Source organism: Salvelinus fontinalis, chromosome 6 (genome assembly GCF_029448725.1).
Source record: "Salvelinus fontinalis isolate EN_2023a chromosome 6, ASM2944872v1, whole genome shotgun sequence".
In the NCBI taxonomy this organism is placed as follows: Eukaryota; Metazoa; Chordata; class Actinopteri; order Salmoniformes; family Salmonidae; genus Salvelinus; species Salvelinus fontinalis.
This window is the reverse complement of record NC_074670.1, coordinates 29,428,128-29,497,354: the sequence shown is the minus strand read 5'-3', so window position 1 is coordinate 29,497,354 and position 69,227 is coordinate 29,428,128. Positions and strand designations below refer to the sequence as shown.

Sequence of the window (69,227 nt, the reverse complement as noted above, 5' to 3'; positions counted from 1 at the left end):
TTACATGAAAATGATGGGAGAAATATGCCCTAGTGGGCTGAACCGGCGTGGCGGCTTGTTAGACAAAGGGAAAGTTGGGGGGGTCGATTCAGAAGTCACTACAGAGTATACTCTTTTTAACAATTGACATGCTAATCCTTACACATGAACGCTCACTCATTCGGGAACAATTGCAATCAATATATATATATTTACGCTCGGTGTGTGTCGTATTGATCGTTGGAGAGAAGTTAGTTTCTTTTGGAGTTCCTTCTGTCTCGGTTATTGTGGATAGTTCAGAGTGACATTCGTTATAGAATGGATGTTTCGGCGGCTGTCTTTCTTCGCGTTCAATGATACAGGAATTCCTAGCTGCAGACTAGTAGTCAATATCAAAGACTTGTTCTTATTCGTCTAAGAGTTTAACCACGTGGTATGGTTAAAGTTTCAGCAATGGTACTTAACCTTCGTTCTCCTCCGATGGAGAAAACATGGTCTAATGATAATTTCTCAGAGTTGGCTTTTATTCGGATAGCAGGAAGGGGCTGTCCTTGGATGTCTGACCCGTACTGGGCTCAGGGGCGGTCCTTGGATTTAGTTCAAATACAAAAGGGATTTGTATTATTCTTCATTAAACAGTCCAAAATCATATTACACAATTATACAAACAGTATCATACTCACTCATTCATTTTATACAACAAACAGATGTAAACCTCATATCTGAGGTTATTATATAAACAGCGGTATGGTAATGTAGCCCCACAGTCTCACATGAGTTTCCCACGTGGTGACAAACGGGCATGTTAATAGCTGGGATGTTCACCGATCTGTAATACTTTTTCCGGAACATGAAATCTGTTCGTACCTCAAGTTCTGTGAGGTGGAAGAAACCTCTTTGTCCTGAAAGTTTACCCTCTCTCTAATGCTGTTTAGCCATGAGGAGATTCTCAGGAATTTACGACGTCTCTCTGTGATCACAGCATGGGTTGAAGGAGGAAAGGGAGAGGCAGGGAGAGGGGGATGGGGTTTGCAATACCCAAGCAGGCAACGTCATGACACTACCATCCTTACCATCCCTCCATCCCTACCATCCCTACCATCCCTATCATCCCTACCATCCCTATCATCCCTACCATCCCTACCATCCCTCCATCCCTACCATCCCTCCATCCCTACCATCCCTACCATCCCTCCATCCCTACCATCCCTACCATCCCTCCATCCCTACCATCCCTACCATCCCTCCATCCCTACCATCCCTACCATCCCTCCATCCCTACCATCCCTCCATCCCTACCATCCCTACCATCCCTCCATCCCTACCATCCCTCCATCCCTACCATCCCTCCATCCCTCCATCCCTACCATCCCTACCATCCCTCCATCCCTACCATCCCTACCATCCCTACCATCCCTCCATCCCTACCATCCCTACCATCCCTCCATCTCTACCATCCCTACCATCCCTCCATCCCTACCATCCCTACCATCCCTCCATCCCTACCATCCCTACCATCCCTCCATCCCTACCATCCCTACCATCCCTCCATCCCTACCATCCCTACCATCCCTACCATCCCTCCATCCCTACCATCCCTCCATCCCTACCATCCCTCCATCCCTACCATCCCTACCATCCCTACCATCCCTCCATCCCTACCATCCCTACCATCCCTCCATCCCTACCATCCCTACCATCCCTCCATCCCTACCATCCCTACCATCCCTCCATCCCTACCATCCCTCCATCCCTACCATCCCTCCATCCCTACTATCCCTACCATCCCTACCATCCCTACCATCCCTACCATCCCTATCATCCCTCCATCCCTACCATCCCTCCATCCCTCCATCCCTACCATCCCTCCATCCCTACCATCCCTCCCATCCCTCCATCCCTACCATCCCTCCATCCCTCCTTCCCTACCATCCCTACCATCCCTCCATCCCTACCATCCTTCCATCCCTACCATCCCCACCATCCCTGCCATCCCTCCATCCCTACCATCCCTCCATCCCTACCATCCCTCCCATCCCTCCATCCCTACCATCCCTCCCATCCCTCCATCCCTACCATCCCTCCATCCCTACCATCCCTCCTTCCCTACCATCCCTACCATCCCTCCATCCCTACCATCCTTCCATCCCTACCATCCTTCCATCCCTACCATCCCTGCCATCCCTCCATCCCTACCATCCCTCCCATCCCTACCATCCCTACCATCCCTCCATCTCTACCATCCCTCCATCCCTACCATCCTTACCATCCCTCCATCCCTACCATCCCTACCATCCCTCCATCCCTACCATCCCTACCATCCCTACCATCCCTACCCTGATTGGAGTAAACTAACAGACAACAATACTTCTACTGTTACTTACAGTTCTTTTCACTCACATATATAGTACATGTAGTTAAATAATTATACATACAGTATATTCCTAATTTCTTTCTTCAAGTGCTCCTCTTTCTTTCACCCACAGTGACCAATCCACCATTCATTCTGATCTTAACTCCTACCTTCCCGATCTAATTGTCTTAACAGTGGATAATATTTTAAGACCACGTGAGTTCTGAATTTGTTGACCAGATTGGTCTCTCTCTCTCTCTCTCTTCCTCTCTCTCTCTCTCTCTCTCTCTCTCTCTCTCTCTCTCTCTCTCTCTCTCTCTCTCTCTCTCTCTCTCTCTCTCTCTCTCTCTCTCTCTCTGACATTTTCTCTGACAACAGCATGGGTCAATAAATGAAAAACAAGAAGAAGTCATCTTAGCAAATACAACTACAGTGCTAATAATAACCATATTTTAGCTAACATGGTGAGAAAAGATGGAAAGCCACTGAAGTAGCGAAGAAGATGCAAAATGTAGACCGAACACTGTGTTTAAAAAAAAGCCCTAACGATCAAATATGGCAACTAAGATATTAGTGGAGAAAGTGTGAAAAATAGAACAGTAATTAAAGTGCTTTGATGTTGTGCCACTTGGACTAGCAACACAGTGGATTAGAGTGATTTGAGGTATTAAAGCTGGAGATGAAACATGGCCTGTGTCCCAAATGGCACCTTATTCCCTATATAGTGTATTACTTTGCTGGTCAAAAGTAGTGCAAAGAAAGGAAATAGGGGGCCATTTGGGACGCACAGGGATAAGAAGAACAGTACACTCCGCCCGTACGTCAATTACAGTCCATTGTATTCACTCAGTAGTACAGAATGAAACGTCTTGTTCTTGAAATGCAGGAAAGGTTCATTATTCATATAACATTGATAACATGATCACTTCTCAATCACTGTTGGGTACAGTAACTAAATGTGTGATTGTTGTGTGGCGCAAATATAATTGTTCATAACAGTCAACAATATGAAAATATGAAAACATGTAAATCACACCATCTCTGATTGACCCAGGGGAGAACAACTGCCCCCTCTCATTGAAGCCATGGAAGTTCAAGGCAGAAAACAGGATCTCTCATTATAGTGAATGGAAAAATGTCAATCTTCATGGCCAATCTTTGTGTAAATTTAAAAAAAATCGATGACAATTATGGTACTAATAATTGCTTCTATTACACCATGAGTATGTCCTTAAACCGATTATTTTAAAATCCCACACATAAGAAGTTATAAGGAAAATGTAGTAGCTAATGGCAGCCTGCAGTATCTCGGTCATCCTTCAACTTAAATTACCCAATAAGAGAGGCAGCACTAAACTTGTCTGCAACATCCCTTCTTGGAGTAACTCAAACTGTGCTTATGTTATGTCTCCATTAATATCCATCTTAACCGACTTAATTTGGCTTCAATTCGCCATTGAGTCTTCATAAAGGAATGAATGGCGTCACATGATCGATGGCTTGGTCCATTATATACAGCCATTGGCATAACTCCAAGGAAACGCTTTATTGTGAGGAGATTTATCAACATATTCATACTTACAGACACAAGTGAATTCCTGCCCAAACAAACTCGTTTTTTCCCTTTAAATCATAAACAGTAAAATGTACAAAGGATCAATTGTCAAGGAGCCCAATTTGGTTTGGTAATTTTGCTTTTTCAAAAGAGGGTTACAGGTACAAAAACAAAAGAAAAGCATACAAAGATAACCCCGACCCATTCCCACCTCAGTCCCCATCAGATATGTGAGTGAAGCAGAGTTGGAGCTGAGCGTGCCCAATTTGACTGTAGCGTGGAGTGAGATTCCTAAAGGCTGGAGCTTTGGCCTTCTCACCTGCTCCAATTTGATCCAGTAGCATTCCAGTAGCGCTCACTTCAGGAGCTGAGGGCATACCCGGCCCAGCATGCATTTCTAGTCTACTTTTATGCTGCTATAGCCCCTTGCCTTAGCTACTGTCATAGAGTTTGCTTAATATTTTCATAAAGAAACTAATAAAACACACAGGTGCTAAATCAAGGTGACTTACAAGATGAGGACCAAGAGCAAGAGAGGGAGTGCGATGATTTAGTGTCCACAACTAAAGAAGAGAGTAGACTAGAGTGCGATTGAGATTCCACAATGATTCTTTAGTTGTGGACACTAAATCATCATTGTGGAGTCTCAATCGCACTCCACACTGCCCTTTCCCACCTGGATAAAAGGAACACCTATGTGAGAATGCTGTTCATTGACTACAGCTCACCATGCAACACCATAGCGCCCACAAAGCTCATCACTAACCTAAGGACCCTGGGACTAAACACCTCCCTCTGCAACTGGATCCTGGACTTCTTGACGGGCCGCCCCAATATGATAAGGGTAGGCAACAACACATCTGCCATGCTGATCCTCAATATGGGGGCCCCTCAGGGGTGCAAGCTTAGTCCACTGCTGTACTCCCTGTTCACCCACGACTGTGTGGGCAAGCACGACTCCAACACCATCATTTAGTTGGCTGACGACACAACAGTGATAGGCCTGATCACCGACAACCACGAGACAGCCTATAGGGAGGTCAGAGACCTGGCAGTGTGGTGCCAGGACAACAACCTCTCCCTCAATGTGAGCAAGACAAAGGAGCTGATCGTGGACTACAGGAAAAGGAGGGACATGCCACCATTCACACCGACAGGACTGTAGTGGAGCCGGTCGAGAGTTTCATGTTCCTTGGTGTCCACATCGCCAACAAATTAGCATGGTCCAAACACACCAAGCCAGTCATGAAGAGGGCACGACAACACCTTTTCCCCCTCAGGAGACTGAAAAGATTTGGCATGTGTCCCCAGATCCTCAAAAAGTTCTACAGGTGCAACATCGAGAGCATCCTGACCGGTTGCATCACCGCCTGGTATGGCAACTGCTCAGCATCCGACCGTAAGGCGCTACAGAGGGTAGTGAGTACGGCCCAGTACATCACTGGGGCCAAGCTTCCTGCCATCCAGGACCTATATACTAGGCGGTGTCAGAGGAAGGCCCAAAAAAGTCACCCAAATTGTAGACTGTTCTCTCTGCTACCGCAGGACAAGTCTAGGTCCAAAAGGCTCCTTAACAGCTTCTACCCCCAAGCCATAAGACTGCTGAATAATTAATCAATTGGCCACCCATACTATTTACATTGACACTCCCCTTTGTTTTTACACTGTTTATTATCTATTATCTATGCATAAAATCTGAAAAGACACTTATCCCAACAGCATGATACGTGCACATGCTAAAAGAAAGGAACAAGGTGGGTAGATAACTAAGTGTGTCATTGTAGCAAAGTATTTATAAACAAAAAATCAGATCTCTTAATCATTTTGTTCATTTTCATTCTATTATCTACACAATATGCCATATTTGACTTTGGCCCAATAGGCCTGGCATATTCCCACGTTCAAGGAGCTTTTGTTTTGATTAGGTTATTTTGCCTAAAAACCTTTAGAAAAATAAATACAAACTCTGCATCTCTGCCTAGACTGGCAAGAGTGGCCAAAAGGGTGTTTTCGCATCCCCAGTGGCTCTTCAAGTGTGGAGAGGATATTTCCGCTGCGGGCCGGCTCTCCAGGCACCATCGCATGAGCCTGAAGCCACAGAGTGGCCAAACTCATGTTTATAAAAATGAATTCTAAAAAGGAACTCAAAGGCACTGCTCCATGAGCGGGATTTCCAACCGCTCAACTCCCCTCACATGCTCTGGTCCCCATCCACCCGCCCTCATCCTCTCTTCAAGGCCGGAAACCATGCTATTTATATTTATATATATTTAAATTCATGCACCTCGAAATGAATGTTATAACTTTGCCCTTGAAGCATTTAACTGCAGGGAACTCCCACATCATATGAAGGAATGGTCCTACCTAATTTAGGTGACACAGTGACTAGTTGGGAGATGGGGCAAATTTAATTGTAAAATGTTTACTTGGTATTAAATACAGCCTGTGAACAAATTTAAAATGTATAAATTGATGGTTCAGATTATGGGATGCAAAGGTCATATTTTCCATATTCTGTTCCAGTTAAAGGGTTGTTAAGATTCAATTAGATCTGTGGACCACACTTTTTGAATGACTAGCTTAGAATATGAGCATTCCAAAAGTTGTCTATATATTATAAATCAGTCTTTTTGGTAGATTATTTATTTATAAATCCCATCATTGGATGTTTCGGTAGTTGGGTTTCCCAAGGGACACCATAGGCCAGCATAGCTGACCAAAATTATAAATATTATAGAAAAATAAGTTGCTTGGTAATGTGTTTGTATCTCTCACATTTTGGAATGTTCTCAAACCACTACATCGATAAGGGTACTGATTCCACATTTGGACCATTGGGGTAATGCAAAAGGGCATCCTCCAGATCGCAAGGCATTATTGAGGAATATTGAAGTATGAGCATGCCATTTTGATTCCCAGTTACATTGGTTTTCAATTTTACGTCAAATAGAAATTGTGTGAACAATAACAGGACCAAAGCTTAGTTTAAATTGTTTAAGGGATATATCGGTGAAGACCACCTCTTCCAGGGCAATATGAGACACCATATTTATTCCTATACTCAGCCAGGGGGCAGAAGAATCATGTCTAAACCAATTAAGGATGGGGCGAAATGCTAGAGCCTGAAAATACAATTTAAATGTTGAAACGGATAGTCCTCCTACGTCTTCCCAGTTTGTAAATGTATACATTTTATCCGGGATAGTTTACCTTGTCATATTCCGTTCCAAGATGGCATAGCAGTTCAGACGTCTTTTTTGTCCTCGTATTGTCGTGCCCTGTATACATATATATTTACACCTTTCTTCGCATATCTTTATATATTTTATTATCCAAGAACTCAACTACAAAAGCTTTCCTGGAACCCGCCTCACCAATTACAAAAAAAAAGTATTATTTACCTCAAATCTGAAAATCCACAGTGGAAGCTAGCCAGAGGCTAACCATAAGACGGCCGAAACTAGCCAGAAAAGCTAGCTAAAAAAACTAGCCAGAAAAGCTAACTAAAAGCTAGCCAGTAGCTGATCTGAAGCTGCCCAGAAGTTAGCCGGTTTGCTGGCTAGCGTTGGTGTTTCAGCTGCCCACGTTTTGTGGTCTTCAGCTATTCCTTTAGCTCGATAATCTATCGGCACTTTTGTGCAACGCGACTCGGACCGGAGCATACCGGGCCCATTTTTCTCAGCGTCCCCGGATTTCAGCCGCAGGCTCTGGACGTTTGCACCTTGATTTCGCAGCTAGCTAGCTGCAAACCGTGTGACTATTGGCTTACGTCGATCCCGGAGCAAACTTAAATTATTCCGGAGCTAGCCAGCTGAGGAGTTCCATCAGCCATTCCTTGGCTACAGTCACCTATCCGGACCCGTTTTTTTTATTTACTTTTTTGCTGCAGATGCGGAGCCCCATCGGGCCTTCACGACTGATCTGCCCGAGGGAGTTATCCAACTGGCACCTCCGTCGCAACGTTACCTGAACGCTCATCTGGGGCCCGCTAATCATTAGCTGTCTTATCGGCTGCTATCTGAATAAGTATATCGGACAATTTTTCTTGGGTCACTATATCTATTTTGTCAATTGGATTGATCCCCTCTACCATACGGAACCCCACTAATCTACCGACGGAAACGCACGAGGTGTCTAAAAATAGACTTCCATCCTATGCTATCTTGCTATCGATAGCCATCTACCCGGCCAGCTGTCTGGATCGCCGTGACCCCAACCAACCTCTACTCACTGGACCCTTATGATCACTCGATTAAGCATGCCTCTCCTTAATGTAAATATGCCTTGTCCATTGCTGTTCTGGTTAGTGTTTATTGGCTTATTTCACTGTAGAGCCTCTAGCCCTGTTCACTATACCATATCCAACCTTTCAGTTCCACCACCCACATATGCGATGATATCACCTGGTTTCAATGATGTTTCTAGAGACAATATCTCTCTCATCATCACTCAATACCTAGGTTTACCTCCACTGTATTCACATCCTGCCATACCTTTGTCTGTACATTATTCCTTGAAGCTATTTTATCGCCCCCAGAAACTTCCTTTTACTCTCTGTTCTAGACGTTCTAGACGACCAATTCTCATAGCTTTTAGCCGTACCCTTATCCTACTCCTCCTCTGTTCCTCTGGTGATGTAGAGGTGAACCCAGGTCCTGCAGTACCTAGCTCCACTCCTATTCCCCAGGCGCTCTCTTTTGATGACTTCTGTAACTGTAATAGCCTTGGTTTCATGCATGTTAACATTAGAAGCCTCCTCCCTAAGTTTGTTTTGTTCACTGCTTTAGCACACTCTGCCAACCCGGATGTTTTAGCCGTGTCTGAATCCTGGCTTAGGAAGACCACCAAAAATTCTGATATTTTCATCCCTAATTACAACATTTTCAGACAAGATAGAACGGCCAAAGGGGGCGGTGTTGCAATCTACTGCAAAGATTGCCTGCAGAGTTCTGTTTTACTATCCAGGTCTGTTCCCAAACAATTTGAACTTCTACTTTTAAAAATCCACCTCTCTAAAAACAAGTCTCTCACCGTTGCCGCCTGCTATAGACCACCCTCTGCCCCCAGCTGTGCTCTGGACACCATATGTGAACTGATTGCCCCCCATCTATCTTCAGAGCTCGTGCTGCTAGGCGACCTAAATTGGAACATGCTTAACACCCCAGCCATCCTACAATCTAAGCTTGATGCCCTCAATCTCACACAAATTATCAATGAACCTACCAGGTACCACCCCAATTCCGTAAACATGGGTACCCTCATAGATATCATCCTAACCAACTTGCCCTCCAAATACACCTCTGCTGTTTTCAACCAAGATCTCAGCGATCACTGCCTCATTGCCTGCATCCGTAATGGGTCAGCGGTCAAACAACCTCCACTCATCACTGTCAAACGCTCCCTGAAACACTTCAGCGAGCAGGCCTTTCTAATCGACCTGGCCTGAGGTATCCTGGAAGGATATTGATCTTATCCCGTCAGTAGAGGATGCCTGGATATTTTTTTTAAATGCCTTCCTCACCATCTTGAATAAGCATGCCCCATTCAAGAAATTTAGAACCAGGAACAGATATAGCCCTTTGTTCTCTCCTGACCTGACTGCCCTTAACCAACAGAAAAACATCCTATGGCGTTCTGCATTAGCATCGAACAGCCCCCGTGATATGCAACTTTTCAGGGAAGCTAGGAACCAATATACACAGGCAGTTAGAACAGCCAAGGCTAGCTTTTTCAAGCAGAAATTTGCTTCCTGCAACACAAACTCAAAAACGTTCTGGGACACTGTAAAGTCCATGGAGAATAAGAACACCTCCTCCCAGCTTCCAACTGCACTGAAGATAGGAAACACTGTCACCACCGACAAATCCACTATAATTGAGAATTTCAATAAGCATTTTTCTACGGCTGGTCATGCTTTCCACCTGGCTACCCCTACCCCGGTCAACAGCACTGCACCCCCCACAGCAACTCGCCCAAGCCTTCCCCATTTCTCTTTCTCCCAAATACAGTCAGCTGATGTTCTGAAAGAGCTGCAAAATCTGGACCCTTACAAATCAGCCGGGCTAGATAATCTGGACCCTTTATTTCTAAAACTATCTGCTGAAATTGTTGCCACCCCTATTACTAGCCTTTTCAACCTCTCTTTCGTGTCGTCTGAGATTCCCAAAGATTGGAAAGCAGCTGCGGTTATCCCCCTCTTCAAAGGGGGGGACACTCTTGACCCAAACAGCTACAGACCCATATCCATCCTACCCTGCCTTTCTAAGGTCTTCGAAAGCCAAGTTAACAAACAGATTACCGACCATTTCGAATCCCACCATACCTTCTCCGCTATGCAATCTGGTTTCAGAGCTGGTCATGGGTGTACCTCAGCCACGCTCAAGGTCATAAACGATATCTTAACCGCCATCGATAAGAAACAATACTGTGCAGCCGTATTCATTGACCTGGCCAAGGCTTTTGACTCTGTCAATCACCACATCCTCATCGGCAGACTCGACAGCCTTGGTTTCTCTAATGATTGCCTCGCCTGGTTCACCAACTACTTCTCTGATCGAGTTCAGTGTGTCAAATCGGAGGGTCTGTTGTCCGGGCCTCTGGCAGTCTCTATGGGGGTGCCACAGGTTTCAATTCTTGGACCGACTCTCTTCTCTGTATACATCAATGATGTCGCTCTTGCTGCTGGTGAGTCTCTGATCCACCTCTACGCAGACGACACTATTCTGTATACTTCTGGCCCTTCTTTTGACACTGTGTTAACAACCCTCCAGGCGAGCTTCAATGCCATACAACTCTCCTTCCGTGGCCTCCAATTGCTCTTAAATACAAGTAAAACTAAATGCATGCTCTTCAACCGATCGCTGCCTGCACCTGCCCGCCTGTCCAACATCACTACTCTAGACGGCTTTGACTTAGAATATGTGGACAACTACAAATACCTAGGTGTCTGGTTAGACTGTAAACTCTCCTTCCAGACTCACATCAAACATCTCCAATCCAAAGTCAAATCTAGAATTGGCTTCCTAATCCGCAACAAAGCATCCTTCACTCATGCTGCCAAACATACCCTTGTAAAACTGACCATCCTACCAATCCTCGACTTCGGTGATGTCATTTACAAAATAGCCTCCAAAACCCTACTCAATAAATTGGATGCAGTCTATCACAGTGCCATCCGTTTTGTCACCAAAGCCCCATACACTACCCACCACTGCGACCTGTACACTCTCGTTGGCTGGCCCTCGCTTCATACTCGTCGCCAAACCCACTGGCTCCAGGTCATCTACAAGACCCTGCTAGGTAAAGTCCCCCCTTATCTCAGCTCGCTGGTCACCATAGCAGCACCTACCTGTAGCACGCGCTCCAGCAGGTATATCTCTCTGGTCACCCCCAAAACCAATTCTTCCTTTGGCCGCCTCTCCTTCCAGTTCTCTGCTGCCAATGACTGGAACGAACTACAAAAATCTCTGAAACTGGAAACACTTATCTCCCTCACTAGCTTTAAGCACCAGCTGTCAGAGCAGCTCATAGATTACTGCACCTGTACATAGCCCATCTATAATTTAGCCCAAACAACTACCTCTTTACCTACTGTATTCATTTATTTATTTTTGCTCCTTTGCACCCCATTATTTCTATCTCTACTTTGCACTTTCTTCCACTGCAAACCAACCATTCCAGTGTTTTTTTTACTTGCTATATTGTATTTACTTCGCCACCATGGCCTTTTTATATTTTTATTTATTTTTATATATATTTTGTTTGCCTTCACCTCCCTTATCTCACCTCACTTGCTCACATTGTATATAGACTTATTTTTCACTGTATTATTGACTGTATGTTTGTTCTACTCCATGTGTAACTATGTGTTGTTGTATGTGTTGAACTGCTTTGCTTTATCTTGGCCAGGTCGCAATTGTAAATGAGAACGTGTTCTCAATTTGCCTACCTGGTTAAATAAAGGTGAAATAAAAAAATAAAAATAAATATCTCTTTTAAAACCACACTATGAATTTTATCCCAATAGCCAGAAGAAGGAGCCATGGGAAGCATTGAACTATATGAATTCAGTCGTGCCAATATGTTCATTTTAACAGTAGATATTCTGCCGGTTAAAGCAACTGGGATATTATTACATCTACTGAGGTCACATTGAATTGATTTGAGCATTCTGTTAAAGTTTCTGGTAATGGTTTTATCTAAAGAAGGAAATATATATAATCCCAAATATTTTAAATAGGAAATGATTGTGATTCCATAAGTAGAGAGGGAGTCCTCCATCAGGGTCTTGAGAGACAGTTAGGCTGATTTGGTTAGATTAATTTGAATTGGATCACCCTGTTTGCTGCTTCTAGTGACTCTGAACGAAGCAGAACAGATAGCGCCTGTTATAACTACAGCTGAGGGATTGGCATATATTATTTGAATAATTGGAGCCAATTCCCATATGTTCCAAAACAGACCATAGATATCACAGTTCTATTCAATCAAATGCTTTTTCTGTATCAAGAGATAATACAGCCAAAATAGCTGTTGTTTCTGATTAAGCATCTAAGATATGTAATAGTCGACAGAGGTTATCCGAGGATAAACACTTTTTAACAAACCCACTTTAGTCCGTGTGGATCAACTTGGGTAAATAAGTCTCGAGATGAGATAATAACATGTTGGAAAACAGTTTAATATCTGTGTTCATCAAAGATAGGGGGCGATAATGAGAACACTGGGTGGCATCCTATCCTTTTTTAAATAAAAGCTACATTTGTGCTGTGTTCACATCTTTCCTAAATGAACTCTTGTGAACACCTGTATTAATAATTTCGACCAATAGTGGACCTAATTAATTCCAAAATGTTAAATAGACCTCAGGAGGAATATCGTCCCCTCCAGGTGATTTTCCTTTATCATGCTATCCATTGCCCTTTTGAGTTCACTGAGAGAGATGTGGGCTCCCAAATGGCTTCCCCTGTTCAGAGAAGAAGAGTTCTTAATTATTTTAGAAAGACTCTATTCAATCAGATCTGCTTTAAGCGACATCCACATAGCTGTTGTTTTGATGGTGTCAGAGGTGGAACTGCGTTGGAGCTGCCACATCCACAAGTGGCGTGGAATTATACCTAAAGCAAACATTCTCATTTTCTGCACAAAGAAATCCCATGCAGCCTTGTTTACAAGTTCAAATACTTGTAAAAAATAAAAATAAAAAAATAAACTGAAATGTAATGTACACCTCGATTAGGATGATAGAAATCTTCGTTATTTAGCTGAATGATTTTTCAATTTGAACGTTATTATTTTTATATAGCCTACAAATTCTGAACTTCTAACTCGAGTGGTGCAGGTGTGCTTCGTGACAAAGATCGCAAGAGCAGCTGCTCATTGATTTATGCAGGTGTGTGCTATCGCAGGTTAAGACTTGATCTGATTGAATCTAGGTCTTAGTCTGGTTTGGTGTGGATTTACAATCAGAAGTGTACAGTTATTTATAGAAGCAGGAGAATATTTGATTGATTAATTTGGGTTTTGATAGTAATTCCTCTGTTTCAGATTCAGCAGTTGCTATATCAGCTAATTGATCATTACTGCGTAGTTTGTTGGTCAGAAAACAACTAGGACGATTACCATTGAAGTAATGGTTGAGTCTTACACGATGGATGGCTATTCTGCTCTCTGTCTTATCAATACATTAAATTCTGTCTTAACTTTGGAAAGAGTAATAGCTACCTGGTCTGAAAAGAGTCTTTGTTTAGAACGCTCTAACACAGTTTGCAACATTTCCAATTCTGATATCTTCATTCAACCCAGATGCAAATTCAGTTGCATTATTTTTAATAAAACCTTTGGTGGTATCCCATAGAATCTGGGGGTCATTAACCAAATTTTTATTGATCATTATACATTTATTTAGTTCAATTTCAAACTGATTACAGAAAGTAGGATTTTGTAATAATTTTTGTAGTAATTCTTGTGTTTCTTTAAGGAGATTCTGAAATTTAAAGTAGTAAGTGTGGTGGTCAGACAAGCTCATATGTCGAATTTCTAGTTTCTTGATTGAAGAAAATAGAGGTACCTTCAGAAAGTATTGACACCCCTTGACTTTTTCCACATTTTGTTGTGTTACAGCCTGAATTTAAAATCAATTAAATTGAGATTGTGTCTCTGGCCTACACACAATACCCCGTAATGTCAAAGTGGAATAATGTTTTTAGAATTTTTTACAAATTAATTGAAAATGAAAAGCTGAAATGTCTTGAGTCAATAAGTAGGCTAAATATAACAACATAAATGCAAGACTAAACAGTCAAATATCCTCATTATTATTAGCAATATAGTCTAAATAACCTTAAACATAGAAAAACATGTTAAATAAGTGAATTGTGTCGAAGTCTATGGGACTGGCCATCTATCCTAAACAGTTTAGCCCATAGGAATGCAATGTGCTGTAGCCCCACAAGGAAGCAACCCCAGTCTGTAGGTCACTTCAATATATTGTCCATTGTTCATTAATTGGCGTGGAGTCATCATTGTCTAAATGTCCTGGAACATAGGCAATAAGTCCAATGTTCAGCAATAATAATAATATTAATAATACTACTAATAATAATAGTGTTCCTTTAACACAATTGAGAGGGTTTCCTCATCGTTGTCTTAGGAGCACAATCTTATAAAAGGTTTGGTATTTTCTTATCGACAAGACTCCTGGATCCAGTTCAGAAGCTATTCATTGATCTAAAATCTTTCATTTTAAGATTACAGCTGAACGCTTATCTCATAAAACAGACATTAAATCAATCGTTAAATCTGCTATTTTTTATTCGAAAATACAAAACTCACCTCATAAACAGGCAGCGAAGAAAACGGTGCAATTTCAATAACATAATTTGCTTGCCTTGAGGGATGTTGGAAAGATGTATGGATACAACATGGATGGGAACCACAAACAGCATGGAACAGGCATACTGTATCTGTGGCCCAAAGAGCACCCTCTTCCCTATACAGTGCACTACCTTTGACCAGGGCCCGTAGGGTGTTATAGACAATGAAGGGCTGTGGTCATATGTAGTGCACTATATAGGGAATAGGGTGCCATTTGAGACACACCCTGTGTCTTTAGGCTGCCCGGGACCTTGAGGTGGCTTCCACATCTGTCACAGGCACCCCCTGCCTGGATGAAATGAATGTACTGTTGGGTGCTTTCTGGGCCATTGGATTCACAGATCCCTGTTCAGTCTGAGTCTCTTGTCGTGGATGTGCTGCAGCAGAATCCTCCCTCTCTGCTCAACAGTGTGGATGAGAGGTTTCAGGCCACGTGCCCCCCCTCGGCTCTCCCAGAATTCCTTGTCCATATACAGGGAGCTCAGGAGCATGCTCTCCAAACAGCCAGACTGGAGAACTGATACGGCTCTCTCTGGAAACCTGCCAGAAAAATACAGTAAGACTGTTAAATCCAGACAAATACCAGACAAAGGATATCAAACCCAATTTACTGAGCATATTGTGATGATGTGGCCTATTTTAGTTTCATCTACCAACAGTTACACTTCATCTATTCAGAAAGAAATAACAACAATGCATAGCTAGAGTTATGAAGATCCGCCCACTCGCTTCACTGGATTTAGGAAACACACATTAAGGCTGTGTGATGTGGGGTTGATGTAGGGTTCAACTGAGCTTCTGTACACTAAGGTGTTTCCTAAATGGCACCCAGTTGCCTATATAGTGCAGTACTTTTGGCCGGAGTTCTGGCAGACTAAGCCTATTTCCATGATTCGGTCTATCCTTGAATAGAGATTGGATTATAGATGTTTGTACTCACTCATCGATGCCCTCTACTAAGCGGAAGTTGAGGTTTTCATGGGGATGATTTGGCCTGCCTGCATTGTCTATAAACACCAGTCTGGTAGGCTCTACCCTCCTCACCTGTAGAAAGAAACATAGACCGACACAGTATAGTTTAGCATAAAGTATCATCAACACTAACTGTATCTCTTTGATATATATTAATATAGTAATTATGAGATGAGATGAAGGCTCGGGAGAATAACTTTAAAGTAGATATTACTTTTTTAGACCTCTCACTATATATCAAACTATAAATCAGTGGCCAAAGTTTATTGGTCACATACACAGTTTGGCAGGTATTATACTGCACATCAAGAAGATAGACTAAGAATGATATGCACATCACAAGATACACTATATTACAGTGAGCTAGGTCAAGAATCCAGTATATAGATACAAAGTCAACTCCTAATCCTTTCTAAAACAGCTGAAATAATAAAGCGTAATGTGCTTAATAGAATTCTATTTGTCTTTGTCAAGAGCAAGTACCAAGTATCAGCAATGAGTTCAGCAGGTTCAGTGGAAAGAGGGAGGCATTTTTCCACAGAGCAGTTGTAAAAGAATAGTTATCCTCTTTGTCCAACATCGGAATTCTCTTTGTTAAGAAGAAAAGGTCTGGATAGTAGTAATAATATTAATAAATGTAGAGGTCTGTTAACATTGTCCAATTAGATTATTTAGACAAGCCTCCTCCTTAACCTCCTTCAGGCTATTATTTTACATTATGTCCAAGTAAGTAAGTAAGCCTTGTCTGAGCCAGAATGGCCCATACATTATGTCCGTATGATGTTTTTTGGGGTGTGATATGGTAGTTACCAGGATGTGCACCAGCACTAGATCCTTTGAGTTCCTGCACTTGGTATGTAGCAGGTTCTCCACACATGGTTCTGCTGGGTCAGGCTGGAAACCGCAGCAGTACCGGTCCAGACGATCATTCACCTGCACGGGGGGATGGAAGAACATGAATTAGTTGGGATTGATCATTAACAATGACCTTTTCATAGAATTACATACAGAACTGTGATTTATCGCAGGGGTTCCCAATTGTTTTTGTTTTTACAATTCCTGATTGTATACCGATCTAAAACAACACATAAATCTGTGATTCTTTAGGCTAGAAACAAGCGGTACAACACTCAAGGAAGATACAGCTCTGATGCACATGGGATTATATTTGATTGGTCTCTATGACATTCAGAAGCTGAGCTACGACCTTCTAAAGTTGAGGAGTGAAAGAAATTGGACTATACGTTGTTTTAAACTTTGCTTGGGAAGTAATCTTATACACTCTGACTCTGTGGCTGTCAATTGATCTATTCACTTTCTGCAAAATAGAATGTGAATAATTGAATTGAGTGTTCATATGAATGATCATAATAAAACATATTTGATAACGGTCTAGACATTATTTTCTATATCCATTATTATGATTATTATCATTAAAAAACATAGAATTGCAGGAAATTAGCTTCAAAACAACACCACAAATTCAAGCTGGTGGTATATTTAATATATGCTATCTCAATAAACAGTCATAAAGAAAGCGGTGGGGTGCATGACATTTTTTACATGTGAAAAAGGGGGCCTGGTGAAAAAAAGGCTGGGAACTCCGGATTTATAGGATCTCTTCGGTCCTTTCTTTATAAAGAACTTCAGACTCTGGAACAGCTTTCCAAGAGGAAAATCAAGGGTGACTACAAGAAACAAGTAGAAAATGTATTTACTTTCTGAAATCATAGCAAATAACTCTTACCGCTTGTTTGCTATGCAGTCATTGATCCTTTTGTTGACATAAATCAAAATGCAGCCAAGTAAGGCCTAAGTGTTGATAGAGATAGTGACAGTTACAGCTTAAGCCTTTGGCATGAGAGCAGGAGCGAGAGGGAGGTGAGAGGAGGAGTGGAATGGTGAGAGGAGGAGTGGGGGGCTGGTGAGAGGAGGGATGGTGAGGAGGTAGTTACTTGTGTGAGAGAGACCCCAGCGGGAACTTTGACTACAGTAAAGAGGTGGTTCAGTCATTGTAGGTCAATCACCTGCAGTGAGGGCAAACCAGAGCAAGCTAGCGAAAGCAGTAAGACTGCTTCTTTTGCCACCTCATTTATTGCATTAAGTCCAATTCTATGAACAAGAATGCAATAGTAAAGCCAAACTTTTAAGTGTACTTTAAATTCATATCTATTCTAACTTCAGGCTGACTTCTCTCCACTTCATCAACTTCAATAATCACTGTTTAAATAAGGAAGCTCTTTTTTCAAAGTTAACATCCATCATTTTACATTTGTTCATGCATGTATGTATTCATCGCAGTTGTTTTTTTGTTGTTGCATAACTACACCAAAAAAATCCCTAAATATAATGACGCAACATCAATACCTGTGGTACCATTCTCTTCCTCATTATACCGCAGAATAAACCAACTATCAGGGGAGGAAGGGAGCAATGTCATCCTTGTTGTTAAACTGAGAAGTGAAGGCATTGCCACACTCCTCTGAGTGTTACCAAGGTGAGATATGCCCCCAGGTCTGTCTGGGCCTCTCTGTGGTAAAACTCACACCACACCATTTCCCTTCACTTCTTTAGCGCCTTCAGGAGTTCTCACATCCCTACTACATTTCACCCTTACACTAGAATACACTCATTCCCATAGGGACAGAGTACAAGAGTCTCCTGGATACGGTTTCAGTGTTGACATACAGTATTACACCACCACCAAGTCTCTGGGAAACAGTACATGCTATTAAGGTCTATATCACACACAAGAACATCACAAGCAAAACAACAAGCCTACTCACAACTAATTCATAGCAATACATCAGTAGCCTTCTTAGCCTACAATGGCAATTCAAAGCATCCAAGGCAATGACCAACAACAAGGACAGTTGGCGCAAGGTCCTCTGTCTCCTCTGTACTCCCCAGGCAAAGTGTGTGTGTGACCGTGTGTCCTTCACACTGTTCCCCTTGCTAATTGGTGTTAGGTTCCACATCAGAGCCATTAGATGTGTTAAATGACCAGGTAGGAACAAGTGTTACAGGGTCCCAGTCAGCAATTCCACTGAATCAATACAATCAATACAATGCTATTAACAGTTGGCCATGTTACAAGTATTGACTTCTGCAAAGAGACTACTCATGTATTATTCATACAGTGGCTCACCGCATCCCAAATGGCACTCTATTCCCTATATAGTGCACTACCTTTGATCAAAGCCAGTCAAATCTAGTGCACTATTTAGGAAATAGGGTTCCATTTTGTATTCAGCCACTATTCTCTCCCCCCACAGATCAGTTACCCATTCCATTCCATCTCACAGAGAAAAGGCAGTCTTTCTTTATCTTTATCAGATTTTTCTACAGCTGAGTTGGTTCAGTGGCTGGGTGTTCTATTGAATAGTTTTCTATTTTTAATAGAATGGGTAGCATGGATAAAACCCTGTAATAGCCTCCAAAGTGAGAGAATATAGATTGAACACAATCAAAGAATGCAATTTGTGACTCATCTCTTTTAGAGACATTTTCCAATAGTTTAGGTTTGCTCAGCCTCTTTTCCTTCTCATTGTGAGACATTATTTTCTGAAACAATATCTATTCTGCCGCCAATCTGTATTGGCTACATAACAATGACTGTTCACCCTGCAGTAACAAAGTAATAGATGGAAAAAGTAAGCCCCACAATGTTTTTCTAAATGTTTTGTTTACTATGTGGAGTCCTTCATCCCCATAATTGTTCTGCCAGTCATAGACCACCCGTTTCAAAGAGCACCTAATACTAAGTCTCCATGGCCTTGTAGTTTTCACCCATCCGAGGGCACCAGCACACTGTTTATTTCTTCTGGGATCTTTTTCTAAACAAAGAAATGGACTTTCTTTTGGCTATAGAGACAGATAGCGAGAGGAGCAGCTGCCATCACTTTCCTCTCAGTCCTTCCTAATGTGGACTTAGGCATCCGTGATTGCCGAGCATCACCATGGCAACCCTGACTTTGACTTCACACTGCCAGCGGCCAGACATTGGGTCTTTAGAGGCCTGATGAAGACCGAGACTGGTGTGTGTGTGTTTGTGTGTATCAAATATTGTACATTGTACTATGTCTATATCATACGTACTAACTCTCTATTACTTTCAATAAACATCATTGGGTTGTTGGCTTCATTGCCACCTCTCATTCCCTAATGGGAGCTTAGATATTCCCCATGCAGAGTTAGACTGACATACTACTCCATTTAGAGTTTTAGAGTGGGACTGTGGCAGAGCTGGCCTTATCAATCCTGTATTAATTACATCCTCTCAGGATGTCTCAGCTTTACACACACACACACACACACACACACACACACACACACACACACACACACACACACACACACACACACACACACACACACACACACACACACACACACACACACACACACACACACACACACACACACACACACACACACACACACACACACAAAAAAATGATCCTGCATCCGGCTCTTACATGGACCATCAGCCATCATTTCTTACACAATAAAGATCTCCAACTTCATTATAAATCACTGGCAGATCATAAACGAGTTAGAAGCTAAATTAGAGACAAACATTGTGTTGATTTTTTTATTGAACTGCGCTGATACATTCATCTACTGTAGTAGGGAGAATGATAATGTTCATTCATCTAGTAGGAGAATGATAATGTTCATTCATCTAGTAGGAGAATGATAATGTTCATTCATCTAGTAGGGAGAATGATAATGACTTAATATGTTGCATGTCTAGTAAGCTGACGGGTTGCACTCACCATGAAAAACATAATTATCTGATAATCAATTACATTTATCGCTCCAGACAGAGAAAGTCACACTCTTTTCTTTGGCCGGCATCTTTTAATCTAAGGCAGTTTAGTGAGTAGAGTTCTTCAGATGATAAGACCTTGGCAATACAATCCAGTGCTCAAATAGGCTCATTATCAAGGACTGCCAGCCTACTATTAGACGAGGTTGGTGGATTTCATCCAGTGAGAATGTTCTTTAATATAAATGCAAAACAAGATCTGCATCCCAAATGGCAAACTATTTCCTTTGTAGTGCACTATTTTTGACCAGGGCCCATAGCACCATGAGTTTTCCCAGTCTGCCTGACCTCATGAGTCCTTATCAACTGGGCCCTCCATAGTGACGTTAAGTGAATCACTAGTTAACTGTCAGTTTATACAGTGTACTGGAATAACAACTTTACAAAACGTACATCTCTCAAGGTGAGGTGAGATTTCAATCAGAATCTAGTCTATGCATTATTTCCATAGGTAGTCTTCACATGGTGTGACTGAAAGGATTTAGAACGCTATCAGTTTGGATGTGTACGTTTGAGTGGCAGATCAGGATAAAAATGAGTTACGGTTATGGCTAAGGTTAGGGATACGGTTAGGAATTAAGATCGGGTTAGAATGCCTGACATTAGGAGGAATATGAAATCTAACAGTCACATATCCACTACCTATCAGTCTTTCTGACCTCTTTACTCTAGCCAATGTATCTCTTAAAAGTTCAAATCAATGCTGTCAATAAGTTAAATAAGTTAAATATGCCATAGAGATAGGGTTTAACAAGTGTGATTGGAGGATACAGTGTTATCAGTTGTTCTATACCTGTAGGAGGAAGTCAAAGAGTGCCAGGCGCCCCCACTCCGCATGGTGAACCCCCACACAGGGGTTCTCGTTGAGGGCCATGCCGCTGCCACTGCCACACCTGGCCCTCAGCAAGCTCTGGTACTGGGGCCAGGTGAGAGGGAATGAGTTCTGGTCATTGTCATCATCATCCAGGTGCTGGATGCCTGGGTCCCACCACACCACGGGTCTGGCTGCCCCTCTGGTGTATTTATAAGGCAAGATGTCACTGTGGAAGGCCCTGAACACTGTGGGCAGACTCCTGTTCAAGCCGAGAACACGGTCTAAATGGAAAGCAAAGACTTCGAACCAGTCGTCTGGACGTTTGATCAGGGCACACAGACCCTGTTGGCAGTGCTCACTGTGGTCAGCCAATGGAGCCCCAAGAGAAGGGGGATGATGAGGGGCACCCAGCACTACATGGAGGACCTGTCCGTGGGCTGGGACCCTGGCCTTACTGACAACCTCGCTGCCCGAGAGGAACTCCATCTTGTGAATATCGTCCTTGCTGAGCCATGGCACAGAGTCAGTGTCCCCAGTCCTTATTCTCCGTGTGTCAGTGTCTGGAAACTCCCTCTCTCCAGCTGACATCTTACACCAGTGGGCCTCCCCCTCACTCCCTTTCTCTGTTTCTGCTGCTGTCTCCGCTGTGGGCCGGGTCTCTTTACGCCCAGACGAAGGCTGTCTGTCACGTTTCCTGAGTTCTCTGGGGACCTTTTTCACAGCCTGCTGCTTGGTTAAGTTCTTCCTCCCTGCCTGTCCGGTGTGCCCCTGGTCCTGTCTCTGTTCATCTGGAGTACATTTGTGCTCAGAGTCAGACAGGCCGAGGTCTGCAGTAGAAGGGCGGCTCTGGCTACGAGCTACAGTCTGGGGCACAGCTGGGTGGACGTTCTCTTGTCTGGAAAGAGGTGGTGGTTGGGTGGAGAGCTCTGAACCACTGTAGTTGGTTAGATGGCTTCCATCATGCCTTATTAGCACAGCAGTGACTGTCAATGGCTGGATATTATGTTGTTTGTCTCTACTAGAACTTGGCGGCATCTCTTTCTTCTCTTTCCTTTTGGAGGCGATGCCCTTAGTTTTACGATTCTTCTTGTAGTTGCTGTGAGTTCTCTCATCTGTCATGCTAGCTGCTCCCCTGTCCAGTTTGGGCTGGTCCTTCACCAGGTGATGCTTGGAGGACTCTTTGACTTTGTCACTCTGCTTCCAACCTCCACTGTGACCTTTGAGGGTTAGAGGAAGATGGTGGTGGTGGTGAGGGGCCAATGTGGCCCTTTCCCTGGGTCTAGCCCTTGCTCTATACCCTCCGGCTCCAGCAGAGCTCAGGCCTCGTGAGGGCAGCCTGCGCGTCTCAGAGGGGGGGAAGGGGAGAGTGTTGATCACCACCACAGACAGGGTAAAGAGGAGGAGGAAGGCCCACACTGCCCACCTCTTGCAGCAGATCTTGGACCACACTCTGAAGGCCTGCATGCATGGGAAACAGGAAACAAAGAGAAAGTTAGGTCTGTAGTTGAGAACCACCAAAAAGCCATGATTATAATGGAGCAGAGCTATAAATAAAATATATTTACTCTCTAAATTGTACGGTCGCTGGTCGGCCACTTGAACAGAACAGCTCAGATTCCAGTATGTGTTTACAGAAGAGGAAACTTAAATCTCTCAGAGGTTGAGAAATGCACATATCAGTACACAGACTGAAGGACGAGGGTAAACAAAAAAAATTAACAACCTGTGTTTCAAACAAAAAAATATAGATTTGGTAAGTTATTCTGTTAAAACACTAAGGTGAGAGAGAAAGAGAGAGAGAGTTGATCCACATGTATCCCGTCTGCAATGCACACAAGTGTAAATAAAGCCTTTTTCAGCCATAGCTGGGCTTTCCTCTGCTTATATTGTAGGAAAGTTACAGTTACTGAGCTGAGACAAATACTATGGCACACACATAGATATTGTAGCATTCCCTTCTGCACGCCAGACCATCCAGAATGTGCTGACAGATACTGCGTGCCAAATGGTATATAGTGCACTCCTTTTGACCAAGGCCCATTGGGAATAGGGTGCCATTTGGGACACAGACAGATTCTGGATGGCTTACTTCTACTGCAGCCTCTGTGATGATGAATTACTTTTCTGTGGCATAGGCCTAAATACAAACCGGTCCCTTTCCATAAAGTCTCCATCGCATATAGAGTATGTATGCCACAGAGATAAATCCCTTCAGATGGATCTCTATGGAATATGCTCTCAATGTTATTCAAACCTATGGTAAATCCAGAGGCAGTTATTTATCTGAATCATATATCAATTAAATGATTAGGCTATGGTATAGAGCTATAGATGCTATGGTATAAAGCTATAGAGGCTATGGTATAGAGCTATAGATGCTATGGTATAAAGCTATAGAGGCTATGGTATAGAGCTATAGAGGCGATGGTATAGAGCTATAGAGGCTATGGTATAGAGCTATAGAGGCTATGGTATAAAGCTATAGAGGCTATGGTATAGAGCTATAGAGGCTATGGTATAAAGCTATAGAGGCTATGGTATAAAGCTATAGAGGCTATGGTATAGAGCTATAGAGGCTATGGTATAGAGCTATAGAGGCAATGGTATAAAGCAATAGAGGCTATGGTATAGAGCTATAGAGGCTATGGTATAAAGCTATAGAGGCGATGGTATAGAGCTATAGAGGCTATGGTATAGAGCTATAGAGGCTATGGTATAAAGCTATAGAGGCTATGGTATAGAGCTATAGAGGCTATGGTATAAAGCTATAGAGGCTATGGTATAGAGCTATAGAGGCTATGGTATAGAGCTATAGAGGCTATGGTATAGCTATAGAGCCATGACTACATGGAACTCTCTTCCACCTCAGTTAACCCAAGCAATAGAATTAGATTAAAAAATCACCCATAAAACAACACCTCACGGCACAACGCTGACTTTGAACACACACACCAGGGACGGCCTCCAGTCCGGAGCCTCCAGAGATGGCCTCCAGTCCGGGGCCCACAGCGACGAGGGTGCCCAGTCCGGGGTGACGAGGGTCACCAAGCGGGGTGAGCCAGAGGTGGAGCAGGGTCTGCGTCCCGCACCTGAGCCGCCACCGCGGATGGATGCCCACCCAGACCCTCCCCTATAGGTTCAGGTTTTGCAGCCGGAGTCCGCACCTTTGGGGGGGGTATTGTCACGCCCTGACCGTAGAGAGCCTTTTAATGTCTCTATTTGGTTTGGTCAAGGTGTGATTTGGGGTGGGCATTCTATGTTTCGTTTTCTATGATTTGGTATTTCTATATTTTGGCCGGGTATGGTTCTCAATCAGGGACAGCTGTTTATCGTTGTCTCTGATTGGGAACCATACGTAGGTAGCCTTTTTTCCAACCTATCTTTGTGGGAAGTTGACTTTGTTTAGGGCACATAGCCTTTGAGCTTCATGGTTTGTTTTTGTAGTGTTTATTGTTTTTGTTCGGCGTCAGTTTGATTTAAATAAAGAAAATGTACGCTCACCACGCTGCACCTTGGTCCTCTCCTTTAAACGGCCGTGACAATCGGACCACGCAGCAGCCATACCGCTCAGGAAGGAGACGCGTTCTGTCTCCTATAGATGAACGTACTTTGATGCGAAAAGTGCAAATCAATACCAGGACAACAGCAGAGGACCGTGTGAAGATGCTGGAGAAAACAGGTACAAAAGTATCTATATCCACAGTAAAATGAGTCCTATATCCACATAACCTGAAAGGCCGCTCAGCAAGGAAGAAGCCACTGCTCCAAAACCGCCATTAAAAAAGCCAGACTACGGTTTGCAACTGCACATGGGGATAAAAATCGTACTTTTTGGAGAAATGTCCTCTGGTCTGATGAAACAAAAATAGAACTGTTTGGCCATAATGACCATTGTTATGTTTGGAAGAAAAAGGAGGAGGCTTGCAAGCCAAAGAACACCATCCCAACCGTGAAGCACGGCTGCATCATGTTGTGGGGGTGCTTTGCTGCAGGAGGGACTGGTGCACTTCACAAAATAGATGGCATCTTGAGGGAGGAAAAATTTGTGGATATATTGAAGCAACATCTCAAGACATCAGTCAGGAAGTTAAAGCTTGGTCGCAAATGGGTCTTCCAAATGGCTTAAGGACAACAAAGGTATTGGAGTGGCCATCACAAAGCCCTGACCTCAATCCCATAGAAAATGTTCTACCAAATACTAATTGAGTGTATGTAAACTTCTGACCCACTGGGAATGTGATGAAAGAAATAAAAGCTGAAATAAATAATTCTCTCTACTATTATTCTGACATTTCACATTCTTAAAATAAAGTGGTGATCCTAACTGACCTAAGACAGGGAATTCTTACTAGGATTAAATGTCAGGATTTATTAAAAACTGAGTATAAATGTATTTGGCTAAGGTGTATGTAAACTTCCGACTTCAACTGTACATATAGTATTATTATGAATATAACTTAGCTCCTTCCATGTTTTTGTTTCTAATCTTTTCTATTTTGTCTGAGTTACATTTAGATGAATATTTGAATATTCTCCTCTTTAACCAAGCCGCTCTCTGAGTGACAGCCAGAAACTGCCATCAAGGATCAGCTTTACTGGCCCACAATGCAACTCTACTGTTTATATAACCAATAGTAGGGGAAAGCAGTCATCTCTCAGAAAGACAACCTACATCAGCTGTCCCTCTGCCTGCCTCTCTTCCTCCTCTCTTCCTCCCGCTCTCCTCTCTCCTCTTTCTCTCTGAGGGAATTCAACGGAAGGAATGTTTCAAACCCATGAGATCTTTTCCCAGTCGGTGGCTGACGACAGTTTTACAGCTTTCCCATACACCACCTGTGAATGGATTTCATTATGCTCTTCTGAAAGAATGTCATGCCAGTAGCTCGGACTGAGTCAGGGGTCCTGATGGGCTTTTAGATGTCTGTGGAGATCCCTGTCTGAATAAGATCTACTACTTACCCAGCTGACTCATAGGGCGCAGAAAAATCAACACCTAACCCCCAGGCATATGTGTAGATCTGAGATAGTTGGATAAGTAGAATATAGTATACCACCAGAATATGGTGGTAGCTCCATCTTGCCCTCTGTTAGGACAGGTGAAATTCCCGCCATATTGCTTGCACCTATCCAATCCTCTCATATCTAAAGAAGTGTCCATAGGGTGTATCTTTAGGGATTAATTTGCATAAGATATGTCCTGCACCTGTACTGTACTGTAAATTGTAATAAATTCCTGAGCAGCAGAGATATTGTTTGGCGGTGGGTGGATAAAGCTGAAGTTTCACTATGCCACTGTCCAACACCCTCACTCCAGTGACGCACTGCACCAGCCTCCACCTGGCAAAGCCAGAAGACTCACTCACACTCACTGATGAAACCTGCTCTCCAAGAACACATTATACACGTTCCAACATTCTGGAATTTTGTGGAAGTGACACAGATGCACCCTGTCTTGAGCCTTTCCAAATCCTGCACAAAAGTAGTGCACTATATAGGGAATAGGGTGTAATTTAAGACGCACACAGGGTCTATTTTCTTGTGGGTTTTGTGCCACGGGAAGGTGAAGCTCAAAAGGCACCTTATTCCCTATTTAGTGCACTACGGCCCTGGTCAAAAATATCGCACTATCTAAGGAATAGGTTGCCATTCGGGATGTAAGCCAAGTGTCGGCTCAGTTTGTTTTCCCAGTGGTTTGACCAACCGACTCAAATTAGTGGTCAGGCATGTAGCACCTTGTGTGTCTGTGTGACTGTGAGTCTGTGTGTCTGTGTGACTGTGTATCTGTGTGCCTGTGTGACCGTGTCAACATGAAGACATCTTGTTGATTTTGTGTGGCTTTAGCACTTCTCTATAGCAGACATGCACATCAAGGGGGTATGATACACAGGTCAACACCAAACCACAGCACAAAAAAACAAGACAAATGCCTTGGTGTCACGTTTGATAGGAATTTTAATAATCACAAAAACAAAATAGTTTGAAATTGACACAAAGTCATTGTTGTATTGCAGGGCTGCAGTTGAATGGTTTTCAACTCACATGCTATATAATCTGTTACATGGCCACACAACACATCTTAGCACCTATGTAACACAAAGAACACGAGAAGAATACAGGAAGTATACAGTAGCTTAACTTTATTGAGTGGAGTCCTCTTCGTCAATTACCTTTCTTGCAGTGATCTTTACCAATATTTGTTCAGCATTTGTCTGTGTTCCACGTCAGTCTAATGCCAGCTATGACAACCGCAAGGCTGGAATCCTAATAGGCTATAGCCTCCCACTCGTTTCAGCAGGCCAGGTATCTGATGCCTTTACCTTCTGTTCCATTCTTTTTACATGTCTTCTCCTTTAGTAGACGGAACGCTCGAGGACAGGTTTGCAGGAATGCTGAGACATGCAACTAATGCTTTACAGGATTCAAAGAAGATTACGAGAAAATCTGTCTCATTATTTTCTGTGTTTAGCGGAGAGGGGGAGGAGGAGAAAGAGGAAGGGTGGATGAGAGAAAGGTGGAAGTAGGGATAGAGAGTGGGAGGGGAAAGAGAGAGAAAGGGCGAGGGTGAATACTGTAGACGAATAGCACTAATATTACACAGAGAATAGCATCTAAAAAGAGCTCCTGAAGTAGCCTTGTTCAGTGGGAGGAGAACAGACTGGCTTGGTGGTCAGGCTTTAGGGACTATCACAGTCATATTCTGGAAAAGCACTGGACTGCAGCTCTATTAGCATAACCACGTACACTAGCATGTGGAGGGAGGCTCTCTCTCTTTCCTGCTGATACATTGTAGTTAATCACCCGTTGAGAATGAAACTCCTGCATGGCAGAACAAAGGAGTAAATTCTCTCGCCATTCTACCATGGCAAAACGGATACACTGTGACTACACACAGAATATTATTCAGTTAATTGGCATGTATGAATTGTATGTGTGCAATTGTGTAAAACCATATCTATTCGCACGAGTGCACATGTGTGTATGTCTGTCTGTATGGGCACAGGAGGTTTAGGGGGTATTGACATTTTCTAACATGAAATTAATTGCTTCTATATTCATGTAGAGTATTATTGTGTATATTAAATAGATGTTCTAGTCAGAGGGAATCATTTCTGTCTCACATGACCATTCAGTCCCAGCGCTGAGGCAACTTTGAAAGAGAAAAATAAGCGAGAACCTCCCTTTCAATAAACCGCATACAACAAAAAGGCTAACAAAGGATGCAAAAAATCCACTTACTGCTTTGTAAAACCACACAGAACATCACAACAAACCATTCTGCTGCAGTGTTGACTGGTGAGGGAGAACAAAGTCCATCATCTGACAGTAATATGACAGGATGGCATGGAAAAGGCAGCATGAGATCTCTCCACTGATGTCAGACAGGGGAAGACCTTAATTGAATCAGTCACCACATCTCTGCTGCCTGAGAGATCACACTGACCGGAAGTGTTATGGAGCAAAACACAGCAAAACATTATCGCAAGATGGCTATACTGAGAGGAAAGGAATACACTGTGTGGTTGGTTGAACACAGATTCATGAGGGAGAGTGGGAGAGAGAGGAAGTGGTGACGCTCTAGGCTGGATTAAAGTAGTCTTACTGGCAACCCACACACACACAAAACACGCACACACACTCAAACACTCTCTCTCGCTCTCTTTAGATTTATAGCAATGCTGAGTTCCAAGTGACCTTGACAATACCTGATGATGCATATTTCACTGCAATGACCCCATCCCATGGGAAAAGAAGCCTGCTCGTCCCATAGACTGAAATGTAAACTGCTGCTCATCATTCTCCTCCCGTCAGCATCAGCAATATCCTCCTTTCCACTGGTCTCTTACTATACCACAGAGAGCCATTCTCATAATGGGCTAGTCATAGGTCTATATTCTGCTTTATACCCCGGGACCTGGGAGAAAGAGTGGTGAGATAGGGGCCCAAACAGAACAACAGTGCTTTTATTCTCCTCTTTAACCAAGCCTCTCTCTGAGTGACAGCCAGGCTGATACAGGTGTGCTTCTCCGCTGCACACAGAGAGACTTTCAGACTTGATGATGTTAATCTACAAAGGGAACTCTGCAGGTGTGTGAGAGAAAGAGAGGACAGATAGAGTGAGAGAGTGAAAGAGAGATGGGGAGAAGGAGGGGAAGAGGAGACGTGGGGCAACCATCTGCTGCTTAGCCTGTCCGTGAGCGCGAGCGCGTTTGTGTGTGTATGCGTGTGTGTGCGTACCAGTGTGTATACGTGTCTGTGTGCATGTGTGCGTGCGTGTGTGTGTGCCTGTGTGTATGCATGTACATGATCAGCAACGCCTCTTTGTTATGGCAGAGGCGTCAGTACTCAATAAAGGAGTGTGACAACAGCCGATCTGCTGCAGTACATGATCCACTCAGTGTGAAACTGAAGAAGTCAGCCCAGTGCTGGTTATATCAAATAAACACAGACACAAAAGAGACAAATAGAAACCACTACACATATTCCACACACACACACACACACACACACACACACACACACACACACACACACACACACACACACACACACACACACACACACACACACACACACACACACACACACACACACACACACACACACACACACACACACACACACACACACACACACACACACAACCTCCCAAGCAGCGAGCAGAGCAGGGCCTGCCTGGAGAGATAGGTGTGGACAGCTCTGAATCACTGTCAAGATCCTGTTATCACAGTAGTCAAATCACCGAAGGTTTTCTGAATGACAGAGGAAAACATCCTTAAGTGTGACAGGCAAACTGTATGTGCAGTACTGTATGGATGGATGTGTGAGATACAGGAGAGTCATGATCTAAACATTCCCCAAGGCTATACTGCCACTGTGTCAGAGGAAAATCTACAAGGTAACGCCTACAAGACAAGAGGATCAGTGTAGCCTACAGTGAGGTCATCAGTCAGTTACTTGTCAAGATATACCCAAAGAACAATAGCAATTTGAACAGGACACTTTTGTGCATTTATTTGCACTAAATGTCAAATATTTCAGTTATTCAAATGATGTATGAGAGCAGCATGTCCTAGTGTGATTTTGAATTACATATTGATATCACCCATCTGCAGTATAAACTGCTTAAGGTCAATTGACTGTCCTGTGGCAGTGTGGCTAGCTGCTGATAACATTGTATTCTATGCATGTAAATGAATACTGACAACTGACTTCCCATGGGGCACACTGTTGATGCATTTAGCCGGCTGAATACATTGTGATTTATTACACACGCACACACTCACACACTCACACAGACACAGAGACGTTAATCAGGAGCCTTCATAGTAGTCAGTGAGGCGCTGCTCTCTGCAGTGCACTTTATAGGCCCCGTGCCAGACCCTGCCTGCACAGTGATAAATAATGGGACCGACTTGAGAGCATGTTTGCCTTTTCAATTGTTGCAAGTTGAAATCATAATCTAAACTTTTCACAAAAAAAGCCTAGTCTAAACAATTTGATTTAATTGGCATGCTTCCACCAATCACGCATGTTAGTAAATTAAGGAATGATGCCTAGTGATATATGTTATAAACGCCAGGCCTTAGTTACAGCTATGAAAAACATGAATCCCCTGAGAAAGAATGTTCTAACCATATGGCTGCAGTGTGTGAGCACATTTAAGAAGGTCTGCTTTTAATCTGACACACCATGGCAAGAGAGGAACTTCAGAAGAAGGATGTTAGAAAGAAGGATGACATTTGGGCAAAATTGGCCCAGAATAAGCAACATTACATTGTAAAATGTAAAAACACAATGTAAAAACACAAGACAAAAGCTTGATTTACCAACAAAATCCCCACTATTTGGTGATAGAAACCTTTTGCCAGATCTCTCCTCTCCTCCTCCCCTCTCCCCCTCTCCTCCCCTCCTCTCCTCCTCCCCTCTCCCCCTCTCCTCTCCTCCCCTCCTCTCCCCCTCTCCTCTCCTCCCATCCTCTCCCCCTCCCCTCCCATCCTCTCCTCCCCTCACCTCCTCTCCCACTCTCCTCTCCTCCCATCCTCTCCCCTCCCCTCCTCCCCTCTCCTCCCCCACATCCTCTCCCCCTCTCCTCCCCTCCTCTCCTCCCCTCCCATCCTCTCCCCCTCTCCTCCCCTCCCCTCCTCTCCCCTCCCATCCTCTCCCCCTCCTCTCCTCTCCTCCCCTCCCATCCTCTCCTCCCCCCTCCCCTCCTCTCCTCCCCTCCCATCCTCTCCTCCTCCCCTCCTGCAAATGTATTTTCTATGTGGATTACTGAGATTATAAGCAATCTACAACCCGTCAGCGTTTTTCCTGGTCCCCAGTTGGACCAACCTGTTTTTTTCATCAATAAATACACTCTGGAAACCTTAGTATCACACACAGTCCTGCAGCCACATCAACGGACTAATCTATCCACCAACCTTTTACCAGGAGCCATCTTTCCCCTAATGCTCTCTGGGAGATGTAAAGACGCTCCAAACCAATCAGGCCTCATAAAACAGAAGCTCAGAGCTGTTATGACATGTTCCTTCTTCCCAGTGAAAAGGTCAGCTCACTAGGCAGAATTCCTGCACAGTGCACACTGAAACCTATGTAGGTGTATACGTGTATAGGTTGCACTGATCGCACACAAACATTCAAGCACACACACACGCACACGCACACACATACACTAAAACCCAGATGAAAAGTGTGTGAGTTACAAAAGTTCAGACGCCAGTGTTTGGATGGTAATTTTGCCTACTTCACGCAGTCCTACTAGACCATATAAAGGGATCCACAGGTAGGCCTACTGTAGAACCTGTTTAGGACTAATATGAAACTGTATTTGACTCCAGTCTTTTCATCACAATTCAATAATTTTAAGTACTTAACCTTATCTTTAGTCTATGGCATAAGGGAAACCTAATGTTAAGTGTTAAGAGGGCGTTGTTTTGTCCCCCTAAACTGCAGTGGTGTGGAGTCCTGTCCTCCTAACAGATTTACTTGGAAGCCAATATTATATGGGTAATTCATAATGCATTGAGGCAACAAGCATTCCATCCTGTCTGAGACAGGAACCATGGCATTATTTGGACTGCTCTGCTTCGAGACCCGATACTGCCTGGAATATGGTATTTGACGTCGGTTGGCCTTCCCTTTAGGCGCACAAAGTTACGGCGCTGCTTTCACTTTCAAAGCAAACCCAGGAACTGAAATCCCAGCTGAGAATACAACCATGGATGGACGGCACTCACAGTGCCCTGTGTCTAACCAATATCCTGTGGGGTTTGAGTTTTTTTGTGTGCCTGAGTACAGCAGTGAATTCCAATGGGGCCCCTTGAATGTCTTGAGGCAGACTTGAGGTTGAGGGTGTAGTCAGTGCATGCTTGTGTTTGAAGAGAAAAGATGCCTCTCTCTACCTCACTTGAGCTGGCTGAGTACAGAAACATTGCATACAGATGGAGCTGATCACTATTCAAATACAGTCTAAGGTGCCAAACACTTTTTTTGTTGTTGCCAGGAGTGAAGTAGTGCTCTTCAAAATATTTAAAAAAAACACAATAACTAACAGGTTGTAAAATCCATGACACAATACTCTTTATGCTTCATTTAAGGTCCAATAGATGAGAAGTTGGAGTTATTCTTGGATTCCATGGAGCTGTTCAAACCAGGGTCTCCTTTCTACATGTATGGAATCAATTAAGAAAATATGAGACTGCAGGGACTGGCTGGTGGAACTGGGAGACTTGATTCCTGATCACCCAGTTGAAAGAGTGTTTGGACTAAAACTTTTTTTAAACTTTCTGTAAGAGGGTTTACTATCAACTTGAATATTTGTAAGGCATAAACATATAATTTTCTATCGGATTAATATCATACATTCTCATGCTTTCTCAACATGCAAGATAATCAGAATATCAACGTTTATTACTTCTAGTCTCTCCTCTCATTCTACTAATACCTTTACCAGAAGTAATGACACTTCACACGTTTCTCTGTCAGTGCACAACAGACAGAATGGATAGTGGAAGTCAGCTCTTGGGGCAGATGTGTCAAAATATGAACAATAAATAACAAATGCTCTGAGCGGAGCACTTTCTTGCTTCTTTTCCTTCAGGCTAAATAAGATTACAATTTCGTATCACAAGAAATAAAGGCACACATCGTTTCGGCGATAGTGTAGCCTACAAATATAATTGATTTTGCTTTTTTAGCCAAACAGTTTGGAAGTTCGCTATTCTGCAGCTTTATCGAGAACAGAATAAATATAATTGCAGCAAGAGTATGCAAATTCAGCACTTTCACGTGGATGCATAGCCAAAACAAAAGTTTGAAATTGTGCTATCGGGCAGCAAAAGGAGAATTCTGATTTAAGGAAACATGAACCGCACTTACCATCGTTTCCCCCACCCGGGTGCATCCCACAAGGAACGTTTACAGCCTTTATTATAGTGCAAACACGTCCGTTGACACCATGTAGATATGGTTACACAAACTTTATTGAAGACTGGACAGCATTGGTTCTGAAGATGCAGCGTGCATAAAGTCTCCTGCTCCTCCACAATGCTTTTTCCATATACTATCACTTTTGAATTGAGCTATGTTTCATCTCCATCTATAGGCTACATTGCGGTTGTCATTATTGTAGGAAACCTTGGCATTAATAAAGGTAACAATAAATCTCGCAAATTACAATAGTTAAGTAGGCTCCAGTACGTTTCAGTGGCTTGTGGTAGCCTACTTCTCCAGAAGAAATCCCAACCTACAGTTTTGCTTTAGCGCAAAGTGGAGCAAAGGCATATGAAAAGCAGCTCTCACTCCCGAGGGACCCGTGTGTTTTGGAAAGTTTATTTCACAGTAAAAGTCCTCTTTCTGGGACTAGATGGGTATTTGGTAGACTACAGAAATGCGCTGTAATTTGATAGCAGTCGGCCTTGCGTGGTCTAGCTGTCCATATATTGGATACAGGCGCCTTGCAATTGCAGAGCACGTTTTTAAATGAGACATGGAGCCTAATTTAAATAACAGACACGCACATAGCCTTGATGGATGAGAGCAATAAATGATAAGAACCAGACACATAAAAACGAATTAATGTTGCTTTTTATCCACTTTGAAGTGTGCTTGAATTGTAAAGTTCTAGGCTCACTATCCACCCCCTGGCATTGGAGTCACAGGGGACAGATCTAACAGATACCCATTACCAATTAGGTCTATAATCTTAACTAATAACACATAGAGCTATTTTTTGGGACAAATATTAGGCCTAGTCTTGGACTAAAAAACATGCTCAATGGAAAGACCTAATCTCCATTGAACGTGATTTGTAGTTTAGCACTAGGCTTGATCTGTGTCTGGGAAACTGGCCCATATGGTTCTATCATCTTCAGAGATGAAGAACACACTGTTACATTTCTCTGAAGATGAGGTGCTTTTCAACAATGAACGGATTAAAAGACAACGGACAAGGATGTCAATTCTTGGCTCACTAGTAAATATTTATGGTCAAGGACTGCCCCCTTCTGGTAGCTACTGACCTAGAGCACATTGAATTGCAGTCAAAAAATGAGAAAAAAGGAAAAAGCATCCCAATTCTCCACCAGTCTGAAGGGGAAAGTACAAGTGCATGCAATTGTGGAGAGTCAGAACACATACATAAAGTCTACAGGGGGACGTAGGCTAGGTAAAGTAAAGAAGAGGGAGGAAACAGATATAACTAGCTGGAGTCTGGAGATGATAACATCATGGGTAATGTTCAGTTTATTGTTAATATGGAACATTCAACCAACAAAAAATGACTGTATGACAAGGATTTGCTGATATAGTACATCAGACGAGAAACATGCAAGATCTCTGAGGTAGATGATCACATAACCGATAATGCCATGCCATCCAGCAAAATATGTAATAAAGAGATTGTAGTCATTTCAGGTGTTTACCATGCGGCCTTCAACCTTCATTCAACCTCCTGATCTACAGTACTGTATAGCTGATGACTTAGTGCAAACGGGATCATTTTTGCTCAGCAGTTCACTATGCAATTAATACTTCTCTTTTATTTTACTTTAAAGACCAATTGAGCGTTTGAAATCACTGAATCTCTTAGAATTGTCTCATTCGTCTGTTTGGGATGAGCCTAAAGCAGCGAACAAGATCTTATAATGCATTAGCATATGTATCATCCTACTTTGAAGGTGTAAACAGGGTAGGCTCTAGTCTAGAGTCTAGATGATCCTATTTGCCAATCAGGGCTGTGTATGTAAATATATTTACATTTATATCAACACACCCACACGATCAGACTGAGCATTTCAATTGTAAAGGAAGCTCGAAATAAATAATAACAAATATATTTGGAGTTATTTTCATGAAATAAACACACACACATTGATTTATTAGACATATAGTGATGATTTAAAAATAAAATTAATAAGACTCTATGTGGGCTGTAAGATCCTTTTAAATCTTTTTAACTGATGATGATAATATCTGGTGATAATACCTTGCATCTGTCAGTGTTCTATTGTTGCCTGCTGTAATTGTGTCTGGGTGCTACCAGAAGCACTTTCCTCCATCGGGTGTAACTAGGGTTGTACATATTCTGTAACTTTCCCAAAATTCCAAGGTTTTCTAGAAGCCTGGTTGGAGGATTCCATTCCCTCCTGATTCCAGGAATCTTCCAACCCGGATTTCTGGAAAAAACACATTTTGGGAAAGTTACTGTAATTTTGCAACTCTAGGTTTAACTGTAATTTGAACACTCTGCCCTCTAGTGGGGCTCAGTAGCAGGCGCGCACAGCCTTGATGATCAGGAACATGACACTGACGATGGTGAGGGCGGTGAAGAGGAAGAGGAGGCCACCGAACACAGAGTTGGCCATGGGCAGACGCACCAGCTTGGCCTCAGCAGGGATCATGTTGGATGTATGTAGCATGTAGCCCAGACTCCAGCCTATATTTGTGTTATGTACCTGGAGGGGACAGAGAGACAGCGTGAGGAGAGACAGACAGACACTCACTTAAAACAGACTACTGACCACGAGCCCGTACACCTGTCGACTAGGGGTTCCCAGACTTTTTCACTCAAGTCATTTTACCCTTGTGCCCCCCTGCCGACCCCTAGGGGGCACACCACACAGTAGAGAATTGACAAGACAGTTTGAAGACAGACAGACTCATTTGTAATAAACTGTCATAGCAACAATTTAAAAAGTTAATATTGGCCGTTGATTACATCACTTTTTTAGCATGGTGGAGTGGCAAACAAAAATGGTATCACAGCCCAAAAATGTTTGGGAACCCCTGCTCTACACCATAGCCCCTACACCAGAAGTGATCAAACTTTTGGGCTTGGTGGGCCAAAATATAATCTGAGTGGTGGGCCGCAGGCCGAACAAATAGACATTATCTATTTTGAAAAATAAAAGGTAAACAATAGTTTTTTAGGGTATTTAAACAATAGCTTTTTAGTAAGCGATCATAAAATCACACTTCAAACATTAATCAAATTGTAGCCATATAACTTGACACCTAAAAACACATTCTTATTACCAGTATTAAAGATGAATGAAAAAATGTAACTGTTGTGGCACAGAAACTGCTGCCAAGTTTACATGAAGCACCATTTTGGGGGCCCTAATCAAGATTTGGATGGGAGGCCCCGCAAAAAAAAATTGCGCCCCCCTCTCTTGGGAGTATTTTTGTTTTGTTTCTTGCAGTGTTAAAGTAAATTCTATGCAATTATACTCATGTTTCCATAGGACGGTGATAAAATGTTGCAGTTTCAAAGGTAATATCCTGAAATTCTACACATTTTGCCATGAGTTTTTTTGTTTGTTGTTGTTGCAGTTTTAAAGCGAATTTCCTGCCATTCTACACATTTTGCCATGACTTATGCCATGTTCATATGTTTTCTGAGTGACTAACAAAATCAATGGAGGCAAAACTAAATTCTTTGGTCAGCTTCTCGATTAAGTTCTGGGTCCCATACGAAGAGATGAAAAGATGATAAACAAGGACCGGAACCAGAACGAGGAGTTCCACCCTCTCTTTTTGCAAGTTATGGGCAAATCTATTGGCTGAATGTCCCCTCTGAATGTCCCCTCACCTTCTGAAATTCCAAAGATGCTAACACCTGCGAAATCGTGATTTGTCCAAATAACCAGTGACGAAAAACCTATGCACCGGAACTATTGCTGTTCGTTAGCCATCGGTGCCCATGTTTAAACATAGCATTTATGTGTATGTTGTCTGCCTACAAGAGATTACACCATAGGAGATGGACAAGACTGCATGAAGAAAGACAGACTCACTTAAAACAGACAGAATACTGACCCCTAACCCCTACACCAATGGTATTCAAACTTTTTCAGTTGGGACTTTTTTTCACCTGATATTCTGGGTGGCCCATTTTTTTCATTAGAAATTATGGTGATCCCACCCTACCCCAAATCTAACGATACAACCTTAAAATCTGTACGTTTTGATTTTCACATCACCAAATACCCTTTAATTCATAAAATGTTCAGCTCTCTTATAAAATACATTTATTCAATAAAATTATAGGTTTCAAGTGATCTTTCTTAAAAACATTTGTATATTGTCCCATAAGATAGAATGTACTCTTAATTTTAAATTTGTCAACACCACCTTTGAATACCACTGTCCTCTATAACCTAGGGGACAGACAAAACAGAGTGAATACCACTGTCCTCTATAACCTAGGGGACAGACAAAACAGAGTGAATACCACTGTCCTCTATAACCTAGGGGACAGACAAAACAGAGTGAATACCACTGTCCTCTATAACCTAAGGGACAGACAAAACAGAGTGAATACCACTGTCCTCTATAACCTAGGGGACAGACAAAACAGAGTGAATACCACTGTCCTCTATAACCTAGGGGACAGACAAAACAGAGTGAATACCACTGTCCTCTATAACCTAGGGGACAGACAAAACAGAGTGAATACCACTGTCCTCTATAACCTAGGGGACAGACAAAACAGAGTGAAGAGGGGATACCTACCAAGTCCAACTGAATGTATTCAACTGAAATGTGTCTTTCACATTTAACCCAACCCCTCTGAATCAGAGAGGTGTGGGGTGCTGCCTTAATCAACATCCAGGTCTTTGGCACCGGGGAACAATGGGTTAACTGCTTTGCTCAGGGGTACAACAACAGATTTTTACCTTGTCAGCTCAGGGATTCAATCCAGCAACCTTCCGGTTACTGGCCCAACACTCTAACCCCTAGGCTACCTGCAGCCCCTAAAAAGACAGAGGTCCTCACAAATGAACCCCAGATGGTTCAGCTCAAATGACCTGTTCTCCTTAGTTAAATACCTACAGTAGTCCCAGTAGTCATGGAATGCATTGCCTCTGTTTATTTAGTTGAGGAAACTTAAACCCATCTTTGCAAAATCTCAAATGCTTCACTGCCACACCTATAAAACGCTATCTCATACACCCCAGCCTATGGGATGAACAAGATGTATGGGACAGACAGACTTAAAACAGATTATTGCTCAATTCCAAATTGTCACCTAGCCTCTACATCCTAGGCACTACATTCAATCTGACAGGATTGGATGGATACAGTATTAAAATTATGTCAATATCTTCATATTACCTTCTGATTGGCTAGGTGGAAATATCTCCTTACTGCTTCCACCTATGCAATCCTCTCTGATCTACATGAGTGGCAGGAGAGTAGGCGCTAGTGGTCGATTTGGAGTTCAGAAATCCTGACCCTTTTCACAATTCTGTCATCCTCTATCATATCTTTTTTGCTACAAGCTCTCACAGTCTCACATCAGAATTAGATGTTCCTCCATGTTTCTCAAACGTCAAATTTCAAAGTTATAGATGCTTATGCCCATCCGCCATCCCCATCCACAACACCCTAGCAAAACCGAAACCTACTTGACGATAACAGCGCTCACTGTTGCCCCTAGTGGCCGGTTTCCACGTCATCTCCCGACATCCTCAGACATGGATGGAAGTTGAATACTGACTTGTATCACGGGTGACCTGCCTGCTTTTTTAACATCAATAGTCTATTGGAAAAGGCTGAAAGACAACAATGCATAACGAACATTACAAGTTAGAAGAATGTTTGCCGTTTATAAATAATTATTATTATTATTATTATTATTTTTTTTTTTATCCCATTTTCTCCCCAATATTCGTGGTATCCAATCGCTAGTAATTACTACCTTGTCTCATCGCTACAACTCCCGTACGGGCTCGGGAGAGACGAAGGCCGAAAGCCATGCGTCCTCCGAAGCACAACCCAACCAGCCGTACTGCTTCTTAACACAGCGCGCCTCCAACCCGGAAGCCAGGAGCACCAATGTGTCGGAGGAAACACCGTGTACCTGGCCCCCTTGGTTGGCGCGCACTGCGCCCGGCCCGCCACAGGAGTCGCTGGAGCGCGATGAGACAAGGATATCCCTACCGGCCAAACCCTCCCTACCCCGGACGACGCTATGCCAATTGTGCGTCGCCCCACGGACCTCCCGGTCGCGGCCGGCTGCGACAGAGCCTGGGTGCGAACCCAGAGACTCTGGTGGCGCAGTTAGCACTGCGATGCAGTGCCCTAGACCACTGCACCACCCGGGAGGCCCCGTTTATAAATAATTGAGGCAAACTATGCCCCCCAGGGAGAAAATGACTCTAAAATCTGTCTTCCCTTCCACTGAAGAAGTCATGTCTTTCAACCCCCTCTGATGATGGGACGAAGGGCATCAATTTCTCCTGACACTCAAAACACAAAGGACAGAGAGACAGTAGCTTGCTTGTTTGTAAGAATGAAAAACAGAGAATCATCATCTTGGGATCTTGGAGGACAAATCCCCCATTTTTCATCATGTCAAACAAGCTACTGTAACCAGTCTGGATTGTGCTTTGATTTTGAAAGAAATACTTCATGTTACACTTCATTAAGTCTAACAGACTGAAAGACTTCAGCCGAAAGTTCGAGTCTGGACTTCCATCACAAGTTCCATTTCCTGGGGGCATAGGAAACGATTCTAGCCGCTTCCTTGTCAAGATCTTGGCCTCTGTTAATTATAGTATACCCAACATTTATATTGGTTTCCAATGGAATGAGTCACTCTCTACTTGTTTGTTTCTCTTTTTGCAGTACAGTATATCACCATGAAAACATTCGTAACTACAAACTATGACAATATTTGCACTTTCATTTGGAAGCACGTGTTTGGAACCTCCAAGGTACCTGGCTGTATTCTGCCACACTTACCTGTTTTTGGAAGTCAATGTGTTTCCAAGTGTCTTTATTGAACTTGTAGCCATTTACAAGTAATGTCTGGACATAATGTGCTGAATAGCAATAGGACTTTCTGTATTTTTCAGCTATCCAGGCCTTTTTTAGCTTGAGCTAAAAAAAGAAGAAAAACAAACAAACATTCCATTTGTCTATCCATTACATTTTCCATGTGCTGAGGCAATATTATAATCATTTCTTCTAACGATACATTTCTAATAATACATTGCAATAGCCTAGATAATTGTTGGGCAGCACCCCTGTCTTACAAACAATGTATCTGTTGTCTGTGTGTACAGTAGTTCCATGGCAAACACCACCCAGGAAAGGTCCTCATAAATTAACCTCAGATGGTACAGTACAGTTGACCTGTTGTCCACTTTTTTATATACCAACAGATCCCAACAGTCATGGAATGCATGGTCACTTTTTCTCAGGTGGAGTAAGCTTACACCACATCATTAAATAGAACATCTATTTACTCATATTTTACTTCTATGCTTACCCCTATTTTAGCTAATGTCATGCTCTTCCCTTTCTCTGTCACAGCTATAAATGTGAAAATTGCTATACAGATGTAGGATCTTAATTTGATCACTCTTTAGTTGCTGAGAAACTTGTAGTGTATTTTAGTTTTTAAAAGGCTTCTAAAGTTTGTCATTTCCACTTAGAAATTTCAGACTTGATTTGCCCTAACGAAAAATGTATAAACCCCTACAAAAAATACCATTAATTATAATCCACATAATAATTCACATTTCCTGATGCTGCAGGATTATTTTCCTGCTGTAGCACACTGGCTCAAATTAAGATTCTACATCAGTAGCTGTCAGTGTAAAAGGGCTCCCAGTCGGCCAGTCCATGGAGCAGAGTGACCACTACCACCACCACCAACAACTACAACAACAACATGGACTCACGGTGGGCCAGTCCCAGGAGCAGAATTCCCAGGTAGAGGAGTTCCACTGGTCCAGTTGTGAAATTCCTTTCAGCTCGACAGCCTGAGCAGTGTAGAAGAACCCAGCATAGGCCTGAGGGAGGGAACATGGATTAGAAGCTCAGACAGACACAATATTTATTAGATAACTGCAAAATATGCCCTATATTTACAGCATGTCTGTCTGTCCATCTGTGTATGTGTATGCCTGTACCAGAAAGTCCCCGGGTCCCACGGATGGTTGGTAGACTCCGTCAAAGGAACAGTTCTTCGTGCAGGAGGTCAGGTCAAATATGGATCGCACCACGTCCCTACAGGCTCCGTTGTCTGATGACCCCTTCAGGGTGATCATCTGTTTGGGGTCGTAGTCGGCAGGCGCTTTTATGCACTCAGTCCCAAAGATGGACTCAGCCGACACAGTCATGTTGTAACCAAGATTGAAGCAGGGGTTGGTCACATGTGTAGCGTTCTCAGAGTTCTGATCAGTGAGACAAAGAGAGCACAGTAAAAGTATTTACAGTATGTCACTTGAACATTCATGAAGAAGGAATCCAAAGGATCAATAGCTGAGCTTGAACCTCTTTTCTACAGTAGTAATTACAGCGTTACTAGGCTACACAGGTCCAAGAACAACTATAAGTAAAGTGGGACCACTATTTACATTGTTGTCTCCTCAAAATGGTTGTCTTCAGTTGTGCATGCATTATCTACCATCCTAGCAAAACAGACACTTTTCGACCAAGCTTGCAAAGCAAACCATATAGAAATGGACAGATCAATACGATTAATACCATAATGCATTTTGCCTCATCTCCGAGAGACAGTAAAGTGTCAAGGTAATCAGGTGTCCTCAGATATCTTAGGATGTGGTAATTACATATTAATGGGTTTTATGGACTTAGACAGAAGGATTGCATTAATTACAAAAAAAGTCACTTAGCTAAGTATAAAAGCATCATCATCATCATGTTGACAATGCTGCCAGGAACGAATGTGAGGGATGACTTTATAACAGATTCTAGATTCTAGAGTTCAAATAGGATTTATTTTTCTTTACTGCTGGAATAGTCCCAAAACTCCAAACCCAGGCCATTTAGCACTCCGGGCATGACCAATCAGCTATTTGGAAGAAAACAAAACTATTTAAAGTAAACCCAGATTTCCTTTACACTGTACCTTCACTAAAGCAGCGAGGACTCTCTTCTCTGCCTCGTTCTTCCCATAACACAGGAAGCTGTGAGTGTAGATGTTGTATTCGTAGCCATAGAGGGAGACCCGTACGATGTCTGTACCCTCGACGTTGGGATCTGGGAGGGTGAACGCTATCTGGGTGGACGCCCCTCCTAGATCCATGGAGCCCACCATCTTCCCTCCGGCAGGCCGCACCCACATGTTCCATATGTTTCTCTACAAACCAGAGGATAGATTGATGTTTTCAAATCAATTAGGATCTTTATGAAAAACAATGATAAGAACTTATGATAAATGCATTCTGATAAAAACCCTACACTGTTAGAATAAATGTTTCTATATTTAAGGGTTCAATGGCTCGCTTCATACATGGCCCTCAAAAAGGTTCCATATAGAGCCGCAAAACAATCTTATTTTAAGCATTGTAGAAGCTAAGGAACTTGTCTGTCGGCCCTGCATTGAAGACCAAAGTTGGTCAAATTATTTTTTATCAATAAAAAAATATACCAGTTCCATTTACATACAAAAAAATGACAGCTGCGCCAAACAGGTTGCAAAATAGTTGGGAAGAGATTTTCGATGTGCTGATTCCATAGCACATGGTTTATTAATTGACATAGAAATCAAGGCCGGATTCAAAACTGGATTCAAAGAGTTTTTCAATTTAAATTATTATACAAAATTCTTGCAGCCAATAGAATGTATTGGTGATAAATACCATCCCAACTCTGCAGATTTTGCTGTGAAGAGACAGAATCATTAGGTCACTTGTTTTGGTAATGCACATATGTAGCTTGTTTTTGGTCGCAGGTTCAGGAATGGCTGAAAAATCACCACATTTACCTAAAGCTAACTCTGCAAAAAGCACTGCTGGGTGACATGAAAAGCCATAGTCATTCAATCAATAATATAATAGAACTCTTATTAAAAATGCTCATCTTTAATTTACAACTAGAAACTATGAGAATAGGAAGGTTCAGGACGTTTGTGAAACATCACAGCACAGTTAAAGAATATATGGCAAATAGAAATCAAAACTGGATTGTTTTCAGAAATAAATGGGAGGGGTTGAGGGTAGCTGAAAGGTAAAAAAGTTATAAAATAAAAGATCACTGATGTAAATTGTACCGTGTCCGTAAAATGTATATAATATGTATAATCTGGAAGTATAAGCCTAAGTATTGTCTTCCATTAGTTAACTCCAATTAGGGGAGGGGTGGTAGGGTTATGGAAAATAATAAAGAAATAAAATATATTTAAAAAAAATAAGAAAAACAATATGTGGGGGATTGGAAATAATTGTCTGCATCATTTCCAATCCCCCATATATTTTTAAAAATATATTTTACTTCAAAACTATCCAGTTTAGATTTTTTACTTGCCATATAATTATTACACTGATATAACCAACAATCTATCTGCAATATTAAAGATGATCTACCTCCTACATTTATATATATAAACATTGATTTTGTGCTAAAATGTTCATTATTTCTTTATGTCTTTATGTTTGATCCCCATTAGCTGATGCTGAAGCAGCAGTTACTCTTCCTGGGATCCACATAAAACATAAACATGACATAATACAGAACATCAATAGATAAGAACAGCTCAAGGATAGAACTACACACAATTAACAGAAGAACAATAGAACAAAAAATTGTTCCTACACACATTTACACACAATACTGACAGTTACCCACACATCAGTACATATACATACAGTATGCCTAAGAATTATTTAGGTCATTCTAAAGTTATTGTAAACATTTTGAAGTTAATGTAAAGTTGTAATGTACCTCCAGGAAGTCTCCCATCAGGTAGTTTAAGTTATTGTAAAGGTTTTGAAGTTAATGTAAAGTTATAATGTACCTCCAGGAAGTCTCCCATCAGGTAGTTTAAGTTATTGTAAAGGTTTTGAAGTTAATGTAAAGTTGTAATGTACCTCCAGGAAGTTTCCCAACAGGTAGTTGACGGTGATCCATCCGTACAGCCCTTCCTCTTTCCCTGACATGATGGAGGCGTTTTGGAAGTTAAACGGCAGAGATTGGAGGTAGTTCTGCAGGTTCCTTAAGATCTCATTGGATTTAGTTTCATTCTGTGAACTTGTAATCAAGAGAGATACATTTTAAGGTTGTATATTATCTCCAGTCCAGTAGAGAATTTAGAGATCAATAATAGGCCTACAGTAGGTTGATTAAATATGGTGTAAAACCTATTCGTATTCTGTGTGTGGGATCAGTATGTGTGTGCATGCACATGTCTCCTTCTGTATCTACCATAGATCCATTCCCAAAAGTGCAACAACAGAGATAGGTCAGCCAGATAGACTATAAAGGACTCCATACCTAGAAGATTGGTGAGGTACGCTCACAATGGAGGAAGACAAACCCACAACTCACTGTAGCAGCCTCATCCCAGCAGTTGCCCCAAGGTAGAGGACGGTTGAATTGTGTAGGTCTGCGGGGACGATTTTTGTGATGTTGTTCATACATTCTCTGATTGACGCCCAGGACTGCTGGTCCTGTGCATTGTCAACTAACATATCTGATATACCAGGGCCTAGGGAGTCAAATCAGACTGAGCTCAGAGTCATACAATACGTATTATCTAAGTCACAAGCAAATTGTGCACTAGATAGCTAGCAAGACTGCATCACTAGACAAAACTGGATTACATTTATAGTGCTTTAAAACAGGTGCTTCAAGGGCAACTCCACCACTTTTCAACCTCATTTTCATTATCTCCAGCACAATACCAGTTTCAACATGTGTGAAAACGGTACAAGTTTTGTAGAAAAAAATATAAAGTTTAAAAGTTCTACCCGATGGCTTCATCAAAAGTGAAAAACTGTGAACTTCAAACACTATGAGATTTACGGTGACAGGGGGAGCAAGAAAATACCCTCCATTGGTCTAGAAACTTAGGTTGCTGCTTCTGAGAATCACAGTTTTTTTACTTTTAATACTACCCTGTGATTTCACAGAGAAGCATTATTTTAGGACCTTTCTTCTTATCTTTTTAACCACATGTCATAGACACACGCTTTTTCACATATGTAGACACTGGTTGGTGCTGGAGATGATGAATATGAGGTTTAAAAGTGGCGGAATTGCCCTTTAACATATTATATAACAAGGAGTATGACACACGGAAACTGAAAGGCTGTATGAGGATAAGCACATTTCACATGCAAGTCCTTTTACAAAAAGTAATGTATTATGGCATCTTCATAAAAAAGATGAGGACAAGGGCATCCCGAGTGGCGCAGCGGTCTAAGGCCTTTGCCTCCCGAGCCCACTGGGGAGTTTCAGCGATGAGACAAGATTGAAATTGTGGAGAAAAAGGGCATAAAACACAATTTAAAAAAGGACAAGATTGTGACCTGTATGAGAATGTGTCGGGTTCATTACATTACAATGCAGACTCACCAGTGACACTGCATCTCATTATGAACACACAGACTCTGTTTTTAAATGTCGATTATCATACAACATTCTTGTCATCAACAGAATGTTATACAGCATACAGTATATGAGGCGTACAACCATCTCAGCTCTGCAGGTTTTAGCTGCGAAGAGACAGAATCATTAGATCATTTATTCTGGTTTTGCCCCCACGTAGCTTGTTGTGGTCACAGGTTCAGGAGTGGTTGAAAAATCACCACATTCATCTAAAATGAACCCTACAAAATGCACCATTGGACGATTTGGAAAGCAATAGTCAATATATCACCAATATAATAATACTCTCAGCAAATATATTCATCTTTAACTTACAATTTGTGGATACTATGCGATTAGAAAGGTTCAGAATTGATGTAAGTCATCACAGCGCAGTTGACAAATATATGTCACATGGAAATCAAGAGAGGGTGGTCTACAGAGATAGGTGGGATGGGCTGAGAGTAGCTGAGGGGTGGGATTAAAAGCTCATGCTCCATAATAGTTAGGTCCAAAAACCCTATCATGTACACCGGATATGTCTCAGTACTATGTATCCACATTTAATGTGTTTATCCAAAACATATATTTCGGTTTTTGTAATACTGTGCATATATGTAAAATGTCTATTTCACAAAATAGCTGTGAATATAAAGTTACTTTAGTCCTCTGAAGAGGGTTGGGCCAATAAAATAAAATTAAAAAACATGCAGACTCACCAGCGACCATGCATCTGAGTGTCTGGCTCACCACTCCAGTGTTATTTTGCTTCTCGGCTGGCCATTGATACAGATGCACAGTAGAGCGGGAGGAGCCTGAGTCGATTACTATGCCATACTGCACACAGAGGAGAGCAGGAAAATCACACTACATATTCAAGATGCTAGTTCATATACAGATGTTTTGTCTTCATTTGATCACTTTGTTGTCCCAGATAAGCCTTACGATTAATTCACCGAAAACCCACAGTTTTCTTTCTCTCTCGCTGACTCAAACGCTAAAGCACCAGACAGAATAAATGTCCTACTACTGTAGGTCCTACTGCTGCAACATTCAAATGTACAGAAATGTATCTGAAATGCAGCCATACACAACTTTTGTTTCATATAGCTTAATAACACAAGATAGATATTGATCTCTACTATGATATACAAGTGTATCCGAAATGCAACCATAGGCTACACCTAAATTATAGCCTACTCTAGCCTATCAAAACTAATTTCCCGTTAGAAATGATCAGTTTTTCTTTTTTTGAATGATCAAATCCTCCTGCTGCAGGATTATTTCCCTCCTGCAACGAAACAGGTCAAAGTCAATTGAAACAGCTGTAGTGGCTCTTAACCTAAGGAGTGAAAACATAGTCTTTACTGCTGTCCAAGAGTAGGAGGATTCTATTAGATGAAGAAATGATGCAGTGGCACGCACATAATCCTTGTGTAATGAAAGGCAATAATGTATGTTATGGTAAACAACCCCTATCCCCTAAAGTACAGTCCATCAAATACCTCACAATTATTGCACTCCGTTCCTGATTGGCTAGAAGCACAATGATTGCACTCCATTATGGTATGATTATTACTTCCATAAAGCTGAGAACAGGGACAGAACGTAAATACATAAAAAATGCAGCTACTCTGTAAACACAGGAAACACTCACTCAGGCATGAAGACAAATCCATAGAAATGTTTTGATCTGCCCTCTGGAACAAGATTCTGGTTCAAGTTTGTTCCAAAAGGACTGACTGTGTATTTTATGTGTGTATGTACTGACATGTACTGATAGATGCAAACACATACGCACACTACATGTTAATGTTTTTAAATGTATGTAAATTGTAAATGTCATGTGTCAGGCCCCAGTAAGACTAGCTGTTGCCATTGGTGTTGGCTAATGGGGATCCTAATCAAATAAAAAAGGCAGCAATAATACACATTCCAGACTCAGACCTGGATTCAAACAGGCCAAGTATTTGTTATCTTTGAGTGTTTGGTTGAAAACAGGCCAAGTATTTGCTATCTTTGAGTGTTTGGTTGAAAACAGGCCAAGTATTTGCTATCTTTGAGTGTTTGGTTGAAAACAGGCCAAGTATTTGCTATCTTTGAGTGTTTGGTTGAAAACAGGCCAAGTATTTGCTATCTTTGAGTGTTTGGTTGAAAACAGGCCAAGTATTTGCTATCTTTGAGTGTTTGGTTGAAAACAGGCCAAGTATTTGCTATCTTTGAGTGTTTGGTTGAAAACAGGCCAAGTATTTGCTATCTTTGAGTGTTTGGTTGAAAACAGGCCAAGTATTTGCTATCTTTGAGTGTTTGGTTGAAAACAGGCCAAGTATTTGCTATCTTTGAGTGTTTGGTTGAAAACAGGCCAAGTATTTGCTATCTTTGAGTGTTTGGTTGAGCCTGCCCTGGAGTGGTAGATGGGCAAGGTTTGCACTTTTGTGGACTACTTTCATTAGTACCTTCCATTGTGTCAAGCAATGTCAGCACCTGGTGTGCTGACTAAAGGTGATTGGTTTTCATTTCACAGAGTTATTAAACGTTAGTCATCTTTTGATTAATAAGAAATCATGTATTAACCCTGTTACCCAAAGCTGTATCAAGTCAACTAGTCAAGTGTCCCTTCGTCCTTCCTTTTGAGTGTGTCCCACTTGGAGCAAATGCTTCCCCAACACGAACCTGCCTTGAATACAAACCACCCTGGTCTTTATGATGCCATCTATGCTAACTGCCCCCATTCACTGTAGTTTGGCCTGACTCCTAAACAGGCTGTAGACACCCAGTCTGATCTGTCACCTTCTGTTTGTGATGATTGTCTTGATGTCTGGGTTAATACGAGGTAATACATTTACATTTGAGTCATTTAGCAGATGCTTCACACTGTCAATACAGCTATTTGAGAAGAGAAGGATCAGGAATGTGCTTGTTGTTTTTACCTTCAGACGTGACTCAAAGACACGCTTATGACCCTGGATCACGGATATTGTAATGATGACAGCCAGACTTGCCAGGAGAAAGAAGAAAGCTAGAGATGTCCCAAACTTGCATGCCATTTCCTGTAGGGCAGAGGACAGCATGTTTTAGCTGTTGACATTTGACATTTATCATGTTGTCCAGGTCTTACACAGACTGAACAAGCCCCAATGCAATAAGCAGGGCTGCTGAACCCTGTTCCTGGACCTCAACCATCCTGTAGGTTTCTGCACCAACCCTATAATCTAGCACACCTGATTCTAATAATAAGCTGGTTGATAAGCTAAATGCATTGTCAGTTTTTTGTTTTGTTTAGTATTTTTGAGAACGTGTGGTTATAAACGGTTATGACACACTAATTACATGCTTGCAACTGCCGATAAATACAGCAATTATATCACCAGTATCTCTTTCTTCTGTGTGTCAGTGTCATCACCTGTTGTGTACGTCCCAAATGGCACCCTATTCCCTACATAGTGCATTACTTTTGACAAGAGCCCTATAGGCCCTGATCAAAATGAGTGCACTATACAGGGAGTAGGATGCCATTTGGGACTTAGGCATTGTGTCATCAGCTACAGGACTGTCAGTGGTCTAGTTTAGCCATAAAGTGACTGTTTCTGTTTATCTCTCTAAACAAGCACACTAGTCACAGTTGTCATGTGTGAGATGAAAGACTCTGTGGGAGCTATTTCCAGAGCTGAAGCCTTTCACAAACTCAGAGGTAATCCAATGTGTTTCACACCTTGTCAGGGATGTTTGATAATGTTAAATTAACAACAAGTCTGTTGTTCTTTCTTAAAACTTCTTCTTAATAGGGGGCGCTGTTTTCACGTTGGGAAAAAATCGGGCCCAAATTAAACGGCCTCGTACTCTGTTCTAGATCATACGATATGCATATTATTATTACTATTGGATAGAAAACACTCTGAATTATATCTGTGAGTAAAACAGAACTCATTTGGCAGCAAACTTCCAAACAGGAAGTGAAAATTCTGAAAATGGGTCTCTGTGTAAGGCCTTGCCTATTCAATTGCCTTTTATTTATGGATCTGGATGCACTTCATACGCCTTCCACTAGATGTCAACAGGCAGTAGAATGTTGAATGGGGTGTCTAGCTTGATGTGAGACCGAATGAGAGCTTTTGGAGTGACAGGTCCGCCATATTGGCAGTATTTTGCTGCGCACCAGAGAGCACCATATTATTTTCTGAAATGCGTTAGGTAGACACAACGAAATGCTCCGTCTTGGACGTTATTGGATACATATGAGAAAAACAGCATAAAGATGGATTTTCAACTGAGTTTGACCAGTTTATTTGACGTTTATTATGACTTTTGGAATTCTTCGTTCCATGTGCCAAGAGTTCATGGACATGTGCGCTCCACCATGCTAGCCAAAGTTGCTAATTCGACAGAAAAAATGGACATTCTAAAACAAAACAACGATTTATTGTGGAACTAGGACTCCTTGCACTGCATTCTGATGGAAGATCATCAAAGGTAAGAGAATATTTATGATGTTATTTCGTATTTTTGTGGAATATGTTGGCTCCAACATGGCAGAGAATTGCTGGGTGCTGTCTCAGATTATTGCATGCTGTACTTTGTACTGAAGTTATTTTTTTAAATCTAACACAGCGGTTGCATTAAGAACCAGTGTATCTTTCATTTGCTGTACAACATGTATTTTTTAGCAAAGTTTATGAGTTTTTCGGTTAGATTACGTGACTGTCCAAAATTTCTCAGGACAATTTGATGCATTTTGGCGCCATATTCACAATGTAAAACCAGGATTTGTAGCTATAAATATGCACATTTCCGAACAAAACATAAATGTATTGTATAACATGATGTTATAAGACTGTCATCTGATGAAGTTGTTCAAAGGTTAGTGATTAATTTTATCTCTAATTGTGGGTTTTGTGAAAGCTACCTTTGCGGTGGAAAAATGGCGGTGTGTTTTTGGATATTGTGGTGAGTTAACATAAATATATGTTGTGTTTTTGCTGTAAAACACTTTAAAAAAATCGGAAATATTGGCTGGATTCACAAGATATTTATTTTTAATTTGCTGTACAACATGTATTTTTCATAAATTTTCTATGATGAGTATTAATGTATTTCACGTTGCTCTCTGTAATTATTCTGGCTGTTTTGGTGCTATTTATGATCATGGCAACAATGTAAAACCAGGATTTGTAGCTATAAATATGCACATTTTCGAACAAAACATAAATGTATTGTACAACATGATGTTATAAGACTGTCATCTGATGAAGTTGTTCAAAGGTTAGTGATTAATTTTATCTCTATTTGTGGGTTTTGAGAAAGCTATGTTTGCGGTGAAAAAATGTCGTTGTATGTTTGGCTATTGTGGTGAGCTAACATAAATATATATTGTGTTTTCGCTGTAAAACATTTTAAACATCGGAAATGTTGGCTGGATTCACAAGATGTTTATCTTTCATTTGCTGTATTGGACTTGTGAATTCATGAAATTATATTATATGATATCCCTGTGGCGCTAGGCTAGGCTATGCTAGTCAGCTTTTTTGATGAGGATGATCCCGGATCCGGGAGGGGGGGTCGGTAGAGGTTTAAAAGAATAATGTAGGCCCCTCAAACTCAACTCTGGACCTCAAAACAAGTTCCACTGTGTTTTGTCATTGTTCCCATCTAATCAGGGAGGGATTTAGACCTGGGACACCAGGTCCTTGCAATTCATTATCAGGTAGAACAGAAAACCAGCAGGCTCCGTAACTCGTAGGGTAAGAGTTGAGTACCCCTGCTGTAGACCTTTTCTAATTGCATAGGGATCTGATATGTAATGTAGTGCAGTGGTAATATTGGCCACCCTCCCAAAAAACACTCAACTCTAAGTTTTTGCCTGCTGAAAGACATGAAGTTTCATACAAGGTTACATTCCTAACCTCTGACCTTTTAATTCAGACCATCTTGGTAACCACTGGTGTAACTGCATCCTTATGTCAAGGATGACTACAAAGTAGCCAACAACAAATATATGTAGTATACACAAAATCGAGGTCACAAAGCATTAGGCCTACCTGTTTTGAAAGAGCTTACATAATCACTGATTTGAATGAATTCAGATACAGAACACGTTCTCATCTTCTTACATGGAGATAATACAAACCTCAGTGTATTAACTGTCCTGATAAATGTGTATACTGAAGCAGAATGCATATCGATTCAGTAGGTTAACTAACCAATAATCTTTCATTGGGAACAGTGAGAATGCATTATACCGCTGCTTTCTATGTCTCATGTTGCCTTCAGTGTCTGAGGGTGAGATGTTGACCTACCCCAACCTGTTGGCACTGTGCCCCAAGCACCTTACTATTCTCCGTCTCTACTGAGCAGTTTCCGCCCCAAGGCAAGGCACAATCCCAGCTATGTTTTTATTCACATGACTTGCTACGGTTAAAGAGTTCCGTGACACCATGCACACCAAGACAGTGTTTCTTGCTGTGGTGCTGGGAATAAGACAAAACCTGTCCTTCTGCACCTCTTTACCTAGTTAAACATGCATGTTCATTTTGTTCATCTCTTAAAGTTCAATATTTGCTTAGCTTAACATAGTATGGTTTGAAGCTGTATTCCTTCAAAGGAAAATAGAAAATTGGAATAAAGCGTATTGTTATTATTAATTGATCTTCATTACATTACCTTCACTGAATTACTCAAATGAATTGCAATACACACAAAAACAGATAGAAAAGTTATAGGCTTAAATGTGAAAGGTCAGAATGAGTAATCTCACACAGTATCTTACCCTGCTGATAACAATACATCCCCCCTGGTCTTTTCTGGATGAATGAGTAGATCTGTTAGCTTACCTCAGAGTGAGTGTGGATGTTCCTTCGTCAGTTGGAAGCAGCAGAGCATAAGTAAGTGTTCTGAAGAAAACAGCTCCTCATTCCTCATTGATCAGCCTAACAAGAGGGAGGGGCCTCAAGCACAGGCCAGCAACACCCAACAGAGGCCCCTCCCATCTGAGAAGACCAATATCAAGAAAGCGGTGGGATGTTTGTTGAACTTATATTAGGAGAAAAAGACAACAGAGATAATCTATCACACAACAGCCTTTATTTAACTACGTAAGTCCCTGAGAACACATTCTCTTTTGCAATAACGACCTGAGTTAAATATTTACAGTTGATCACTCTCATACACAGATTGCAGTTGGGTGGGAGGTAAGTGTTGAATTTATTGATTGATTGTTTTAACACAAGGCAGAGGACTTAATGCAAAGGTCTACGGAAAGCCCAGTGAAGAAAACAATGCATGGAGCATAAGTTAGGATTACCATTTTATGACAATATGTAATCAGCAACCTTATTAATATTATATTGGAATATGTATTATGCATACATATTCAAGGATATAGAAATTTGCCATGTACAAACTTAACATGATGAACAGGAATGACATTTACTCTAACGGGTGGCCAAAAGTACAGTGGGGCAAAAAAGTATTTAGTCAGCCACCAATTGTGCAAGTTCTCACACTTAAAAAGATGAGAGAGGCCTGTAATTTTCATCATAGGTACACTTCAGCTATGACAGACAAAATGAGGGAAAAAAATCCAGAAAATCACATTGTAGGATTTTTTATGAATTTATTTGCAAATTATGGTGGAAAATAAGTATTTGGTCAATAACAAAAGTTTATCTCAATACTTTGTTAATTACCCTTTGTTGGCAATGACAGAGGTCAAATGTTTTCTGTAAGTCTTCACAAGGTTTTGACACACTGTTGCTGGTATTTTGGCCCATTCCTCCATGCAGATCTCCTCTAGAGCAGTGATGTTTTGGGGCTGTTGCTGGGCAACACGGACTTTCAACTCCCTCCAAATATTTTCTATGGGGTTGAGATCTGGAGACTGGCTAGGCCACTCCAGGACCTTGAAATGCTTCTTACGAAGCCACTCCTTCGTTGCCCAGGCGGTGTGTTTGGGATCATTGTCATGCTGAAAGACCCAGCCACGTTTCATCTTCAATGCCCTTGCTGATGGAAGGAGGTTTTCACTCAAAATCTCACGAATCATGGCCCCATTCATTCTGTCCTTTACACGGATCAGTCGTCCTGGTCCCTTTGCAGAAAAACAGCCCCAAAGCATGATGTTTCCACCCCCATGCTTCACAGTAGGTATGGTGTTCTTTGGATGCAACTCAGCATTCTTTGTCCTCCAAACACGACGAGTTGAGTTTTTACCAAAAAGTTCTATTTTGGTTTCATCTGACCATATAACATTCTCCCAATCTTCTTCTGGATCATCCAAATGCTCTCTAGCAAACTTCAGACGGGCCTGGACATGTACTGGCTTAAGCAGGGGGACACATCTGGCACTGTAGGATTTGAGTCCCTGGCGGCGTAGTGTGTTACTGATGGTAGGCTTTGTTACTTTGGTCCCAGCTCTCTGCAGGTCATTCACTAGGTCCCCCCGTGTGGTTCTGGGATTTTTGCTCACCGTTCTTGTGATCATTTTGACCCCACGGAGTGAGATCTTGCGTGGAGCCCCAGATCGAGGGAGATTATCAGTGGTCTTGTATGTCTTCCATTTCCTAATAATTGCTCCCACAGTTGATTTCTTCAAACCAAGCTGCTTACCTATTGCAGATTCAGTCTTCCCAGCCTGGTGCAGGTCTACAATTTTGTTTCTGGTGTCCTTTGACAGCTCTTTGGTCTTGGCCATAGTGGAGTTTGGAGTGTGACTATTTGAGGTTGTGGACAAGTGTCTTTTATACTGATAACAAGTTCAAACAGGTGCCATTAATACAGGTAACGAGTGGAGGACAGAGGAGCCTCTTAAAGAAGAAGTTACAGGTCTGTGAGAGCCAGAAATCTTGCTTGTTTGTAGGTGACCAAACACTTATTTTCCACCATAATTTGCAAATAAATTCATAAAAAATGCTACAATGTGATTTTCTGGATTTTTTTTCTCATTTTGTCTGTCATAGTTGAAGTGTACCTATGATGAAAATGACAGGCCTCTCTCATCTTTTTAAGTGAGAGAACTTGCACAATTGGTGGCTGACTAAATACTTTTTTGCCCCACTGTAACTACCTGAAAGCCATGCCTCCAATCTTCTGATAGGCTACCGCCTCTACAATATATTATTAAAACGGTTCAAAATTTAACCTCTCCCATCACAAAAAGGTTGCGGTTTGTACTTTTACACATAGGTTCATTGAAGACCCTTCTCAGAGGGTTTCCTCATGGAACCTTTTTGACCTGGAAAGGTTCCACTGGTGTGGCAATCTTTTAACTACAAAAGTTTCTTCCAGGCACTTTTACTGTTAAGAGTGTAGAGTAGAACCAAGGCTGTAATATCCTGATAGAGAACATAAACTAAACAGACTGTGTATGAGCTGCTAGCTAGCTAACTTTACTGTGGAGTTAAGTGAATGAAATATCATCAGCTAGCTAACTTCCTATTAGCTAGCTAACTTGACGTTCTTAGAATTGTAAGGTAAAACCACAAGCCACATATGCATGTAGATGCCATGGAAGAGGGTGAAAGGACTGCAGCTCCAGCTGTCAGAAAAGGGAGAGAGTAGGCTATTGGATACGGCAGGTCATTTTCTGGGAGGACATTATGAAAAGATTCTCCAGTTCCAGTCCTTAGTAAGGGAAACTATTAGGACAGAGAGATAATAGCAATATAATATTCAGTGTCTGTCTAATTTTTGTATAATGAAGCCTGTTTCTTTGTGATGTTTTCTGTGCTCAGATACGGAGAGCTACAGTATGAAAGCCTGTCTTCAGATGAAGAGGTCCCAATGAATGTCCCAAGTGACTAAGGCTATTTTCTTGTTTACCGGGTTATATGTATACCCACACTCTTAGAAAAAAGGGGTTCCTAAAGGGTTCTTCAGCTGTCCCCGTAGTAGAACCCTTTTGGGTTCCATGTATAACCCTGTGTGGAAATGGTTCTACATGGAACCCAAAAGGGTTCTACCTGGAACCAAAAAGGGTTATTCAAAGGGTTCTCCTATGGGGACAGAGGAGGAACCCTTTTAGGTTCTAGATAGCAACTTTTATTCTAAGATTGTATGTTACCAAATGCTATATACAGTTAAAAGTGACACAATGTATAACCCTATTACAACTGGAGCAGGCCAACCCTACTCCAGGATGTCTGCTGAGTGGGCAAGCTTCTGTTCCAGCCCAGCACTAACACACCTGATTCAACTTATGGAACCTAATGGGTTGATAATCAAGTGTGCTATTGCTGGGTTGGAATAGAAGTCTGCTCACCCAGTATATCAGGGATCAGTGGAGCAAGGTTGGCCAATGCTGGTATATACTTTTTTTTGTTCACCTGAAATTTTGATACAGCCTCCCGTTAACACACCACATTCAAAAAAAATGTCATGTCTTCTCCATTACTTTTTAACCACATTTCCATGACCAATAATTGGTGGATCTCTATGTATATATGAAAAAGTAAGCGTAAATGTAGTATTAAAGGGACATTTCAAAATTGTTCAACTTCATATTCACCATATCCACCACCACCAGAACATAAACACATGTCAAAATGGTGCATTTCTATGTTTTGTAGTTAAAATGATAGAGGAAGATGTCTTCCAAAATCATCATCGGTGTGCATTGTGTGATTTTGACCAATTGTGAGTAGGCATTGCCTACTAATTGTGTACTAATTAGTTGATGATGTCATTGGAAACACTTATCTTTCTCTAGCTTTTTTGCTACAAAACATTGAAACTCGCCATTTTCACAAATGTTAAGGTTGAGGTGGTGCTGGATAGGATGAATAAGAAGTTGAACACTTTTGAAATGTCCCTTTAATACCACATTTACGCTTACTTTTTCATATATATATATATATAGAGAGAGATCTACCAATTATTAGTCATGGAAATGTGGTTAAAAAGTAATAGAGAAGACATGACATTCCATCTGTCAAAATGTGTATGAACCCTGATCTATATACTGTCTTTCCTTATATTTTTCAGAGAAAGTAATGCGTCTGCATCCAAGGGTGGAGGTGAAGACTAAGCCAAATGCCAGAAACAAACTGTCAACTGAAATAAAACTGCTTGGCAGGGAAAAACACATTTGAATATAGTAATGTAAAGAGTTAAATACTTTGTTGTTGCTGTAATTAATACTTTACAGCCATGTTTTTTTCCATCTGATTTTAATGACATTATGTCAACAGGTTTCATTGGTTTAAACTCATTTTTATTGTTTCAGTTAGCAATGGACAAGTAGTTAGCCAAAATGTACATTAGGACCATATCGTCCTAGTCAAACAATACCAGTGGCATACAGCTTCCACACAGTTTACCATTACCACAAACATTACCACAAAATGTGGCACCAACAAATTACCACACAAAAACCACAGGATTTGTAATGAGAGCAGCTGGGCTGCCTCCCAGTCATGCTAATGCTAACATGCCTGTGCAAGGGTTGAGTTTCTTCCTTGGTTGTTTGATGGACAAGGTATTTCAAGTTTCTTAATTTTTTCTACTTTATTCTCAATTGAAAAGAGTTGTAACGGTTTACATTACTTTTGTCCAGTATTTTGGCACCTTAACACCACTCCAGCCGGACGGTCTCTTTACAGTAACCATTCTAACCAAGGTGAAAGATAATTTTATGGGCAACATGAACATGCCTCAGCATGGGGCTGTCAGAAGCGACAGTTAACTAATCTGACACTCAAATATGTTTGGCATGCTTCTCTCTCTCTCACTCACACACAAACACAAACACACACACACACACACACACACACACACACACACACACACACACACACACACACACACACACACACACACACACACACACACACACACACACACACACACACACACACACACACACACACACACACACACACACACACACACACACACACGGAAACAGTTGAACATGCACCTAACAGTGTATTTTTAAGCACTGTGGAAAACCGAGAAGCTTTGCTGCGTTATGATGTGGGACTTATGTTCTGGGAAATGCACAGACCACATGAGAAAAGACCTGTCATTAGTGAGGCTGCATATGCTGCTGTTGTCTGCTGTCCAGATAAATGGACAAATAAACCTCAAACAGCACTCAGAAGGGCAGTCTGGACAGGCTTCCTTTGATAGCCTACAGTAACAGTATGCAGTGTCGAAAGTACCACACAAAGACAGCTAACTAGACTACTGCTGCCTGCATTGAAATCCACTAGACTCGTGTGTGGTCCAAGGCTGAGTACAATACAAAGCAAGGGGCGATGATCAAACTGAATTTGATTTGTGATTCATCATGCTGAGAGACTTACTGGGGTATTTTTAGCTACTGGGAGTGTGATCTGACACCCGTCTGTCTGAGGAAAGCGGAAAGGCAGCCCCTTACAATTACATTTAGGAGGAAGATGCAGGAAAGCTAGCAAGGCTCCACTATCTCCTATACTGACTGAAGCTTTCTGTCTTCATAGCTCTGCACACAAACAATAGCTCCTGCGAACATCAGTCTTTTAGATTGTGAACTTTAATTCAGTTAGCAACGCAAATTGATGGAGTGTGAGGAGTGTGTGCTCATCTTTTACTGTGACAGTAAAGACATTTTTGCAGTTATTTTGTCATAATTATTCAAAATGTTAACCCAAACTGAAGCGTTGTCTTACCTCAAGAGGAGTTACGCGGTTGTCTTACAATTTTAATACAAGCTCTACCTACAGAAAATGCCTGCAGTAAACAATGCATGCAATGCAAGTGCGCACTGAAATGCGACGTACATTGCAACAATATCTATTGAGAACATCTGTGATTTACCTTTTGGAACGTAACTGTTTTGATCGCATTCCAACTACAAAATGCTCCATGCATTGTTTTCATAACAGAGCTTTCCGTTGACCTTCTTATTCAAATTCTTCTATCTCAGTTCATCAGCATCACCCTCACTACATTAACACTGCATTACAACATCTGAAATCCACAGAGGAATAGACCCAAAAATTAATGACATTGAACCCAATGTTCTCAGAGTGCACTAAACTCCCCATTCGGAGAAGACACTAGCGTGAATAGTATGTGGTCTTGCTTGTGGCCTGATCAATTAGAACAGAAAGCTCTTTGGATCCTCGGTTGGGTGACTGTCAGGAGCCACAAAATAAAACAGAAGGATAAGCTAATCAAAGAGGATCATTAGAGAAGAGGCAGATCATACATGGTCTCTCTGGGGCCAGCAGCGCTAGGAATCAACTATCAATGAATTATGAGACTACTGCCATTAAAATGGCCTCTAACAAGTTAATTCAGTCTAGAACAACATTTAAGGTATCAAATTAGTCTTTCTGAAAATGCTATTTTCTCATAATGACGTTATGAGATATTGAAACAGTGGAACACGATACAATACCAGGCTATGGGACAGAATTCAAATCTATCTAAATTAGGTTACCTTACCAACATTATCTTAACATTGTAGCCTACTAACTCCTGAAAAGTATCTAATGATGTAAGGCAAATGCGACTGTTAGATACATCTCTGCTGTGTGTACATGATTTGTGTCTCCCAATACAAAGACAGTATTATTAGAGGAGCATTGGATAGCCAGCAGTTCAATGTATCACAAGAAAAGGGCACAGTATATTCCATGAAGTACCCAACTACTCAGAAATGTGGAATGACTCAGAAAATACAGTTTGTTTGGAGTAGGCCCAGATTTCATCCATGATATCCACCAGATATGGGTTCAAATAATATTTGTTATATTTCATATACTTTGATAGTTTGCTTGAGGCTGCCTGGAGTGCCAGATAGGAGATTTTTGCAAATTCAGGACTATTCCATTGATTTTAATGATTCCATTGCGCCAGGCAAGATCAGTCGAACACAGTATAAGTATTTTAAAGATTTCAAATACTATTTGAACCTAGGTCTGATATCAACTGGACATCTACCCTCATTTGAACCGTTTTCTCCTGTTATATACAATCAGTCCTCTGAGAGTATGTTGCTAATGTCCCCCATGTGTAGACGATGCATTTAAAAACCTGGGGTAGAAGCCTGTTTGATGCTAACAGGTTTAATATTTTATTACATGTTATTATAATTATTTATACAAGTTCATTATTCTTGTTATAACAGCATCATAATGCATTATATATTTCAGCCTTACTTCTAATATATTACTGAAGCAGCTTCTCCTTAAAGGATGTTACATAGTACAATAGGTAATAGGCTTTGCATGTAAAGTTGTGAAATACTAACCTTCATTAGCATTAAATGACTGGGGCACTTTGTGCTAATCTCATTTCAACGTGGTACTACAGCAATCAAAGCACAGTTCAACTCAAGCATTACACGCAAGCTCAAACAGGATACGCTAGTTCTCGGATGTAGCTATGACTGTAAATTACATTTGCTTCTTTTGACTTGCAATGATTTCCCATTCGGGTCTGTGACAGTGTCGAAACACATTATCTATCTAGTCTACCACCAATTAACAATGTCGAATAGGGAAATGGCCACGCTGGATTACAGGGACATTTGGGATTGGGAACAGTTTTTAATACAACTGTGTGGATGCTGGAAGGCTGTGTGTAACTTACATCTGCATCTATCACTTGCAGTTTAACTTCCTGCGCACAACATGGGCTTTCTGTTTCACTAAGGGAGGAGGTCATAAACCTGGCAATGTGGTGCCAGGACAGTAAACTCTCTCTCAATGTCATTAAGACCAAGGAGCTGATCATGGACTACATTAAAGAGCATCCTGACTGGTTGTATCACCGTCTGGTATGGCAACTGCACTGCCCTTGACCGAAAGGCAGAGGGTGGAGCGGACGGCCCAGAGCATCAGTGTGGGCGAGCTCCCAGCCATCCAGGACGTACAGTACATGCCAGGCGGTGTTTGAGAAAGGCCCGAAAACCCTCTGCAAAAGACTCCAGACAACCGAGACATGGACTGTTCTCCATGCTCCCATCTGGCAGACGGTAACGATGCATCAAGGCTCAGACCAACAGGCTCCTAAACAGCTTCTATCCCCAGGCCATAAGACTGTTAAATGGCTAACAATTACTGCTCTCCCTCTCACAAAGACTATCCACACTGACTCTATGCCCATCCACAGGTCTCTACCCACTCAAACACACACCTTCACTGTCACTCCTACTCACACGCACACACACACACACATATACCCTCACAGATAACTGACACACACTTACACCTCCTTACACCTACGCTGTTTCTGAAATGATTATTGATTTGATTTTTTACCAGCATTACACTGCCGTTCTTTGATTATTGATTGCCATTACCATGTATCTATTTATCCTGCTACTAGTCAGCATTACTCCTGTTTACATGTACAGTGCCTTCAGAAAGTATTCAGACCCCTTTACTTTTTCCACATTTTGTTAGGTTACAGCCTTATTCTAAAATCAATTCAATAATTTCCCCCCTCAATCTACACACAATACCCCACAATGACGAAGCAAAAACAGCTTTTGACATTTTTTTCAAATTTATTCAAAAATAAAAAACTGAAATATCACATTTACATGAGTATTCAGACCCTTTACTCAGTACTTTGTTGAAGCCCCTTTGGCAGCATTTACAGCATTGAGTCTTCTTGGGTATGATGCTACAAGCTTGGCACACCTGCATTTGAGGAGTTTCTCCCGTTCTTCTCTGCAGATCCTCTCAAGCTCTGTCAGGTTGGATGGGGAGCATTGCTGCACAGCTATTTTCAGGTCTCTCCAGAGATGTTAGATCGGGTTCAAGTCCGGGCTCTGGCTAGGACACTCAAGGACATTCAGAGACTTGTCCCGAAGCCACTCCTGTGTTGTCTTGGCTGTGTGCTTAGGGTCGTTGTCCTGTTGAAGGTGAACCTTTGCCTCAGTCTGAGGTCCTGAGTGCTCTGGAACTGGTTTTCATCAAGGATTTCTCTGTACTTTGCTCCGTTCATCTTTGCTTCGATCCTGACTAGTCTCCCAGTCACTGCCACTAAAAAACACCTCCACAGCATGATGCTGCCACCACCATTCTTCTCCATAGGTATGGTGCCAGGTTTCCTCCAGACGTGATGCTTGGCATTCAAGCCAAAGAGTTCAATCTTGGTTTCGTCAGACCAGAGAATCTTGTTTCTTATGGTCTGAGAGTCTTTAGGTGCCTTTTGGCAAACTCCAAGCGCACTGTCATGTGCCTTTTACTGAGGAGTAGCTTCCATCTGGCCACTCTACCATAAAGGTCTGATTGGTGGAGTGCTGCAGAGATGGTTGTCCTTCTGGAAGGTTCTCCCATCTCCACAGAGGATCTCTAGAGCTCTGTCAGAGCAACCATCGGGTTCATGGTCACCTCCCTGACCAAGGTCCTTCTCCCCTGAATGATCAGTTTGGCCAGGCAGCCAGCTCTAGGAAGAGCCTTGGTGGTTTCAAACTTCTTCCATTTAAGAATGATGGAGGCCACAGTGTTCTTGGGGACCTTCAATGCTGCAGAAATGTTTTGGTACCCTTCCCCAGATCTGTGCCTCAACACAATCCTGTCTCGGAGCTATACGGACAATTCCTTCGACCTCATGGCTTGGTCTTTGCTCTGACATGCAGTGTCAACTGTGTAACCTTATGCAGAAAGGTGTGTGTCTTTCCAAGTCATGTCCAATCAATTAAATGTACCACAAGTGGACTCCAATCAAGTTGTAGAAACATCTCAAGGATGATCAATGGAAACAGGATGCAACTGAGCTCAAGTTCGAGTCTCATAGCAAAGGGTCTGAATACTTAATGAATGTAAATAAGCTATTCTAAAAACCTGTTTTTGCTTTGTCATTATGGGGTATTGTGTGTCGATTGCTGGGGAAAATTGTTTATTTAATCAATTTCAGAATAAGGCTGTAACTTGAAGGGGTCTGAATACTCTCTGAAGGCACTGTATATATTATCAGTAGTATACTACCATAAGTATTTCTATACTCCTACTACCAGTCACTTTTTATGTATAAACCCACCTCAACAACTCCAGTACCCCTGCACATTGAGTAAGGTACTGGCACTTGTTTGTGACAGATCCCCAAGCTGCTTTTCAATACAGACCAGATCTGGTTGTTGGGCTCCCCTGGTGGGCCTGTTTGGAACCTGGGTGTACATCCCAAATTACACCCATTCCCTATTTAGTGCAATACTATATAGGGAATATGGTGCCAATATGGATGCAGAATTGGTATGTTAGGCTTTTTAGCTGAAGGTTTTACCAAAGATTTGTTATAACCAAGATAGACCACCTCCTGTCGTTTTCAATGGGAACAAATTAGTCATAGTGGGCCGAGCAAGTAAGGAGGTAGGCAGAGCCGAGCACGAGCTAGTGAGATCCTATTGGCGCGTTCTCGCATGTATCTGCATATTTCTGTTAGGGATCGCCTCCTCTGTGAATTGCGCTTGTGCAATAACTCAATTCAACCTTTGCATTTCTTCTAAACAACTTAGTCCACTCTGTTCATAACATATTCTAGATTTGGGAACATAAAACTGTATTGAAATCAAATTATTATTCATTGAGAAAATGTGCAGAATGTCGCCCAAAATCCATCTCGTTCCATCTTCTCCCACGGCCGGCCAGTGGGCTTCCTCTCACTATTATATTCCATAGTGAGTGGAAACGCCAAGCAGATGCTTCACATTTATACATACGGTGAAATACCGGTCTCATTGTTCTATTTGTGGTTTTACTGCTCCAACCCTCGTTGGACTAGGACAATGCTGCCATCTAGTGGTTTGCAAGGGCGTTGCACCAAAAATCCTAAATATTGTATTTGAAATAGTGTGATTTTTATAGTGTTGATTTAGTTTTAAATAGGCTAATCATACATAATCAGTTGTGGGTACCAATGGACCTTTCCAATCCAATGTGAAAGTATGACATACTAAAATACACATCGCAAACACATTTATTTTGACCGTACAATGATGCCACGAGACAGATAAGTAGCAGGAAGCCACAAAGCCACTCAAAGCATATAAAATAATACAGCTATGCTAAAGGTTTTCCTCCTTCAAAAAACATAGGATTGCACTACCACCTTATCGCCAGGTAAACGATGATCAAGTTAACAATACAATTTCCCCCCAGTGTGAGACTGACGCAGTCAGCCCACTGCTGGTTATACCAAGTAAACACAGACACAAAAGAGACAAATAGAGACCACTACACATATTCTACACACACACACACCCCTCCATCCCTCATTCAAAAGGCACGCTTGACTTGTGAATCAAACCACGGACAGGGATATTTTATCTCTTAAGATTACATGGTTAATTTATTTTAAGTGACTCCATGACATGCTGGGATTCACAGTTTAAAGGTCTAATCTAATTCAACTTGTTTGTTTATCCAACAGCCCAACAGAAACATCATATGATGTGCATACAGTAAAGTACACATTTGAAACACATTCATATTACCTTCATAAGGAGAGACCCTCTCAAGTCAATTCCTCCTTGGCTCACTGCTACTGCTGAGCATTAAGTCAAGCTAGGTACATATTGTTTTTGTGTCTCTTCAAATCAACTGAGACATTAACTGTTGTCTGTATATTTTATTCATGCAGGGCAAAAGCCTACTGTAAGTGTTTTAACTGATGCTCCCATAAGAGCTGTTATTTGTCTCATCGTGTATCTCATGGGTTATTATTATGATGTTCAGGACAAAGCTGCTTATGAAACAGAGTTGGGGTCAATTCCTTTTCAATTCAGTCGATTATGGAATCAAACATTTTTGCTCAATGCTTCTCTATGAGAACATTTTGGAATTAGAGTTTTAGTTTACATTGTAAATTGACATGGGAAAGGCCACAACTCTGATATAAGCTACCCGTTTCTCTTGTATAAGATACCTGTTTTTCTGGTATAAGATAACTGTTTTTCTGGTATAAGATAACTGTTTTTCTGGTATAAGATACCCGTGTCTCTGATATAAGCTACCCGTTTCTCTTGTATAAGATACCTGTGTCTCTGGCATAAGATACCTGTTTTTCTGGTATAAGATACCTGTGTCTCTGGTATAAGATACCTGTTTTTCTGGTATAAGATACCTGTGTCTCTGGTATAAGATACCTGTTTTTCTGGTATAAGATACCTGTGTCTCTGGTATAAGATACCTGTGTCTCTGGCATAAGATACCTGTTTTTCTGGTATAAGATACCTGTTTTTCTGGTATAAGATACCTGTGTCTCTGGTATAAGATACCTGTTTTTCTGGTATAAGATACCTGTGTCTCTGGTATAAGATACCTGTGTCTCTGGTATAAGATACCTGTGTCTCTGGTATAAGATACCTGTTTTTCTGGTATAAGATACCTGTTTTTCTGGTATAAGATACCTGTTTTTCTGGTATAAGATACCTGTTTTTCTGGTATAAGATACCTGTTTCTCTCTTTGGCATAATCTCAACATGTTGTTCATTTTTTGACTTATTTTTTGGGCTTCATGAAAACAGTGAACAGCTCAAACCTTGTGGGATACTAACTGTTTATATCTCTACTTACTGTATAATGGTGCCAAACCATACAATGTTTTAATCAATATGTCCCTAAGGGGATAAATAATGTTCTACTGAATTGAATACTAATCACTCCACTAGAGCAGGTAAACACAGCTGAGTGATCAGAGCCTGGATAAACCTCAGGCAGGATAAAGCCCCACATACTAAGTCCTTGCCTGTATTTTTAGCATGCTGGCCTTTCTCTAAAGTGATTTGGATGAACAGTTGGTTGAGAAGGGACAGGGCAGGGTGGGTGAGGGTGGAGAGGGGTTGTAGGAGCAGGTGGGGCATACACAGAGCCCTGAGGGGGGTGGTGCCCGTCTCTAGCCTGGCCTCTCTCATTTAGCACACTGGTGTGGAGTCAGAGCAGAACTCAGTCAGTCTGGTTTTACATAGAACACATGCTTGAGTATTGTCAGTAAACCCTACACTACAGTAACTTATCAGGCAAAACCTTAACATCTGGATATGATTTGCTTCACCCACATACACACCTTTAATTTATTCACACTTACCCACACAAATTCACTGATTCACATACAACCACACATATAAATACACACATGGGATGAGACAGCAAAGAGAAAGGGTTGCAGTTACAGTATGCTGATGATGTAAACACAGTGAGATCACAGGAGGTTGGTGACACCTCAATTAGGGAGGATGGGCTCGTGGTAATGACTGGAGCGGAATCGGTGGAATGGTATCAAACACATGGTTTAATGGCATTCCAGTCACTCCGTTTCAGCCATTATTATGAGCCGTCCTCCCCTCAGCAGCCTCCATTGAGTGAGATCCAGGCCTGTATTCATATAGCATCTCAGAGTAGGAGTGCTGAACTAGGATCAGTTTAGCCTTTTACTTCACAAGGAATAAGATAACATGGACATTCCTACTCTGAGACACGTTTTGAATACCGGCCATGGTCAGGTGGGGTTAGGGCCCTTATTCATCAAGCGTCTCAGAGTAGGAGTGCTGATCAAAGATCCTTTTCTAGGATCAATTTTGCCTTTTATATTTTAATGAATGGACAGGGGAGGACCTGATCCTAGATCTGCACTCTTACTCTGAAATACTGCTTGATACATTACAGCCCCTGGTCCAACCCAGCCTGTCTAGTCAATGTGGATGGTCAGTGGGGCAGCTCCTGCATGACCTCTTCGGCCAGCTGTGTGATGAGTCGCCAGGCCTCGCGGATGTGACGTGACTCGGTGGTGCGGGCGCAGACGGCGAAGCGCAGCACAAACTGACCAGACAGCTGGCACGGCACCAGGTGGATCTTCCTGCCATTGTTTATCCTCTTCAGCAAGGTCTCGTTCACCTCGTTGGAGCCCTTTTAGGAGGAAAGGTAAGATAGTTTCCGTCCCAAATAGCACCCTATTCCCTATATAGTGCACCCTATTACCTATATATCCCATTGGGCTCTGATAAAAAAGTAGTGCAGTATATAGGGAATAGTGTGCCATTTAGAATGTAACAATAGTCAAATACTTTTTAAAAACTTAAAGAAATGTATGCCGGCAATGTGAACAATGCATAATAAGCATAGGTGTAAAAACGTTAACTAAAACTATATACCATAGACCTAATGATAAATAATTTTAGTCTACTCCAGTCCAAATATAGTTTACGATGGTCTATTGAAAGTTTGATGATCATGTGCTGAACTAACATTCACAGTTAGCTGAATTGTCTTACCTTTAGTCTAAAGCAGACCAGCCCCAAGACCACGTCTGCGCTGATCTCAAAGCGCTGGTCAGCGCGAACCAGGCTCTCAAACTCTTTGGCCAACTCCACATGCTGTGAAGGCAGAGAGACAGTCATTCATTCATACTCAGACAGCCTTACACTGAAGTCTGAGGTGCTGCTGATGGAAATGCGTTAAGGTGAACTTCTTGATATGAACACTAGGTGGCACCCTAGTAACTTAATTTTAATGAATACTTTTTCCTAGAGGGTGGTGTCCTTACACCAGCTAGCTAGCTGGCTGTTGTAATATACCTTCAGCAAATGCTGAAACCATACATTGTAGCTACATTGTCTTTAATGTTCATTTACCCTTGAGAAGGGCTCCATTCTCAACCAAAGGGTTAATGTGATGACAACTGTTAGACATGTGAAAATACTAGAAGAACATTAAAGCACATAGCCATATCCATACAACTTCCTGAATTGAACAGAAAATGCATTGTTGTTTAGTATGCCCATGGAACCAGATATATCTCAGTTTTAGTACGCAAATTAAAAGCACAAGCTCTTTGACAATGAATCTAGTCATAAAAAGGTCAGTATTAGGGGCCTCCCGGGTGACGCAGTGGTCTAGGGCCTCTCTGGGTTAGCGCCCAGGCTCTGTCGCAGCCGGCCGCGACCGGGAGGTCCGTGGGGCGACGCACAATTGGGCTAGCGTCGTCCGGGTTAGGGAGGGTTTGGCCGGTAGGGATATCCTTGTCTCATCGCGCTCCAGCGACTCCTGTGGCGGGCCGGGCGCAGTGCGCGCTAACCAAGGGGGCCAGGTGCACGGTGTTTCCTCCGACACATTGGTGCAGCTGGCTTCCGGGTTGGAGGCGCGCAGTGTTAAGAAGCAGTGTGTGGCTTGGTTGGGTTGTGCTTCGGAGGACGCATGACTTTCGACCTTCGTCTCTCCCGAGCCCGTACGGGAGTTGTAGCGATGAGACAAGATAGTAATTACTAGCGATTGGATACCACGAAAATTGTGGAGAAAAGGGGATAAAAAAATTAAATTAAAAAAAGGTCAGTATTAGCCTAAAGGCTGGCAGATGGCGATATTGAGTAATTTCAGCTTACTATCCAAAGAGGATCTACAGTATGCAGCCGGCTATACATTGTATCCCCCGTGGACCGGTTAGTACATAAAACAATCTCCATTCAGGCTACAAAGGCATCGAGTTCCTTTTTAACTTGATTTAGTGGCGACAAAATGGTGGCTAATGCTACTTCCTGACATTGTGTACAGCGTTCAGACCAATGGTAAACAACAGTATGCTGCAACCTGATTGGCTGAATGCGATACACAACATCCGGGAATTGCAATTAGCCACTCTAGCATGGTAGTGGAAAATGGTGTTTCATAAAGTAGGTATGCATATTTCCCCCGTTTTTTATGCCTTCTCACCATTAAATCAAGTTAAGAAGCAAATCGATGCCTTTGCGGCCTGAATGGAGAATGTTTTATGTACGAACCAGTCCACAGGGGATACGAATGTATAGCCGGTTGCATAGATTCCCTTTGATGATAAAATGAAACAACTCAATATCGCCATCTGCCGGCCTTTGGGCTAGGTCAGTATGTACTTTTATGTTTGTACAAAGACGTCCGGAAATCTGAAGAAAATAACCATGGAATAGTTGTCAAACTGTCCAACCTTCCTTGGAGGGAAACCTCCAAGCTAAATACCATGTCCTATTCCTGCTCACCCTGGTCAAACTCTTATTCACCACAGAATCAAACATGTCATTCATTCACTAATCTGTGTGTGGCATTGA

General features: G+C 41.9%; 3 protein-coding genes across 4 annotated transcripts in view; all 3 read right to left on the bottom strand.

The window, feature by feature from the left end:
- Window positions 1-12,546: 12,546 nt before the first annotated feature.
- On the bottom strand, window positions 12,547-35,013 carry LOC129857587 (Golgi-associated kinase 1A-like). Its single transcript, XM_055926006.1, has 5 exons — window positions 33,758-35,013; window positions 21,359-22,837; window positions 16,545-16,667; window positions 15,703-15,806; window positions 12,547-15,302 (listed from the first exon to the last, which is right to left on the bottom strand). The coding sequence occupies exons 1-5, from the start codon at window positions 33,758-33,760 to the stop codon at window positions 15,098-15,100; spliced, it is 1,914 nt and encodes a 637-aa protein (XP_055781981.1). The 5' UTR covers window positions 33,761-35,013; the 3' UTR covers window positions 12,547-15,097.
- Window positions 35,014-35,104: 91 nt separating this feature from the next.
- LOC129857588 (ectonucleoside triphosphate diphosphohydrolase 3-like) lies at window positions 35,105-53,157 on the bottom strand. Of its 2 annotated transcripts, none has more exons than XM_055926008.1 (10): window positions 53,050-53,157; window positions 49,153-49,272; window positions 46,942-47,059; window positions 45,182-45,341; window positions 44,725-44,884; window positions 42,765-42,995; window positions 41,803-42,066; window positions 41,572-41,682; window positions 40,628-40,765; window positions 35,105-36,333 (listed from the first exon to the last, which is right to left on the bottom strand). In XM_055926008.1, the coding sequence occupies exons 2-10, from the start codon at window positions 49,267-49,269 to the stop codon at window positions 36,142-36,144; spliced, it is 1,491 nt and encodes a 496-aa protein (XP_055781983.1). In that variant the 5' UTR covers window positions 49,270-49,272; window positions 53,050-53,157; the 3' UTR covers window positions 35,105-36,141. The 2 variants fall into 2 exon arrangements, with proteins under 2 accessions (XP_055781983.1, XP_055781984.1); XM_055926009.1 differs by having other exon boundaries at window positions 52,986-53,060.
- A 10,956-nt stretch (window positions 53,158-64,113) lies between these two features.
- The window catches only part of LOC129857586 (aromatic-L-amino-acid decarboxylase-like), a 35,554-nt gene continuing 30,440 nt past the window's right edge, over window positions 64,114-69,227 (bottom strand). Inside the window, exons 13-14 of the mRNA XM_055926005.1 lie at window positions 67,422-67,523; window positions 64,114-67,056 (exon numbers count right to left, since the gene is read on the bottom strand). Of these exons, the coding sequence (XP_055781980.1) occupies window positions 66,856-67,056; window positions 67,422-67,523 (303 nt within the window). The 3' untranslated portion in view covers window positions 64,114-66,855. The remainder of the gene's footprint in view (window positions 67,057-67,421; window positions 67,524-69,227) is intronic.

Excerpts from the sequence above, each read along its gene's own strand:
- LOC129857587 (XM_055926006.1), bottom strand. Across the intron at positions 16,668-21,358 it reads TCTTTGACTTCCTCCTACAG|GTGAATGATCGTCTGGACCG; the intron begins GTATAGAACAAC and ends CCCCCCGTGCAG. Across the intron at positions 15,807-16,544 it reads TAGTGCTGGTGCACATCCTG|GTGAGGAGGGTAGAGCCTAC; the intron begins GTAACTACCATA and ends TTCTTTCTACAG.
- LOC129857588 (XM_055926008.1), bottom strand. The coding sequence starts at position 49,269 with ATGGCATGCAAGTTTGGGACATCTCTAGCTTTCTTCTTTCTCCTGGCA. Across the intron at positions 44,885-45,181 it reads GCTGGGATGAGGCTGCTACA|TTCACAGAATGAAACTAAAT; the intron begins GTGAGTTGTGGG and ends CTTGATTACAAG. Across the intron at positions 42,067-42,764 it reads TCCTCGCTGCTTTAGTGAAG|AACTCTGAGAACGCTACACA; the intron begins GTACAGTGTAAA and ends CTCACTGATCAG.